General features: G+C 34.7%; 4 protein-coding genes across 14 annotated transcripts in view; 1 reads left to right on the top strand and 3 right to left on the bottom strand.

Moving 5' to 3' along the window:
• Positions 1–435: 435 nt before the first annotated feature.
• Positions 436–11,260, bottom strand: LOC106077595 (cilia- and flagella-associated protein 45-like). 2 transcript variants are annotated; one of them, XM_056009761.1, is made up of 13 exons: positions 11,119–11,260; positions 9,740–9,916; positions 9,490–9,626; positions 8,465–8,609; positions 7,626–7,796; positions 6,916–7,026; positions 6,473–6,636; positions 5,760–5,832; positions 5,450–5,557; positions 4,300–4,607; positions 3,324–3,548; positions 1,302–1,380; positions 436–729 (listed from the first exon to the last, which is right to left on the bottom strand). In XM_056009761.1, exons 1-12 carry the CDS (start codon positions 11,119–11,121, stop codon positions 1,302–1,304), a joined length of 1,701 nt encoding a protein of 566 aa, XP_055865736.1. In that variant the 5' UTR covers positions 11,122–11,260; the 3' UTR covers positions 436–729. The 2 variants fall into 2 exon arrangements, with proteins under 2 accessions (XP_055865736.1, XP_055865737.1); XM_056009762.1 differs by lacking the exon at positions 1,302–1,380.
• A 9-nt stretch (positions 11,261–11,269) lies between these two features.
• LOC106077599 (39S ribosomal protein L39, mitochondrial-like) lies at positions 11,270–23,378 on the top strand. 2 transcript variants are annotated; one of them, XM_013238325.2, is made up of 9 exons: positions 11,270–11,364; positions 17,899–18,093; positions 18,514–18,653; positions 19,730–19,829; positions 20,423–20,484; positions 21,307–21,567; positions 21,875–21,949; positions 22,125–22,175; positions 23,165–23,378. In XM_013238325.2, the coding sequence occupies exons 1-9, from the start codon at positions 11,289–11,291 to the stop codon at positions 23,228–23,230; spliced, it is 1,026 nt and encodes a 341-aa protein (XP_013093779.2). In that variant the 5' UTR covers positions 11,270–11,288; the 3' UTR covers positions 23,231–23,378. The 2 variants fall into 2 exon arrangements, with proteins under 2 accessions (XP_013093779.2, XP_055865738.1); XM_056009763.1 differs by having other exon boundaries at positions 11,280–11,358.
• A 149-nt stretch (positions 23,379–23,527) lies between these two features.
• Positions 23,528–40,551, bottom strand: LOC106064940 (circularly permutated Ras protein 1-like). Of its 2 annotated transcripts, none has more exons than XM_056009760.1 (16): positions 40,388–40,551; positions 38,740–38,843; positions 36,708–36,826; positions 35,218–35,382; positions 34,361–34,537; positions 32,999–33,241; positions 32,584–32,735; positions 31,609–31,806; positions 31,188–31,266; positions 30,049–30,155; positions 29,140–29,273; positions 28,012–28,083; positions 27,003–27,071; positions 25,688–25,829; positions 25,425–25,479; positions 23,528–25,222 (listed from the first exon to the last, which is right to left on the bottom strand). In XM_056009760.1, exons 2-16 carry the CDS (start codon positions 38,825–38,827, stop codon positions 25,136–25,138), a joined length of 1,887 nt encoding a protein of 628 aa, XP_055865735.1. In that variant the 5' UTR covers positions 38,828–38,843; positions 40,388–40,551; the 3' UTR covers positions 23,528–25,135. The 2 variants fall into 2 exon arrangements, with proteins under 2 accessions (XP_055865735.1, XP_055865734.1); XM_056009759.1 differs by having other exon boundaries at positions 36,708–36,829.
• Positions 40,552–47,018: 6,467 nt separating this feature from the next.
• Positions 47,019–72,089, bottom strand: part of LOC106072292 (beta-1,3-galactosyl-O-glycosyl-glycoprotein beta-1,6-N-acetylglucosaminyltransferase 3-like) — a 32,984-nt gene continuing 7,913 nt past the window's right edge. For 4 of the 8 annotated variants that reach the window (XM_056010580.1, XM_056010574.1, XM_056010582.1 and 1 more), the window contains 5 exons: positions 61,760–62,820; positions 55,093–55,173; positions 53,657–53,796; positions 51,142–51,273; positions 47,019–49,932 (listed from right to left, as the gene is read on the bottom strand). In XM_056010580.1, the coding sequence (XP_055866555.1) occupies positions 49,742–49,932; positions 51,142–51,273; positions 53,657–53,796; positions 55,093–55,173; positions 61,760–62,778 (1,563 nt within the window). In that variant the 5' untranslated portion in view covers positions 62,779–62,820 and the 3' untranslated portion in view covers positions 47,019–49,741. Of the gene's footprint in view, positions 49,933–51,141; positions 51,274–53,656; positions 53,797–55,092; positions 55,174–61,759; positions 62,821–66,214; positions 66,344–70,383; positions 70,630–72,089 lie in introns of all 8 variants that reach the window. The other 4 variants (XM_056010581.1, XM_056010578.1, XM_056010577.1 and 1 more) reach the window with 4 other exon arrangements.

The following is a 72,089-nucleotide window of genomic DNA, read 5'->3' on the forward strand; positions in this document are numbered from 1 at the left end:
CACAGAATAGCTGTCTTACATTCTTCAAATAACACAAAAGAAAAGTTTCACTAGGATTATGAACATTAGCCAATGCAATGTTCTAAAACTTGCATGGAAATTTTCTTAACAAAAGCATTAAATATTTTTGACTGTTGTGTTAACCTATTACATATTAACAAGAGAATTCATTTATAAACTAATGAGATTGTCAACAGCATGAGATATGTATCTTAATGTAAATTTCTCAACAAATTTTCTATATTTCCTGGATAGAATTAGCCAATTCTATTGTATTTTTAATAATAATATAATTAAAATATTTAATTATCAAACTTATATTAAATAAGACATTTTTAGAAGAAAAATGGTTTCACCACCATTTGTATGTACAATTTTTTAAACAAATTAATAAAAACATATTCTCAACTCATACCTAACATTCACTCACTGGCAAAAAAAAAAAAAAGTTAAATGTTTTTCATAAATTTCTTGACAGTTTAGATTATCAATAAGATCATTCTTAAAGTGCATTGAGCTTAACTTATGTTTGTTAACAGAGCTCTATAAATTAAATTATTATATTATTAGTTAGTTTTGTCTTAGACATTTTCTGTTCAAAAAGTGTGTACATTAAAAACAAAAATATTCACAATTTTCTGAAGAACATTTCCCTATACCATAATCTTGTGAGGCTCATTGACTTTACGTTCAACTTGGGCCAGATATTTGTCAGGAATGCCAGCCTCCCTATAAATTAATAAAAATAAAGAGTAAATTATTATCAAAGTTTTTCAAAGCACAATGCAAATTTCAAAAGGTAGATAAATGTTACACCAATCAATAACAAGGAAATAACACTGATGATCAGTTATGATTTTAAAAATATATATCCATATTCATCTGAATAAAATGTAAGTGTTTATAATTTTCTAAGAAAAGGTATTGATGCTATTCAGCAAACTGTGAGCAAACAATTTGTAAATTTACCAATCTTTCATTTTTAACTACTTGATATAAAAGAGAAATGTCAATTGTTTAAAAATATTCAAAATAAAAAAAAAAATTCATCTTTTTCTATCCATAAGTTAAATAACTTAAATGTATTACATAGCTGTAAGAATTATTTTTTGTGTGCAATATTTATTTAAATACTAATTGAAGGTTTTGTATAAAAATCTCACAAAGTTATAAAAAAATAAAACAATAGAAATTGAAGGGAAACTTAGAAAAAAAAAATGTAAACAAAAAAATAAAAGATTCTTAAAAGAAGGCAATTTAAAAAAAAACTGAATTAAATGAAGAATCAACATGGACTCCACCTAAGTTGTTTCTTTTGGAAACTCAAATTTAACTTTCTGGTCCACAAGAGTTAAGTATTTATCAGGTATCCCCATAGCTCTGTAGAGAGGAGATATTAACATAATATCACAATAATATTGCTATTTTCAATTTTTTTCAACACTCAAAATCAGGTGTCTCTGTGGCATACATAGGGTGCAATATAACCAGCATGATGATCAGTCGTCTTGAATTTTTCCAATGAACTATTATGTACATATAAATGGAAACACAAGGATCCACTATTTAAAATCTCAGCTGGCATTGAAATTGAACTAGCCACTATCTGGTTCATTGCCTTTCCTTGTTGGCCAGCATACTTATATACTAGTTTGAATGGTGAGATAAATAGCTTGCATCATGAGCTTGGTTACAAATATTATTCAAGGCCACTGATGATCTTTTGTTCATAATTGTTACAGACTTTTGCTTTTTCCATTTGATTTTCTATCCCTTATATCCTGCTTTGTTCATGTGTTTGTAATGTTTCTTGTAAAATAAATTATGTTTATGCTGGTCACGTCTGGGTCTGCAAAGTCAAGTGAATCATTACACGCATCCTTAATCTTCAGAATCCAAGACATTGCCATTATTCTAATCTATGGATCTAGAAGTAGAAACTAATTGTTGATTAAAATTTATCTATATTCCTTTTGTTAACATTTATTCATTGGCTTTCATTGATAATAAATTTTCCACAATTATATTTTACTGAATAGTATGTAAGTGTAGCTAATGTTGTATCAGTATTCAAGACATTCCTTCAGGAATGAACATCATTATACCATATTCTAACTACTGCGGTAAGGCAAGATATGGGAAAGGGCAGGGTTCAAAACAGACAATGATGACCACAGCCTGGTATATCACAAAGCTTCTAAAACAAAACACAGCCTGGTATATCACAAAGCTTCTGTAACAAAACACAGCCTGGTATATCACAAAGCTTCTATAACAAAACACAGCCTGGTATATCACAAAGCTTCTTTGACAAAACACAGCCTGGTATATCACAAGGCTTCTATAACAAAACACAGCCTGGTATAACACAAGGCTTCTATAACAAAACACAGCCTGGTATATCACAAGGCTTCTATAACAAAACACAGCCTGGTATGTTACTTCAAAAGAGAAGATAATTAAATCCTCATCTGTCCAAGTGTTAACCTAGTCATGTATGTTAATAATAGACTTAAGCTCTGCTAAGCTGCTGGTTTTCCTGACTGATTCAGGCAACCAATGTCAAGGCTCTAATTGCACTAGGGAAAAAGGAGCACTTGTACAAATTTGTTCTATCATATAGAATTAATCTTTGTGTATTTCTGAATATTATATTAGGTGTATTTGTAAGTAATGGTTCATCACTTTATTCATTAATGCTACTTTACTTTTTAGTCTTACGTACTGAAGTGTCTCTAAATTTAGTGACTTAACAAATGGTGTCATTCTAGTCAAATGTGAATATTTGTTATAAATCTCATGGCTCTATTTTGCATCTTATTTTTCTTATTTTTTTCTTGAATTGAGGGTGTCCTAAACAGAGAATGCATATTCTAATATTGGTCTAACCAAAAATAAATAGCATTTTAGTTTTATGTTTTTGTTTGATTTGTAAAAATTTCTTTTGATTAATCCTAATGTTTTGTTTGAACTTTTAATAATTTCACCAATGGGGATTCCATGAGAACTTTAATTTTTTATAACACCTAGATAGTTTGAGATTTTAGTCTGTGTAACAGGTTTATCATGAATATTTTATTTGTTTAAGTTACTTTTGTTACTCTTAATGGTTGGCATTTTTTTGGGTGGTATTCTCTGAATTTAGCGGAGACTCAGCCTGAAAATTAGCATATGCCATTGCCAATTGAAATACAAAGTCTTTTTGAAAAGAGTCTACAAGACAGAGAGCCTACTTATAATCTGCCTATAGCTCAATCAGCTTACAGACAGTGCCTAAAACTAAAATACATTTTAATGTAACATTTATAACATTAAATACAAACCTCAATTCATTCAATTTCTTTCTTTTCACAGCCTCCAGTTTCATCCTCCTGGCTCTAGCCTCCTCATCAAGTTTAACACCTTCTTCAAAAAATGCATTGCGCTCCGCTAATCTCTGCTTCTCTTTCTCTCTGATCTGTGAGCGAATTTCATCAGTGTAAACAACTTTTTTCTTGTGGGCCACTTCCTCTTCCCTTTTCTGTTTTTCGACAAGCTCTTTCTGAGCTCTGAAGAAGATTTAAAACTAACATTTACCAGTGTCAATATAAGTGCATATACCAGTTTCTTGAGCATAATTTAAATAAAAAGACAATATCTATATATAAATTTTTGAGAATCAATTACAGTCTGGATAAAAATTGTTGCTTATTTTGACAAGTTTCAGATGTTCTTTAGAATTGAAGATTATAACATATTAGGCAAAACCTTCAGCAGGATGGTATGGGATAGCCATGGACAGGGTTCAAACCTGAGACCATCAAGAGCACAGTCCAGAGTGCATACCACATGACCAGGCAGACATCCATTATAGATATTGATAAGCCCCTAGAGAGTTTGGAGATCATAAATCTTCACAAACTTTGAGATAATTGTAGTTTGTAAAGGAAATATGTCAAAAATAAGATATTGACAGTTACAATAAATATTGAAAAATTTGTGTAATATTTTAAGGTTTACTTGCAATCTATAAGGCAGATGATGTTAAGGAAGGTCATCTGTTTCTTTGGTCTATGGTTAATGAGCAGGGTGTCATGTGGTCAGCACAACAATAAGCTACCTTTACTTCCCCAACTAAAGTCACGTACAAATTAGAGTTGGGTGGATTCAGGGTGGCTCTAAAAATCCAAAAATTCAAAATCCCAGTCTTCACAGAGATTTGAACCCAGTACCCCAGGTTCAGAGGTCAAGTGCTTAATAACTCAGCTGCTGTGCCCCCATGTAATATTTTATGGTGTTATACATATAAGTTTTTCCTACCTAAGAACTCTCTCAAATTCCAATCTTTCTCTTTGTGCCTGCACAGCCAGGAAGTGTTCCTTTTGGTGCATTTGGACACTCCTAGCCTCTTTCAGGCTCTCCTCCATTTCTGCTTTCTTTCTCTGCTCCTCTGCCTCTTTCCTGCGCCACTCTCTCTCAGTCTGCTCCTGGGCCCGCTTGGCTCTAAGAGCGTCCCTTTCTGCCTGCTCATCTCTAGCCCTCTCTTGTAAACTTCTCAATTTGGCCACTTCCTTTTCTTTTTCAATTCTAAGTTTTTCCTGCTCCTTTTCAAATGCTGCTTCTCTTTCCTGGTAATATATAACAAAATAAAGTTCTGAAAAGATTTTTCTCAAATGCCAAAAAATAAAACCATTTAAGGCATCTAATTTTTGTAGCCAAATTTTTTGACTGTATTTAGCCAAGAAGAACAATCACAGTTAAAGACAAATATAGAAAGTGGAGGTTAAAAGTTTAAAATGAAATGAAACAAAATATATTAATTATTATTACAAGAGAATGGTAGGGGAAGACTAATCTACTTTCTAATATAACAAATGGCTGATAATTGGGTTTATCAACAGATAAATAAATGAAATAGCTACTGTCATGGATGAATGTGTGTATGTATGTATAATCTATTTTTACACTCTGCGCAAATGACCGGACGTGTGTTTTGTTGTCAGAGAGTGGTTAGACAGAGTCCAGCTTGTGTGTGATATGCAGTAAAAGATTATTAAAGGTCTGTGTTTTATCTAGTGATTGAATTGTTTTATTTCGTTAACTACAGCTGAACCAGGGACACCTAGACGTAGCAAGACTTAAGGTAGTTTCTACAGAGTTATAAGTAGATAGAGTTATATAATAGGAAAGCTGTGACAGCTACAAATGAGTTGAGAGGTTCTATTTTAGTATAAGTGCTGAAATAATAAGAGGACTATGATGACTTACAGAAATGGTTGAATTAGAAGAAATTATAATTTTATGAGGGTTCTTTGTATAGAAAAGCTGGTAAAAGGCCAATCCTTCATTCACAGCTGCTAAAAGAAATCTTTTCCTTAGTTCAAAGATTATAAGTGGCATTAATTTTTTATTGGACACTCTTCTACTTTGTATTATTTCCAGAGCCATTATCTATATACTTTGAACTCACAGCTTTCTGTTTCTGGAACTCTAAAACTTTCAACTCTTCTGCTTTTTCCTGTAGTTTCTTCAGCTCTTTGCGTTTCAGTATTTCATCATTGGCTTTATTTAGTTCTTCCTTGATGACAGAAAAAAAGGGAAATAAATCATCATTACATTAACAAATTAGCTTTTTTTTAAATTTATGTTAGCAGCTTGCTTAGTAAATGTTTTTTGATGATTTAAGGATTAGAGTGTACAATTATTTTTTTTTTTGGTATTATGTACTCTTTAACAACTATTTAAGAATTAATAAGGAAATTAAGTATAAGATATCTTACTCTTAGAGCTATTTGTTCAGCTTTCTTTTTTTCAATTACATCTTGGTCCTCTTCCATTAATTTCTCAATATATCTGAGAGAAAAAAAAGTTACTTTTAACATATAAATAATAAAATGTTACCATTGTTTATATAATTTCAATACCCTCAAGTCACTAGCCCCAAGATACCCCTTTTAAAAACAAACTCTTTGGAAAAGTGCTTGATCTGAAAATCAATGTAAGCCTAGTTAGACTAAAATAGCCCCCTGCATTGTTATAGAACAAATAATTGTTTTCTTAACAAATTAAAATAAAAACTGGTTGCAAATTTCATAAATGTTTTTATATTTTAACATACATATAAGCAAAATTATAAGAAAAAAGTAAAGTTCCCCTTTCAGAGCTTGCAACCTATAGGGCGAATGATGTTAAGGTCATCTGTTTCTTTAGCCAATGGTTAATGAGCAAGGTGTCATATGGCCAGCTCAACAATCAACCGCCTTTACTTTCCCCAACTTTAGTCAGTTACCAATTAGAGTTGGGTGGACTCAGAGGTGCCCAAAAAATCCCTAAATTCAAAATCCACATTTTCACTGAGATTTGAACCCAGGATCCCAGGTTCGGAAGCCAAGCACTTAACCACTTAGCCACCATGCCCCCAGACCATGCAAAAGTAAAGTATATTAATATTTGAATAAAAACCATTACTTTAAACATTTGTTTTTGTACTAACCTCTGCATCTGGAGGTTTTCCTGATCTTTGCGCTCAAGTTCAAAAAGTTTATCTTTTTCATTTTCATCAATTTGTTCCAAAAGTTTGGCAGCTCCAAGAAGTTGCTCTTCTTTCCGTTTCTTTTCAATCTCTTCATAAATCTTAATTGCATTTGCTCTATCAACCTAGTGTTAGAGACAAAGAGATTAACAGCTAGAAATGATTTCACTTTGAGACATAAACATAAAAATTGACAAATCAAATCAACAGGAAATAAGTACAATGATCAACAACAATATACCTAAAACAGAAAATAATTTTGCATGCATTTGATTTGATTACTTCTTTTTTTACCAACTCAAATTGAAATAGCTGATAATCTTCTCATGGTTAACTCATTAAAAATGTTAGCAACTTAATTGGTCTAAGAACAAAAGAATAATGAAGTATTTTGTTATACTGACTTCCATCATGAGGTCCAATCTTTTTTCTTCTTCTATCATCTCTTTCTTTATGAGATCTTTCTCTAATATCTGGGCGTCTCGAATGGCGTGACATTTAGCATTCAATATGACCTAAAATGACAAATATAGCTGTTTTTAATTTGAAATCCTGTTTATCAAACTTGCTGTTCAACCGAGGCCAATCCTTATAAAAGGCCTGAACACTGACTTGCAACATCACAACATGTGGGCAGTTTAGACCAATAGCTCATTGCCATGTCACAGGTCTGTTAGACGTGGCATCAAGATATTGGTCTAAACTGCCCATAGTTTGTGGTGTTGCACATCCTTGCTGAGGCCTTCTATAATGAATGGTCTTAGTTCAACCTGCATTTAGAAACATTCTTTTCTCATGCAAAATTTTATAGCTCAATGAATAGTTAAGCACACTCAATAAAAAATGGTACATCTGACAAGATGATACAACATTGCTTTAAAAAAGCAACTAATATTTAAGAAAAATGTGAAAATCCTTTTCTTAAATATTAGTTGTTGTTTTTTTAGATTTTCAGTAACCATATGTAGAAAATAAATAATAAAAAAAACCCATTAAAGTTTGGACTAAAAGAATGAGAGTGTAATATTATTGATGATTAATGTTTCTTAGGAAAAAAAAGCTTAATGATTAATTTAACATATTAAGTTCAAAAAGTTTATTAAGTTTTTAGCACCTCATTCAAGTGTTTTATTTCATCTTCTTGCTCTTGCCTCATCTCATTGGCTTTTGTCAACAAGTGCTCCGCCTTTTCTTTAGCTTCCTCTTCCAGGTCATTCAACTTTGCATTTTTCTGTCTTGTTAAATCCAACTGCTTCATGCGATTTTTACGCTCCTGCACTTCATCCTAGGAAACAAAATATTTTTTTTATGAAATTATATCTTTAGTAAAAGAAATCTTTAAGATATTTAAGAAAGTGTACGAGCGCTTTGCTTTTGGTGAAAGGTGAATTCAAAGCATATCATAGCAGAGAATTTATAATCAAGCCTAAGCCTCTTTAAAATGGAAATAGATTTTGTGTTTATTGAGCAAACAAAGAACTACACATATGGGAAGTGCCTTTCACCATTTTTGTGTCTTAAATATCTGATAATTTAAGATTCTAGGGATTACGATTCTGTACAATTCATTTGTATTCAAAAAACTCTGCTTGGTTGAAATTTCACTTAGGTAACCAAGCAGTTTATGTCACATTGCCAAAAAATTCCAAATGCTAAAATGTGATTGTGTTTTTTTCAGAGCTCATGGTATAAAAAGAAAAACAAAATAGCTTCAACTCATTCAGTATTATAATAAGTACTGAATTTTATTGGTGTTTTTTTTTTTAGCAAAAGAAGGAAATATAATATTTCTTTTTATTAACATTTTCACTGGCTTAAACCAGAGCACCGAAGACAGTTCATCGCTAATGTGCATTCATGACTTACAACTGCACTTCTGACACATTATATAGATATAACATTTTTTAATGAGCAACTTTCTTAAGAAAAGGTTGTCATCAATTTTTTTGTTACCATGGCCTTTTCTCTTTCTTGTTTTAGCCTCTCTGCCTCAGCCTCTCTCTCCTCTTTAGTTAGAACACGAGATGCTTGCAGAATGCGAAAGAACTGGTCTCTTGGTATGATGATTGAATCACCTGAAGGATCATCTGATGGTACACTGCAGAAAAGTTTAATCAAGCTTTAGTTATCTATGTAGCATACTCTTAGATTTAATGCAAACTCATTAAAAACTAAAATTAAAATCTAAATATGTATCAGGCAGAAAAACAATTTTAAAATGCAATGCCAATAAATGAAGGAAATTTGTGCTGGTATTTGATAATTACAAAATATTAATTTCAATTACAACTCTGGTTGTGTGTGCACTTTGGAGATACCACAAGGTCCTCAGGGAGTGCAAAGACCTTCCTTAAGGGAATGGTACCATGAAAAAAAAGAGGCAGACAGAGAAAGCGATGGAAAGACAACATAAAGGAATGGACGAGCCTGCAATTGGGGGAGATTCTGTCCAAGTTGAAAGACAAAGAGGAATGAAGAAGGATGGTCAACAGATCTTGTGTGGTACCCCAACAGTCCAACAGACTAAATAAGAGGTGAGGTGGTGTGTCCTTCCCTCTGTCCTTTTTTCTTCTACATATCATTCAAGATTACAAATGTTTCGTTCAAGCACTCCAACTGACTCAATATTTATAATTAGAGTTAGAGAAGCCCTAAGTTTAAACAGCGCTGCTCTTCTGTATAGTAATTAGGTGAATCTGTTAATTAAAGATTTGAACTTTGCTAAGTCATTGGATTTCCTTGCTGATTCAGGCAATTCATCCATAATGGCACTAGGGAAGAAGGAGCATTTATACAATTTGTACTATCATATGAAATAAGAATATGAAAAGTGCCTTTATCTTTGAGTCTTTCTGATTATTTTATTAGGTTTTGTTTTTGTATTTGTAAATTGTGGTTCAGTGTTTAATGTATTATTGCTACTTTATATTTAGTCTTCTATTCTGAAGAAGTGTTTCTAAGTTAAGCGATTGACTTACACAAGTTTTCTAATTAAATCCTTAGTTATCACAGTCACAAGCTCCTTCTGTGGTTTTGCCTCTCCCTTCCTTCTTCGATTATTTCTTTCTTGGGCTAACTGTTCAATTCCAACCCCTTCATTGTAAGAAGGCATTTCCTGAAAGATATCCAATAAGATGTTAAATTTTTACAAGTTACATTGTTATTCCTTTGATAATAAAGAATAAATTAGTTAGAATAAGTTAGAATAAATAAAGGTATTGTAAAGACCTGCACATCTTGGAATTTCTCCTTGAGCTTCACATGCCTGATCTGTTGTGACTGTAACTGACCAAAGAGGGATTCATCAATTTGTGAATGATTACTAAGGGTCTTGTACTGTCTTGTTTTTCCTCTTCTTGATCCGCTGGAGTTTGAACCCCCTGAGAATGATGTTGCACTTCCTGGCTGTAAAAACAAAAGAAAACTCAATGTACTATTCATAAAAGTTTTAACCTGAAAAAATTACAAATTTGAAGTCAGCTAAATAATGAAATAAAATTAAAGAATCTTTATGTTTTGTATAATACATTTGTTTATTTAATTAAATGAAGAATTACAATATCTTTAGAGGATATCGATGTGTCTTGATTTAACTGGATAAAAGATTTAATGGCTATATGCTTTTCAATTTGATCTTTAATTTTTTAATTAAACCTTTCAAAAGATTTTTATTAACTGCTAATAGATGCAATAATGCATAACAATGCACTTTTAGAAGTTTTATAATGCACCTTGTCAAATGTTATTTGTAAAAAAATGTCCTGTTGTTATTTCTAAAAATTCCCATATTTGTAACCTATTATTGATTTTTTAAAACAATATCTTATTAGATATCCCAGATAAAATTAATAAGCTGAAGAAAAAGAAATGAAAACATTGCATGCTGCATTTTAAAGAAAACAGTCTGCTCTTTGAAACAGAATTTCTATTTTATCAATGGATGTATATTTTTTTCACTAAAAATGCATTTTTCAGGTCATCAATCTATTCAATCTAGAATCTATATCTGTTGTCTGTATGTTAGTCAGCGTTAGTTTAGATATTATATCTCTTCACTGTGTCTCTTTCTCTACTCTAGATCGACTCTATTATATTTCTATGTAATTAATTAAGTTTATAATGTCAACTTAGTGGTGATATATATATATATATATATATATATATATATATATATATATATATATAGTAATTTAAATTTAAGTCTGTTGTGGAGACTCAATTCTACGATTACTATAAGTATAATACCCACTATAGACTATAGGCCTATAATTAGTATATAATTACTATATGAGTTTGAGTGTGAATACTAGATCTTTATATGATATTATAGTCATGTCTAGTATCATACTAGACCTCTAGTATCATTTAGTATGACTCTATGACTTACTTAAGACTTAGTTTACTGAGTTTAGACTTACTAGACAGTATGAGTGTTAGTCGTCTTAGAAAACTTAATTTAATGATTTTAATGAAGAATCAGATCAATACACTAAAATTACTTTCAATTAGTGAATTACATAGGTCTAGATCTAACAAATCTTTTAATTAACAGATAACTATTTGAACATCAGTTAGTTAATGTTTATTTCAAGACAAATACACTTTACCATAGCCGCTGTTCCTTATCAAACAAGCTCAATGATTTTCTAACTGTAGTTGTAGCAAACCATAACACCTCGGAGGAAGATTATTTTGTAGTCATAGAAACATTTCATACGCATGCGCTTTAATCTGTAAGGTAAGCAACTCTGATTAATTGCTAAAATAAAAAATCAACATGGCGTTAAGGATAACAATTTCCAAACTTTGTGACCGGTTGTCAATGTCAAAAAATGCAGTCCATAAAAGTAAAAGTAAGATAATCTTATTAGCCACTGTTATTAGATCTAGATCTATGAATCAAACTAAAATGTTATTTAACATTGGTTAGGCCCATAATATAGATCTATTTAAATCTATAGAAAATCAGACATAATGATAAATGATAATCATTGAATTATTATTAATTATGAATCACTGGCTGAATCTAATATATTTATACTAATAATAAATAAAAATATATAGATCTAGATTCTAATACTCAATAGATCTAATTGATATCTGAATTCTGAGACTGAGCCTCGACTGAGGGAATATCTCATTCATTTCATTCATTATTATCTGAAAGTGAATCATGGTCATGATAGGTACTTCGATAAAAATTTCAAAATGATCACAATGCAATGGAACCTATTTAGTTAGATAGAGCTTGAGAAATGCTTTCCAATGATACCAATTTTATATTGCTGAGTTAATTGTGAGGGAAGTTATTAAATTTTTATTGGCCAAAAATTAGCCTTCTTTAGCCTTTGTAAATAAAAAAAAAATCTGTGACCGAAACAACTGACAGTTGAACTAAAATTAACTGTATTATAAAAAGTCTTAAAGATATGGGGTTGAAACTTCACACTCTTTTACATTAACCAGTATTCTGTTAAAATAAATTGAAAAAATAAGACTAAGCAATAAAATCTTTGAAAAAAAGTTAATTAATATATAAAAAAAGCCTTCGACAAAAAATAAAAATATATCAATATATGTGATTTTGTCATCATATGAGCCCTAAAATCACAAATAAAACAAATCAGAGATCTGTATTGTGTTTTATTTTGTTTAATTATAATTCTACTGTATTTAAATAGCTATTTATATGCATCAGATAGATAATTCTTATAAATTATAAATGAAAATAGCACTGCGCAGAAAAATATTTCCTAAAATTTAATGACTATAAGTTTCATAAACTTCATAAAAAAACAGTTTTAACCTTTTTGTAGAGCACTGGCAATTAATCATTTTAAAATGCCTTAATTTAAATGCTTTAAAAATTAGATTGTAAATGAAAAATTTCTTGCTTCGGACAATAAAATAAAAAAGAAACGCTTGCTATTTTTTTTAGAAGTTATTAAAAAGATTTTTTACTTGAATTTTTATGCAATAATAGCTCATCATTTTAAAAATATAATGTACTCATTTATTAACTATTAATTTACATGTATATTAATAGTAAAAAACAACACACAGAAAAAAAAAAAATTATTAGTTCGCTGAGCTAAAAATATGAAAAAGAAATTGTAATATTTAATATTATTTTTTAAAGTAATTAAACTTTTACTTTAAAATTTGCAGATTACAAAGTCATTATAATAAAGACACATTCCCTCTCCATAATCTAGCATTCAAACACTATAAAAGTTAATCTAAATGAAAAATTCCTATGTGTGCTTCTAAAAATAGCTCGTGATAGACAGAAATTGACCATTTCCAGTAAACCACAGTGTTGGTTGTTACTAAAAATAGATTTTAACCATCAACTTTGAAAATTAATATCTAAAGAGTGCGCCAAGCTACAAAGTTCAAACTTAGCACACATATATATTGTTATAAACCTGGTGGTGGCACAGATGGGGGTAGTGGTGTGAGTGTAGTCAGCCGACGCAAATCGCCCCAGGCCAGCGCTAGACGAGCGTTCAACCGTGACGAGTTACGATGGTCAGCCGAGTCGAGTGTCAACACGGCGGTTCGGGAAGGATCGACGGCGGTTCGTGAACAGAGCGTTCTGTCCGGTTCGAGAAGGCCAGTAGGGACCCTATATAAGAGCGGAGGTATCGCAGTCAAGACGGTCGAGAAAAGGGGCTCATTACAGCAAGGTTCAGAAAGCGGGTTCACGACAGGAGTTCAGAACACGGTCGACTACAGCACAGTTCATCGGTGTGGTTCTGTACGGAGCATTACGACGGTTCAGTGCGGAGTACTGTCAAGTACAGTTGAGACGAACGGCGTCTTGATCTTGGTCTGTGATCGAGTCCGACACAACGAGCCCAAGTGTGTGAAGTCAGTCCCGAACTGTTGAACCCAGTGCAAGCCCGGAACGAGACGGAGAGGCCAGTGCAAGACTTGATACGGCGGAACGGTGTTATCGCAGAGCTATTTGTACTGTTCTACGTGCTGCCAATTGTACAGTATTGGCTGTTATTTATGGACATTAAACCTTTACGTTATTTTGGAGCCCTGACTTGTCAAGTTCTTTAAGTTGGTGGTGTATGGTGCAGTTTGCAGAGAGCCTGGATAGTGAGATTCGTAACACTGGTGTCAGAAGTGGGATCGGAATCGGATCTACTATGGCTCGTCTGAAACTGCTGTACGAACTTGAATTCAGAGAACTGAAGCAAGAACTCCGTGAACGAAGGCTGAAGACATGTGGAAACAAGGAAACGTTACAAGCACGCCTCCGAGATGACATTTTGGAAGAAAAAGAAGATCCAGACACATATCTTTTTGAAGTCGAACCGGACTTGCTGGAACAGATCAATTCCAAGATAGATGCCATGAACACCAAAATAGCCACCATGAACCAACGCATACCTGCTGTGGAGGAGAGAATCATCAACTCAGACGTTCGTTCAGATGCTAAAACCAGAGAGAGGAGCCTTGGTGGTGATCACGAGGACCCATTGAAACCTGACGAAGCCGTTGAGAGACATATGCAAGTCGAGAGATACCAGCCAGGTCCGAACCTAACAGACTTTGGTCCAGCTGCCAAGACTGGAGAGGAAAGTCCTGAAGGTGGTAAAGAGAATCCAAGGCAGTCTGACGTTGACGTTGATGGACATTTGAAAGACGAAAGTCATCGACAGGGTCTAAAACCAACAAGTGATTGGCCCGATACTGAGACGAGAGAGAGAGAGGTCCTGATGGTGGTGAAGAAAGCCGAATGGAGCCTGAAGCCGAAGACGAGGGACCTTTGCACGAGGAGTGTTACCAACCTGCCCCACAAGCATGCCCTCCAGACAAGGCTGAAGATGATGACCTGTCCCACAATTCCCTGTCCTGTGGATTTGAAGCCCATCCCAGTCCTTCTTCGCAAAGCCCTATGAAGCCACCTCTTTGGTCAACAATCTTGGTAATCCCTGCCCTTACATCCTATACCTCTCCATGTGTCAAGTGGCTGTCCTCAGTACCGACCGACAAGAGAGCGATGCAACCACAACGTCACTGCAACAAGAGGACGATCAACTGGAGGAAAAGAAGAAGGCAGCGTTTGCATAGTCCAACGTGCATTGTGATTCTACCAAGAAATAACTGCAGCCACATGAAGACCAACTGGCGGAGAAGAAGAAGAAGGCGACTTTTGTTGAGTGCAACATGGATGACGATGCGACAACGACGTCGATGCAACCAGGTGAAGGCCAATTGGAGGAGAAGAAGGAAGCGAACATTGCTGACTGCAACATGGATGGCTCCATCAAGCTCAAGAGGCAAGCCAACTGCCACTGATCGACCCCCGCCTGCAGCGATGAAACTTTACAGCCAATGTCATGATGTTGATTCTGTCCGGGACGGACAGATCTAAGGAGGGGGCAGTGTTATAAACCTGGTGGTGGCACAGATGGGGGTAGTGGTGTGAGTGTAGTCAGCCGACGCAAATCGCCCCAGGCCAGCGCTAGACGAGCGTTCAACCGTGACGAGTTACGATGGTCAGCCGAGTCGAGTGTCAACACGGCAGTTCGGGAAGGATCGACGGCGGTTCGTGAACAGAGCTCAGGAGCGTCACGAGAGTTGTAGTCATCTGACCACCTGGAAACGTCGAGCGGCGTTCTGTCCGGTTCGAGAAGGCCAGTAGGGGAGCGGAGGTATCGCAGTCAAGACGGTCGAGAAAAGGGGCTCATTACAGCAAGGTTCAGAAAGCGGGTTCACGACAGGAGTTCAGAACACGGTCGACTACAGCACAGTTCATCGGTGTGGTTCTGTACGGAGCATTACGACGGTTCAGTGCGGAGTACTGTCAAGTACAGTTGAGACGAACGGCGTCTTGATCTTGGTCTGTGATCGAGTCCGACACAACGAGCCCAAGTGTGTGAAGTCAGTCCCGAACTGTTGAACCCAGTGCAAGCCCGGAACGAGACGGAGAGGCCAGTGCAAGACTTGATACGGCGGAACGGTGTTATCGCAGAGCTATTTGTACTGTTCTACGTGCTGCCAATTGTACAGTATTGGCTGTTATTTATGGACATTAAACCTTTACGTTATTTTGGAGCCCTGACTTGTCAAGTTCTTTAAGTTGGTGGTGTATGGTGCAGTTTGCAGAGAGCCTGGATAGTGAGATTCGTAACAATATATATTAACATGCTAAATTCAATAGAATTAGTGACATTGTTGTAACCATAAACACTTTTATTTTATTTAAAAAAGAAAATTTTACCCTTCTTTGTCTTTGTTAACTTTAATATCAAATATCTTTAAAGTGCGCCAAGAGAATTTAATGAAATTTGAAATATACACATTTCATAATATGATTTATATAAGTTATTCTAGCAAACAGCATTGTTGTAACTTTTAAAGGAAAAAAGTTGTAAAAATGTCAACTTTCACATAAACTTTTGTTAAGAAAAATTTAACAGATTGGCTTCAAAAGCAAATAAAAATGATCTCCGATATCTTATGTTTACAAAAAGTAATCATAATTAGTCCTCAAATCAAATACAATATGCTAAAACTTTGATGGAAATGACCACCCCTAAAAAAAGGGTAAAATGTGCTGACACACTTTTCAGCCATTTTTTTGGGAGGAAAAAAAATGGATCTAGGTCAGTTTATCGAAGTACCTAGTCATGATCTCAGATCTGTCACTGTGAGTGTGACTGTCTCTGTTTGAAGTGTTTGGGACCCCTCAAGTTGAGGCTCAACTCAAGAAAACATTGAAAAGAAACTGGAGCAGACCCAAAATAGAGCAGTGAGGTTCATAACGAACAAATAAAATTCACATTTGACTAGATAGTAGAGTAACAACCTTTAGTTTTAGTAAAATCACAAATTATTTAGAATTCATGTGATGCTATACTGAGTATACTAATACTTATAACTTAAAGTTATACTTATTAAATATTTCTACTACCCAACTACCGAGGAGGAGGCTCAGGATAGAACACTCAAAAGTAAAGACTAAGTCTAAGTAGAGATATATTTAGAATTAAGCAAATCTTATAATTATCTAGCAATTAGAAACTTTAGAATCTAGGGTTAGGGCGGTTAGGGGTCTATACATAAAACACTGAACCATAATCTTCAAATATAGGCTACAAAACGAAAAACTAATAAAATACTCAGACTCAGAAAGATACAAATATAAAGGCCAAAGGCACATTCCTCTTTCCATATATGCTAGGACAAATTTGTAGTAGAATTATTGCTCCTTCTTCCCTAGACTAGTGCTATTACTATTTATATTTAAGTAAGATAAGTTCAGACTCTTGCTTTATGACTCTATGACTAGATTTAGTACTAGATTCTAGATCTACCACTAGAATTCACTATTTAGTAGATCTAGACTCTACTACCAGTAAAAAACTCAGTCATCAGTGTGCTGACAAAACACTATATATATATATTCTAATATATAGAGAGAGACTTTGATTTTGATCTACCTATAATTTTTAAACTTAAATTATATTGATATAATAATTAATTCTAGACACTACTAGATCTAGACTAGTTTAGAGCTAGAATCTAGAACTAAGAAATCTAAATCTATCTAGATTCTTATAGAGTTCTACTAGAGTAGACCTAGCTCTGCCCCTGCTGTTTATTACAATTTTAAGGCTAAAGGGCAATGGCAAAGAAATTTCATGATTTTAAATTATTTTGTTTGACTTGACTGCATTACATTTATATGCAGCCTAAGCTGTCATTTATACCATCTTTACAATGTTCTGTAACTATACCATATTAACCTTAAAATAGTTAAAATAAAAAAAAGATTAATTCAACTTGCTGTTAATAAAGAGTTCATTGACTTTCAATAGTGTAAAAGCTTTCTGAATTTCATTAGTAATAATATTCATTACATCCTAGCCTGAATCTCAGGTGATGGGGGATGGGACGGGAGCTGTGTTCAAACCTAAAACCATCATGACAACAGTTTGAAGTGCATACCACATCACTAGCCAGTTTAAAATGTATATAGAAACTATAAAAATGAACTTTTCAAGCAAAAATGTCTCAGCAAAGTCTGAAAAATGTTTGAAGACATTTGTCACCTGCACCATTATAGCTATGGATGTTAAACTGTCATGAATTGGGTGGTTGCTGTCCTTAAAAGCTAGAACTGAACAGTACAAAATATTTGTTCCTTAATCTGTCAGGCTGTATTAGCACTACTTGCTGACTAGGGAATGTTAAAAAGATCAAGACATCTTTGTGTAGTCACTCAATGAACTGTGTCTATTCTTTTTTGTGGAATGTAATCATAACAAATTTACAATAAGGATCAACAAAGGAGTCTCTGTATTGTATTTATAACATTTTATGATACACATTTCTCACACTAAAGCATATTTCTACCCATGTAGGATTCTTCAGCACACAAGCTCTTACAAATTCAGACGTGCGACGAAAGCGTGTGGAACTATTTGAACAAGAGCAACAGAGACAGACAGCACTTGTGACCAGAATAGAAAAAATTGAAGTCAAGTATACTGGCCTTCCTGAAGAATGTACTCTCATCATGAATAAGCATCTATCCACACCCTACAACTGTGCAATGCGTATGTTGTAATTTTGTTGTGTGTTTTCAAAATTTTATTGAGTTGTATATTTATAATGTTTTTTAAAGATTTATATGGCTTTGGGTTTATCAAGAATGTATTGTGGCACTTTGTTCCCAGGTCAATATTGTGATGTTGAGTAAACTCCCAATTTTTTTATTTCCACTAATTTAATTAATATTATTTTCATTACCAATATGGTGCTTCTTTATTCTTTATATAACTTACAGCATTTTGACAAATCCTTTCAATAATAATTGTTTTCTTACTTCACTGAATAAAAGAGTAATATTTATGATTAATTCTGAGTTGTACAAGTTAATATTTATTTAAATTTCTTGTTAAATATTATCTCCCTTTTTGTTTTTGTTTCAAAACTTTTTTATTATAAAGGACTTTATTTTTTTTTTTCTGTTTTAGATATGCAAGAATTGTTTATGGACAGATCTGCTCTAGCCTTAGTGAATGGAGAACCATGGGACATGCACAGACCCCTGGAAGATGACTGTGAACTTCAGTTTGTTCATTTTGAAGAGGAGGACCCCAGAACAGTGAACAATGTAAGCTTAACTTGAGAAAAAAATGTTCATAAACTTGATTTCTAATTAGCAGTACAATACCAGTCGGTATTATGACTTTATGTATGCATAATATTTATTTATTTGAAAAAGAAAAGCGTAGAAAAACAAAATTTTATGTCACCATGTAAACAGGAAAAAAAAGTGCATTACCACTATTGAGAATTTTTAAATCCAAATATTTTACCCTTTGTATAATTTATATAATAAACGAATATTACTTTTGTTTTAAAATAATCTCATTATCCTGATCTTGATTGATCTTGACTCCACTGTGATAATTATGTGTGAAGTAGAAACCACCAGAAATATATATATCAAAGTTTGCAACTGAGTGGCAGAAACCACTTGGCTGCACAGTTGTGTTTTGCTTAGCGAAATACAGAAAACTTCTCCCAGGCACCCCATCCCACACTGATCCACAAAAGTACATAGTAAAGTAAAAGTAAAGTTCCCCTTTCAGACCCTGTGATCTATAGGGCAGATGATGTAAAGGTCATCTGATTCTGTGGCCCACGGTTAACGAAGGTGTCACGTGGCCAGCACAACGACCAACTCCCTTTACTTTTCCCCAACTAATGTCAGGTACCCGTTAGAGCTGGGTGGACTCAAATGCGCCCAAAGATCCCAAAATTAAAAATCCCAGACTTCAGCAGGATTTGAACATGGGACCTTCGGTACAGAAGGCAAGCGCGTTACCGCTCAGCCACCGCGCCCTCACAAAAGTACACACTATAACATAAAATTTGCCCTATACAAAAGTAATTTTAAAAAATGGTTTCTCTGTTGATTTCAGATTTCATCATAACTTGTATTGCCTATCATCATATAACTCTTTTTGTAAGGACCATCAAAAATTGTTTCTGGTACATTCATGTAACTCTATTAGATTGTACTAGCCAACCATATCCCACCAGTATTTCGATAAGTTTGAGCACTTGATTATGACAAATCATTACTGGGACATATACAAAATAATCTGGTTGTGGGGAGGATATTAGAAAGATTAAATAAGTTTGAAATTTAATTTACAATGAACACCATGTTTCTTTTTCCAGGCGTTTTGGAGGTCTTGTTCCTTTGTCTTAGGTCATGTTCTGGAAACTGCATTTCAAGATCAATATTATGTAGAGCTGTGCAGCTTCCCACCTCCTAATGGTAGTTCATGTTTATTTCAAGATGTAAAGAATAGATTAAGCTAGATTATGTTAGATTAAGCTCTGACATCACCTGTAAAGCACTAAGCTATCAACTTTGTTTTATTTGTGGTCATACCATATTGGTACTAATTCGATAGTGTGACAGTGTTTTCATAAAAGAAAAAAAAAAGTAATTTTTAAATATTATTTTTTTAACTCCATAGTTTAGTTGATTATAGTCATTTAGATCTAGAGTAGTCGACAATGTAGACTGATTGTTACTAATGCAGAGTTAAATTGTTTTTATATTTTTAGCCTCTAGATATTTTATCAAAAATATTTTATCAGGAAATTTAAATGTCATTTGTAAATGGTTGTATACACTGAGTGGTAGAAACAGCTTGGCTTCCTTGCCTCAAGTTTGAATTCCATATGTAGACTGAGGAAATTTTAATTCTACATTTATTTCAAGATGGGTTGTGTTAAAGATGAGTGTCTTAAAGCAATAATATTAATTCAAGATGATATAAAATGGGTTTGACTTCATTAGTGCCATTTAGTCTCACTTGTATTGACTTTGTGTACTTATTACTTCCAATGCTCTATCCATAGTCTCAAGTGGAAGTTTTGTTTATGATGCTGATTTGAAACTTGGGAATTGGAAGCCCACCGAGGTAAGGGCTGTTGTTTATTATTGTTAGTTTGTTTGCCAAAGTGATACTCCACCATTTCTTTATGATACAAGTAGAGCCATTTGTTTATTTCTCTTCAGTCAAAAGCACTAGACTGAGTTTATTAAAAAAAAAATATTAGCATTTAATCTTTTTATGTGTCAAAACAGTATTTTGTAGAGTTTGATAATAAAAAAAATAATCATTAGGTGTAAGCAAAATAAAAAAGAAGCTAAAAAATTTTATGATTATTTTTATTAGTGCAATGATGTTATTCAGTGAGATAACTTTTATCACATTGATAGGACATTTCTTCTCTTTTAAACTACTGATACAAACATTATGTTTTAGATATTTTAGAAGCATTGGCTAACATTCAACATTCTTTTAACTTAAATTATGGACTTAATGAAAAAAGAGTCTATAAGGCAGGTTTCTATGATAAAATTAAAGCTCTTCCTTTCAGACCTTCTGATCTATAGGGCAGATGATGCAATGGTCATCTGTTTCTATGGCCACAGTTTACATGTGGCCAGCACATCGATCAACCATCTTTACTTTTCCCCAACTAATGTCAGATACCCATTAGAGCTGGGTGGACTTAGAGGTACCCTAAAGATCCCAGGATTCAAACCTTGGACCCCTCAGTTCAGAAGCCAAGCACTTTACCACTCAACCACCATACCTCCTTCTATGATTTAGGATTCACAAATAAGTCATATGGCCAGCCCACACTAATAAATGTCAGATACCTTTTAGAACTTGTTGGAATCCTACAGTTAACAAGAATGAAACTAAAGCTTAAGTTTTTGTTCTCCTCAACAGGTTGAACTAAACTGTTTAAGCAGGATTGGCCTTCGACTCAACTTTCTCGATCTAAAGTTCCAGAGGCTTGAGATACCTCTCTCCGTGGCCACCCAGATGTTCTCTGACAACAGATTCAAGCTAGCCCAATTGCCACACATAGCCTCCAAGTCCAAGTCGGGGACATCAGTTGTTGTGTACAGAGCTGGAGACCACATTGACATCACGTCTGGCCCATTGATAGCCAGCACAGCACAGATAGGGAGATATTCAGTGACAGCAGTGAGTATAAAGCGAATACATTTAAAATTACTTATAGGGGAGTTTATTGCTTATTAACATTATTAAATCTCATTAAGATAAATGAATTGAGATAAATATATATTCATTTATTTTGATTTCCAAAAAGCTTTCTATTTAGATAGTTGTGAGTTTACAGCTATTTCAACTTGTATTTTCTTCTTATTTCATGAAATTTCTTGTTATTTAAAAAAAACTGATGATTTTCTGTTCCATTCATATTCTTGTTTTGTATTTACAATTTTGTCATCTCTAATTGTTTAGTAAACTTTTGTTTTGATAATTACAGATCCATGAAATTGAAAGCCAATCATTTGGGAAATTAAGTCGAGTCCAAGGTCTGGCTTTACCAACACAAATCATGGTAAGCAGATAGTTTTTTTTTTGTTGTTGTAAATATTTAATTTTAATACCAATGTTGTCACATACCTTTTATATTATTGTAATTTAGTAAGTATGTGTAATATTGTACAGTGAGTATGTTTTATATTGTCATTGAATGTGAGTGTAACAGAGGTGACAAAATTTTGTTTCTACAGCTTCATTCCTGGACTTACGACACAATCTTACGTAGCAGATCAAAGAAATTAGTAAGTTATTTATCCACTTAATAACTCCTTTTAATTGTCCAATAAATTATGTTTGATATTATCCCTATGTGTGAAGTGGTGGCTAAAGGATAGAACCCTTGATTTACATTCTTAAGTAAAGATCTGGGTTTAATTTCTGTTCTTATTATGATTTTATACTTGTGATTTGAAAAGCCTAGTTAGCTTTAACTTTAGTAGTTGATTCTATGTTTAAATCATAGCATTGAAGGATGTTCTTATTGCTATATAGCTGAGCAAAGTTTTTTTACTTTAAGTTGTAGCAGATGATCAAAATGTAAAGCGTTGATTAAGTTGATGAAAAATGGAGGGCTTTGAATTACAGACTTAATGACAGTTCAAATTATTAGAATGCACAGTTTTGTTTAAATCAATATTCATCATCATCCATTCCTTGACTTGCATTGTACAGTTGCTGTGTTTGCTAATCAAGTTCCCCTACTCTTCCTTGACAGCACCTATCCTTAGTAGTATATCAAAAGAGAGACTGGTCCTTTTTTTTCATATTGTCCAGCCAGTTTTTCTTTGGACAACCCTTTCTTCATGCTTTTGAGTGAGAGTGAGTCATGTCTTACAATATAACCTAACCATCTCAGCTTTCATCTTTTCACAGTATTGAGGAGTTCTTCCTTTTTGCCAACCAGAGTGTTGACATGTAAAAGTACAAACTCATTTGTTTTCTTTTCTTTTTAATAACCTATCATAATTATTTTATTTAGATTTTAGCCATTCTACTTACTTTTAAACAAATGTTTCTGAAACCTTTTATTTAATGGTCAAATATTGAGATTCCCTTGTGGTTTGTGAGGCAGATCAAATATACTTTGACAGTTGTACTTATCCTAACACCTCTCAGTCTGACACTTTTTCTCTAGATGTAATCTACGACAAAAAGTCTTTAAAAATATTTATACGTCTGAATAAATGCTATAACATTCTGTCAACATTTGAACTTTCATATTGTGTTGCAGAACCCAGCCCAGCTTCCAGACTTAAAGCAGGCAGAGAATCAAAAATCTCAGATCCCTGCCCAGTGACAGCTTTGAGGGTGTGAATATTGGGAATAGATTGATGTGAATGTTTTGTGAGACACTTGAATGTTGAGAACTAGGATCCTGTGTACATGAACTACTGACAGAATACTTTTACAAATAAACTTTTTATGATGTAGATATACAAACTAAATTGTTTTCTGTTTTATTGTTGGTTTCTATTTCTTATACATATGTATAGAAAAAAGCTTTAAGAAACCCAAACACTTGACTATAATTTAAAGAATAGACTCGAAAAGAAAAGATTTATTACAATTTCTACAGTAACTTAAAAGTAAAAACTTTATGAAAATAAATATTTTATTTTAAACTTGAAAAATTTATCACAAACGACAGTTTCATGTAACAGCAGTATAGCTCTCTAAAATGAAAGGAATGAAAAAAAGGGGTAGATGTTATTAAACCCAGAATGTGCCTAAATTAGAACTGCTTGACAAATGTATTAAAACAATTTTAATTATTAACATAGAATTATGTAATGCCTCAACTAGTTTGTAAGTGCAAAATAACATTTGATTTTGTACATAGTTGTTTTATCAATAGAACTTTTTTTTTCTAGATTCAAAAATTTAAAAATATGCGATACAAAGGCACATGCTATTTAAATTTAACAAAGAAATATAGAAGATAACATTCTCATTCACATCTCCAAACACAGAGGAACTTTATCATTTAAATAACTCAGCATTTAAATGTAAACTTAACTATTTGAATAGCTGCATTAAAACAAACATCTTCAAATAAAATCAAGCATTTACAATAACCAAAAGCATATTACTTGAGTCACAATATGCTAAGTTTGTGTAAGCACAAATAATTTTATGCAGTACATATATAAATATATTGCTAAACAAATATTATTATGGACTTGGCTTTTATTGCCCAAACTTAATGTGTGCACTATATGTAAGAAGTTCAATTATTAGCAGGTCAGGGCAGAATGGATTTGTCCAATCAATGAAATGGTAACATTAATAATAATAGAAAAAAAAATTATCCTTTCTGAATTTATTTTACAATCAAGCAATTTACACAATAATTCAATTATACAAAAGAAATATAAGGCAACATTTACATGTAAAAATACATGGAACACATTATTCCAAGAGTCAAACAGTTAGTCACAAATACATTTCTATTTAACAATGATAGTCACAAATACATTTCTATTTAACAATGATAGTCACAAATACATTTCTATTTAACAATGATAGTCACAAATACATTTCTATTTAACAATGATAGTCACAAATACATTTCTATTTAACAATGATAGTCACAAATACATTTCTATTTAACAATGATAGTCACAAATACATTTCTATTTAACAATGATAGTCACAAATACATTTCTATTTAACAATGATAGTCACAAATACATTTCTATTTAACAATGATAGTCATATATTATTGTCGTACAGCATTCATATGTATAAATATCCCAACATAGTAAAGTTCCCCTAGTAGACCTTGTGATCTAAAGGGCAGATGATGATTAGGCCATCTGTTCTTTGGCCAATGGTTAATGAGCAGGGTGTCATGGGGCCAGCACAACGACCAACCACCATTATTATCGCAAAATATTTACCAGCTATTAAAAACTAAGATAAAAACTTCAATAAAATTAAAACATGTTTAGTTAGGTAGATATATTTTAAACATTTTTATTTTACTGGAATCATGGGAAAAAAACACATCCACCAAATACACAAGTATAAATTGCATCTCAGTCTAAACCAGCGGTTCGCAACCTTTTAAGCTCAGCGACCCCTTTTTACAATATACCACTCTGCAGACAGAAAGACACTTAGAGTAGAAATTCAAAAGTACATAATTGGCAGCAGTACAGCAATATTGTTGTATATTTTATACTCCAAAAGTGGCATTGTTTCAATTACCAATTGATCTTAGTGCTTGAATTTTAAAGAGATTTGCTATCGTCTCTTCAGTAATTGTTCTGTCATGTGAGTGGACAATCTGAAGTGGAATAATAAAGTCAAGATTAGCAATCTAATGTCTATTTTTAGTTAGCATACTTTATTTACAAGATATTTACAAAATGTTAATTGCATTGATTAATTACACTTTTTGAAAGGACGTTTTAAATTTATTCTAATAAAGATTAGCTTTAAAAAGTAAACGCTACATATTAATTAAACAAAAAAGAAACTCAACATACAGTGCTGGCAACCTGTAAGAAATCCATCAGTTTTCTGTACAAAGCTACATCATTGCTGAAGGATGAAATAAACACAGACAAAAAATATGATGTTTATTGAACATTTTATCTCGTATTTAAAAAAAAATAATTATTTCTCAAGAAATGTACAACACACACAAAAGCAACGACCAAAAAAAAACAAAAGTATTTAAAAATTTGTTCTTAAAAACAATCTTATTTCTTTATTTTTTTAGATGACTTCTATTTGTTGAAGTTCTCACCTCTTTTGTTTACAAATCTGGTTGATTTGATCCACAATTTTGTTTGCCTGAAGTTTGAGTTCACTAGGATTCTCTTTCAAACTGAGCAGAAGTGAAGCAGAGTTCTGCATGAAATTCTCCACAACTATGTTTTGGTTCATACCTATAAAAAAAAATTTTTGTGTTCATAAGTATAAATTATATGGTATTAAAAAAATACAACTGAAATTAATAATGAATAAATACTATTGATTAAAAACTAAACCAACTACCTCACTGTTAAGTCAATGTTAGCCAGCAATCACAAAGAGAAATGGCTCAATCAATGGGCATCAGGGAGATCTATGTACGAGGAAATGACTACACCAAAAAAAAACTGGGTAGTATCAATTTCTTCCTCCACAAAGAGCAATATATAATCTAAGTACAGGACACACATCTTTACATCATCCTTTGTTCAATACCAAACAAAATTACTTCATAAACTTCATAAATCCTATTCACCCACTCTTATGAAACTGTAAATCATATCGTCTTTAAATGTCCCATTTTAATCCACCTTACTACTACCACTTCAGTCCAACAGAACCAACACTTTGTATGGCAGAGCTGAATAACTGAAGCAAACAGGACACTTTTTCCTTGGCATAGACTACAAAAGAACCTACAGCTTAGTAGCAAAAATCTGGCTAGAAGAAGAAGTGTCATCTCAAGAGTACATTAGACCAATACATCTGTTCTTGTTCTGATTATTGTCCAGTCACCTCCATTATCTGAATTTGATTATTTCTGTATCTTGCACAGTGAGCACTCTTCTTTTTAGAACTTTGTTTGAAACGTTAAGTAGCCAAAAGACTCTTAATAATAAAAATTAATTATGCTTAAGAAAGCTTTAATTACAGCAATGCAAAATAGTTATTTTAGGCGTAACTATGGGAAATTTTTACGTTTTTCAATCAAATCTTGATTAATATGCACCCTAAAAATGTAAAAAAGTATATTTTATAGAATTTTTTCAGAAAATTGAATATTCTATTCTAGTAAATAAATGAATAAACTATCTAAATACGTTTAATTCTAAAAATCCATTTTTGGGTCCAAAATGACTATTTTCAAAGGTAATCCTCCCCTTAAGAACATTTTAATCATGGCATTCACACAATCAATCTGTGCTGAGAAAGACCAAAGAATTAGCCAATATGTTTATGTGTAGGAATATATTTTTAGATCAAATAGCTAATTAGAAGTTTTTGTTTTAACACTCGATTTTTTGTCTCCACCAATTAATTGTCAGGAAAGACAACTCTAAACAAAACAAACAAGCAGAAGTACTCACCCAGCTGAGCTTCTTTTCTGCTTCTAGTTACTGGTTTACATTTTGTCCAAACCCTCCAGGCTGAATTACCTTTAAAAAAGGAAATCATATTTGGTACAATAGATTTCACTTCATTCAGAAGAATGATAATAATAATTTCATTTCTATAGTGTTGTCATTAAACATGTTGGCTTGAGGTGCTATGAATGCATTAAAAACCAAAAGCATGAGTGGTAGAATGGCAAGCTAATCTTAAGTGTAGAATAAAGTAGCTTGGCTGCATGATAGGACAGGAACAAACTGTTTGATTTTAATGATTTTGGTAGTAATATAGGTTTTCATATATAAAAAGAAATAATCTTATAGATTATAGATACTATACTACAGCTAAATTACCCACTTCTTAAGATAAAGATAGGGATAGGCTTGTAATTATTACTTTAAAAATATTACTAAACTAGCATTGCTCAGCAGTCTATATTGATAGTGAAAGAGATCATTTCATGCTTTCAGCTTTCTCAATGGGTTATGATCATATCATAGGAGGGTGGGGAGGAAGAAGAGGTATCTGGGTGAATGTTACTGTGATCATTTTTAAATGCATAAAAAAAACCCACCTTTTTCCCTCCGGGCTCAAGCCTCTGCAAGGGGACTAATTTAACTTATATCACCACAACTGTCAAGTAAGATTTCTTTCCTTTGTTCAATACCAAACAAAATAATTAATTACCAATATTTAATTAACTAATTGTTTTTTTGTTGTTTTTTTATTGATTCTACTGAATTTCCATTTCATTGGACCAATAAAAATTATCTATCTTTTGTCAGGTACAAGAAATAATTTTACAAAATTTCAACTTGATCATAGATTGGAAATAACATGCACAAACTTTTTACCAGACAGACAGATAGAAAGACAGAATGAGTTGATTTAAGTTTTGTAAAAACAGTATAAAAGGTAAATCAAAAGGCTCTATACTTATCAAATGTATTACTTAAAACAAAAATATACACGTTCTCATCTTGGTACCTTTCATGTCTGTAAAATATATTTGTACTTGGAATGGATACCCGTGTGCTAACAGTTCTGGATCATTAACATCTGAGAATTATAAAGGAAATTAATGTCACGCTTTTTGACTACTGATTATAAACACTTCGAAGAAAAAAATTGAAAATCATCACTATTTTTTTTTTAATAAAATTAAAATTAACAAAATGATCATAATTAAATTAAAAAAAACTCCTCAGTTTCTGACTTTACTCAAGAAGCAAAATGACGACTTCAAAAAAAAAAAATATAAGTTTTTTTTTTCTTTTTTTTATTAGTTAAAGACATAAGATAAAAATCACAATAAATATTCAAAGATTTGTCTGATACAACTACTGCCTGATTGTGAATTTACAAATATACCAAAGTAATGTATTTGTTTACAATAAAGCAAGTCTTTAAGTGTGCCTTTTATTTGCAATGATCACACATTATTTTTTTCTTTCTAGCCAGGTCATAATTTGTTTCTCATTAACTATTCATTTCTCTCTTTTATTTTTATATATTGTTATGGCAGGATTAGGAATTAATTATTTGTTTCGGAAATAGGGGACGTTTTTACTTAGTGACAATGACGTGACTATTAAAACAAGGATAGGGTTTTAGAGTCAGAACCAAATAGACATTGTAGAAATAAGTCACATTTTATGAAAACAGCTGACATTCAACAGTTCCCTTCTTTGTTATTAACTTTGTTAGATATTCAGTATCAGCGTCGACTAACTTCTATTGATTATTCGGCCTTTCGCCGGTGTTAGTGGATTCAATATTTTGTTGAAAAAATCGTTGAGTGTTACATCCATTTGGTTTGTTTGCATCCAACACAGTGGAAGCGCCTAACAATATAAATATTGTCTTTACTGTTGTTTTCTTTAATTTAAATTTTTAGTCTTAGTCTATTAACCTGATTTTACATTCTAGTATTTTATCTTTCAATTTTAATTGAGTGAGGCCCCCTGAATCTGGTGAACATTCTATTTATATTTAAAGTGAAACAAACAGTTTGGGAAAAAAAACAAAGCTAACAAGGATCAGACATATTTGGTAGCTTATCTGGTAACAAACCCATTGGGTATACTAGAAAGCTATACAGCTGTATCTGCTGACCTGAAGTTTGTGCACTGTCTGTATCTTCAGATCTGGGTGCAAAGCAAAAAGGAACTTTCTTGTCCATCTGTATATTGCCAATAAAATAATCCCAGGAACATTCTTTCATTGCCTCATCTAAAACTTGTATGTACCTGAATGCCAGAAAGCATAATACAGCTTATGAACATTGCACATCATACTCTATTAAATTAAGGGATGTAAAAAATTACTATGACAACTATAATTGCAGAAGTCAATTAATTTCTCACTAGAAGATTAATAATGCAAAAAAAAGGTTGCAAGGTGTTTTTTTTTTTAATTAAAGATTTAGTATACTGAAAACCCTAAATTATATACTACGAAATTTGGAAATAAATTGTTTGGCTTGAAATTACTTTTGCTAACATGTGTTTTTTATGTAGATATTCAGTAAAAATCAATAACCAGAAATGTGTTCTGAAATCTCTTAAAAACATATGCTTTGATATGAATGAAATGTAACATATAATCAGCTCCATCCATTATGAAATGTATCAGATAATCAGCTTCATCCATTATTAAATGAAACATATACTCAGTCCCATCCATTATGAAAATAAAAAACATTATCAGCTCAATCCATTATGAAATGTCCCATATTATAAGCTCTATCCATTATGAGCTTTAGAAATTAAAAGGGACTGATCTTCCTGTTGGCCACTCAATGCCACAGTAGAATTTCAGTTTCAGTGATCATAATTATACATTTCCACCTGATAATAAAAGCCTATAAAAATATAATTTTGTTTTGTTTTACATCTTTTGGATGTTCCTTCATATTTGAAGATGATTACATCCTAGACCAAACTTACTGCAGGGCTTAGAGCCACTGAAGGACATTCCAACACCAGGCAGCCATCCAATAATGGGGAAATAGAGTTAACTTACATGCTTTTATGAACCACAAACTTGATTAGGGCATTGGTCGCTATAGTTGCTCGACTTAATTCATCTTTTAGGCGACTACCTAGCTGTGTTGGTTTGATGAAATCCACCTAATTTGATCATAGCATAAAACATAAAGAAATAACAACGGAAAAGAAGTTATTTATGAAAAAATAATCATGAAAATGAGAAAATTATTTTTTAAGATAAGTGTTTACATTTTTTAAAAGTAAAAACTAAGAAAATCTTCATCACTAAATCAAAGTTCTTTTTAGCTAGGACAATACAAATGTTCTTTTATAAGAAAAAATGATTTCATTGACAAAAATTGTTTTTTGCTGACACAATTTTTAGTCTCAGAAGGTTATCAAGAAAACAGCATTATTTGTACTTGGAGAAAGCTTATATAAATTTAGCTAGCAAAGTTGTCCCTTAAAATTGTAGAAAAATGTTGGGTTTTAAATTAATAACTCAATCATCAGACTTTGTATGTCAAAGGTTATGAAATATGGCAGATTTGTGGTTATGAATATTGAATACATTTTTTCATGAATCTCATTTCACCTCTGCCACTGTGTCAGTGGGTACGGTGGCTGAGAGGTTAAGTGCTTGGCTTCTGAACCTGGGGGTCCTTGGTTCAAATCTAGGTGAAGACGGATTTTGTATTTCAGGATTTTTAGGGTGCTTTAATGGGTACCTGACTTTAGTTGGGGAAAGTAAAGGTGGTTGGCCGTTGTGTTGGCCACATGACACAAAACTCGTTAACCGTTGGCCAAAGAAACAGATAACCTTAACATCATCTGCCCTATAGATCCCAAGGTCTGACAGGGGAACATTTTACTTTACTAGTCCCCACTGGGGTGTAATTAATAATTAGCTATAAGGACCATGCAGCATCTCAATTTGTTAAGAAGAATTTCTGCATTTTACAGTCATAGATAGTAAAATTAACTTAAATTGTAGACATTTTTATGAGTTAAATTTAGAGTTATAGGAGTTGCCAGAAAAGAAAAGGGAAAACAAAGCAACTTTATATGTTCTATATGTTATATGTTCTGTTCTTTGCTACTTTGTATACTGAGAGCCGATGGCTTAAATATTTTATACCAATATGAAAAAGTGTGTAAAATAAATGTTCATACAATTCCACCGGTTTCTTCTGCTACAGGACCAAGTTTTTCCATTTTACACTCATCAAATGACAGGACAGAAATTGATGTTCTGAAAAGTAGTAAACAAAATAAAATTTCTTTTTTCTTTTCTTTTCTTATAAAATACAGAAATTACTTAAAAAAGAAAACACATGTCCCTAGGTCAATCTAGCCATGCATGTTAATCAATTATTTAAACTCTGCCAAGTTGTTGGTTTTCCTGGCTGACTTAGCGCTAGGGAAGAAGCTTAGGAGTATTTGTACAAATTTGTTCTAGCATATATGGAACAAGAGATGTGTCTTCTCAAAAAAATTATTATTCAATAACATTAACAGATCCTACTGAATGGATTTCATTTTAAAACTATTTTCTGTTAATGATTCATATGTTAAAGCTAACAATATTTCCTACCCTGAGTCTTTTCCTCTTTGGATTACGTTTTTGAAAAACGTAGCAATTTCTTGTGGTGGAGTGGAATCCAGATTGCCTATTCCAACATTTGAGACCCCATCGGTGCAGATGATAATTTTAGAACCTTTTGATCCAATGACCATTCCTTGTGCCACTACAAGTGCTGGACCAAGGGCTGTTTGACCATCACACTTTAACCTACAGAGATTTAAATTAAATTTTTAGATAACAGATTAACAGTTATTTAAATACAATTTTAAAATTCAAAACTGCACCCCCAAAACAGCAAAAAATTGATTTAACTTTATATCAGCCAGAAATACTGAGGCACATTTTTTAAAAGAAATTTCGATTCAAGAATCAAGAAATCAGGCTATTTACCATGGGATAGATGCTGCCCATTCACTATATTTGCAGGATGTTAAGATCTATGATCTTGTCAAATCAATTTAGTGTATTTTTCTTAAACTTATACAATCTGCGCAGCCACGGGAAATACTGCACTCCTCACAAATCTTCGGACTCGAAGACAAGCCTTATTATTATTATTATACAATCTTAGTTTAAATTGTTCTGGACTAAAATGTTGATAACCTTCATTAAATTAAAAAAGCCTGTTTATTTCTTTATATACCTCTTTATCTGTACTTATTGTTTTACTCTTGGTTTATTTTCTTTACTTAAAAAGTAACAGAAATAAAATTCTTATTTTTGACTTGAAATTTTAGAATGTCTCTTCCTACATAAATATTACATTCCACAAGACGGTGGGGGGTGGGGGAAGCCACCCTCTTCTTTTCATCTGCTAAAATCTTCAAAAAATTTATAGAAAATCCTTCAAAAATGTACAAGTGCATTTAATCTTTAAGAAAAATACATTTTATGATATTCAATTCAAGTAAATATAATCCCCAAAGAATTAAAACTCAATACAATATCACTTGTTCATTTTATGATTTCAAGACAGATACTTACGATCTAACACAAGTCTCAATACTGCGACATGTGTCAGAGAGGGAACCAAGGTCAGAGTTTTCTGTACCCAGCCTAAGCAGCTCATAGTAATCTGCAAGCTGGCCACCTTCAATTTTAATGGGCTCACCCCAGCCATCTTTATATAGAGTCACCTGAATAGAATAGACATTGTTCTATGTGTTACATTGCAATAATGGAATAGTTTCATATATATATATATATATATGCAATAAAAAACAAAATTTTTTTTTAATTATCAGAAAATATTTGGCATCTATCCTGAAAATGGTTCTATATTCCTCACATACTGACATCAGTGAAACTAAAAGAAAATAAAAAGCACCACAAACAAGCTTGCTGCTAAATGTGATTCATAACACTGAGTACATTTAATAAATGCCTGGTATCAACTTACAATATCTCCAAAGGTAATCAGACCAACTTTAGGCTGTGGCTTATTATCTCTCAGGCATTTCTCTTTGAGCTGCACCAGCTGGTCGATGATAGAAGCTTTCACAGCTTGGAGCCATGATACTTCAGTGATCCTCACATTGGGTTCAGCAGTGATGTTCATCCCTAGGATTTGACTCATTTCCTGCAAGTACGCTGTATGTTCACTAGTTACTATTTCTTGGAGTGTGGAGCTCATCTGAGCAATCTAATGACATAGTTCAGAAGAGTACATTTTTTAGAGAAAGGGTTAACTCAAGCTATAAACACAAAGCAGGAAGTATTTATGAAAATAAAAGGTTTTTATAGTTATTTATTGTTTGTTTCTAATTTTTCTCTCTACAAAGAATAAAAGGGACTAATTCAACTTATACCACCTTATTAGTCAAGCACAATCTGTTTCCCTTGTTCGAGATAACAAACAAAATAATTACCATTAGTTAATTAACTTATTGGTTAAATTTTTAAAAATGATTCTTGTTTGGTCAGGTAAAAGAAAGTAATTGTGCCAAATTTCAGCTTCATCCAAGATTGGGTGTATGAGAAATGATGTGTACAAACTTCTTTGCAGACAGACAGAGTGAGTTGATGTAAGCTTTATAATAAGTATTAATGATCCTGTTGGAACATTTTATTCTCTGCACAAGAATATTGAATAAAGACAAATATGCATCATAGCAATGTCACAATTCAGGCTAAAAGAAAACATTCTGATGTAGGAAGAAGAAAATGACTGTGACATAGCTAAAACATTTCTTTTTCCATTAAACTATAGAAGTTAATCTAGGCATATGATTTTTATTTTAAAAAAAAATATCCTGCTGCCACAGGCATTGATGCATCACAGCAAGATAATGATAATCCTGAACACTTACAATTTTAGTCCATTTTATCAATGGGCTATGTTTAGCCCTAAGTAGATCTTCAATTGTATCTCTATTAAAGCTTTTTGTTCTATGAAATATTAAAGCTCTAACAAATTGAAGAATCAGACTTAATAAACATATAATACTTTTGCTCTAAGAACCTCAAAAGTTTAAATATATATATTATGCCATAATCATATCATATTATAAGAGGCATGGTGGCCGAGTGGTAAAGTGCTTGGCTTCTGAAGTTCGAATCCTGGGATTTTTAATTTCTGGATCTTTAGGGTGCCTCTGAGTCCACCCAACTTTAATGTGTACCTGACATTAGTTTGGGAAAAGTAAAGGTAGTTGGTCATTGTGCTGACCACATGACACCCTCATTAACATTTACATTATCTAACCTGAAGACAGCATGGTCTGAAAGGGTGAACTAAATCATATCATAGGTAAGATCATACCTGTAATGTTCTGCCCATACTTCCAGAAACGTCAACAACAAAAATAATAGTCTGGGTTGATTCAGAAATATCCATGGATGGGACCTGACCATCATGAGCATACAAGACATCTTGGACTTTGACTTCAGGCCATTTACTGGGTTTATTCTCAGTGCCACAAAATTTGCATTTCCATGGCTTAGAATAAAAAAAAAATATGCATACATTGAAAGTGGTTAGTTTTTTATAGAAAAATTATGTAAATTTAATTATACTTTTTTTTTTGTTTTAGCTAGTAATGAAATTAATTAATATGTTCACAGTTTAAAACACATGACCAGGAAAACATAAATATTTAATGTTTGACTAATAGACTTAATCACTAACTGCACTTTATGACAGTATGTGATGTAATTTATATCTATTTTAGCATTATTTGATATGGTAGTTTACATCTCTGTTTTAGCATTATGTAATACATTAGTTATTATCTTTTTAGAATTATGTGTTGCATTATATGTTTCAGTTAATGTCTGTTTTAGCAATTTGGCACATATTAGTTTATGTCTGATTTTGTAGTAGATTTTAGCATTATTCTTATGACATTATCTGTTGTAATTTATATCTATTTTAGCATTATGTAATGCATTAGTTATTATCTGTTTTTGGCATTATTTGATGCATAAGTTTATGTCTGATTTAGCATTACATAATGTTTCAGTTAATGTCTGTTTTAGCAATTAGGGACATATTAGTTTATGTCTACTTTAGGCATTACACAATATAGTAGATTTTAGCATTATGTAATGTGGTAGTTTACGCATATTTTAGCAATAGTAATTTATAAAATTTTAGCATTGTGTGACGTGCTACATTACCTCTCCATCATGACACTTATCTATATCCGAAAAGAAAGCGCCACACTTAGGGTTGTCACATCTGATGGGATCTGCCAATATAGTTGCTTCAGGAGGTTCTTTCAATGATGACATTGTCAGACTAATTGTGTTTGTATTAACTTTGGTTTTGGTTGGCTTTTTAGCCTGGAAATAAGGTTTAAAAAAAGGAATAAAGAATGTGTGATTATTTTGTTTATAATTTCACAATTACATTCCCCTGTATTCAACACCAATCCTCCAGTTGTTCTTCTTCATGGTCAATCTGCCAGTACAGAACCACAACCTTGTCAAGTATTGTAGTCAATACTAGAGTAAAAGTAAAGTTCCCTTTTCAGACCCAGTGGTCTATAGGGCAGATGATGTAAAGGTCATCTGTTTCTGTGGCCTACGGTTAAGGAGGAGGCCATGTGGCCAGTACAACAACCAACCACCTTTACTTTTACCCAACTAATGTCAGGTACCCATTAGAGCTGGGTGGACTCAGAGGCATCCGAAGATCCTGAAATTAAAAATCCCAGTTTTCACAGGATTCGGACCCCGGTACAGAAGCCAAGCACGTTACCGTTCAGCCACAGTGCCTCATTTGGTCAGTACTGCAAAGCATATAAACCCACCACAAAGAAAATCTTGAACATTCTAAGAATATTAAAACAAATAATTGTTCACTTCTTAAACAAAAAAAAAGGAACTCAGTAAAATGTAGAGAAAGAACTGCAAAACATTTTAGTAACTGAGAAATAAAAAGATTTTCTGATACAGGGGTTGTGTGGTATGGGCTCTGGACTGTCTTTTAGATTCAAACATTTCCTGACATTTTGCAGGAGGTTGGGCTAGAATGTAACAAATGAAAAATTGTCATGAAACTATCAAAAAATCAAACAAAGCATTAGGGTTTATTAAAAGAAATTTCTATAAATCAAATAAGAACATAAAACTAAAATGTTATTTAACATTGGTTAGGCCAATAATACAATATATATGCATCAACTGTTTGGGACCCCTCAACTCAAGAAAATATTAAGAATCTGGAACAGACTCAAAATAGAGCAGTGAGAATATTTACATTTGACTAGAACACCTTTAGTAAAATTTCCTAAATTTAGAAAGCCTTCATGAGAGAAGACTCAAAAGTAAAGTAGCAATTATACATAAAAAACTGAACCATAATCTTCAAATACAAAAACAAAATGTAATAAAATACTTAGAAAGACACAAAGATAAAGGCACATTCCTCGTTCCATATGCTAGGACAAATTTGTACAAATGCTTCTTCTTCCCTAGTGCTATTGGAGCATGGAATGGGTTGCCTGAGCCAGCCATGAAAAATAAAAATAAAAGACAGAGATTTAGAAAGCACTGCTAGACCAAAGTAAAAACTCAGGATGTTTGGACCACAAGGCCCTCACCAGCCAAAGAAAAATTAAAAACATTAAATAAGTGTTGTAATGTTTAGTTCTTGTGACTCTAACCTCTTCTGCTGCAAATGTTACAGGAGTGTCATCTTCATTGTCTTCTGACTCCATTATCTCACACTCAAATCCATAAACATGTCCAACTGATGCCCCATGCGAGGCCCCATAGTTGTAATCTACTGTAGAATAAATGGATTGTGGTTAAATGAACAGTAACATTTTGTTTTATTCTATATCACTTTGTTATTATGGTGTATTATTGTCTAGCAATGTCACTGTCTTAATTGGCACCTATTGAATGCTGTAGCACACTCAAATTTGTGGACATTCATTTGAAAGAAGTTTCTTTGCTGTCCTTAGAAGGTCAAAAGATTAAACACATTTCTAAATTTAAAACTCCTTGCCTTCACTGAAATTAGAAATAGAAGCTCGAGAAAATCTTTTTTCACCTGCAAAGAAACTTAAGCAACTTAAGGCACCACACCACAAAACAAAATTAATTAATTTCTAATTGATTAAAATTTTTGTTATTGATTCATGTGTTTTCATTGACAATGAATAATTGTGCAAGGTTTCAAATCTGAGAATGGGAAGTGGGAGAAATGAGATGTAAAAGAAAGCTGTTAATAATGCTAATTTTAGTTAGTGCTAAATCAATGCAATGTTTGAACAGGTAAGTTGATATTACTAGTTTGGTATTTAACATAAATTTTCATATACTAGCAATGGTAATACATATTCTAATGCAGGATAGATTATGATTAAATTTTTCTATTAAATGCAAAAAAAAAGGCACAGTGCTTAAATCAGCAAATGAAGATTTTTTTCATACAACTCTTAAACAAAGATTAGCTCAAAGTTGATTAAACCACAGCTAAATTTCTCTTATCCGCTATAATGTTATTTGATGTATTCATTGACTTTTAATGTGCCATACTATAATATCTTTCTCATGCTAACTATGAGCTTCTTGGAGTTTATATCTTAGTTACAATTGAATATAGGCTGTTACACTGTGAAATGCTTAGTTGCTACTCTTAGAATTTAATATACCCAGTGCCCTAGTTATATTTCTACATTAGAAAAATGAATTGTGCTTTTCCTTCTTATACTTTTGTACTAGATTTATTTATTTATTTAATCTGAAAAAAAACAAAGCTGATTTTTAAAGTAAAGCATATATATTGATACAATCTTCTCTAACAGGCCTTCTGTTAACACTGCTAAACACACAGCACATCTAACACAAGAACTTGACAACAAGAATTTCAAGTAACAATGTGGCGGTTTAATGACAAATACTTCATCAACAGCCAATACAACACAATTGGCTTCACTAACTTCAAATGCTTTAACACAGTAGAACTGCCTACTAAACACTACAAGTCTCTATTTCTACTCCTGGACTTGTACAGCTACATTTTTGAGGACTCACAGGGTACCACACTGTCCTTACTGCCTTGCTGTCCTGGACTCAACTGTCCTTTCTAACACAGTCTCTGGTCCGTGAAGGCTTTTGATCACATGACCATAACATGGGTCATATTTGCATGTATTAGCAGTACTGTCCCTAGTCTATCGACAGCCATTGACCTGTGTGATTGGCCTGAGTCGTGTGTGTCAGTAGACCGCACACACATTAACCTTTCAGTCCACCACTGGAGTTACTACAATATTTTATGAAAAGTTCTAAGATACATCTACAAAAAAACAAAACATTCCCCTATTACAGATGTTAGTTTGTTTTTTATGTTTCAGATGTTCCTTTAGATTTGAGGATAATCTATTCCTAGTCCAAACCTCCCACAGGATGATGGGGGATAGCAGTGGGCAGTGCCTGAGACCATGGCAATGAGACAACCGAACGAGAGTCCAGCGCATATCCCATGACCAGAAAGCCATTCAATCTTGTTTGTTGATTCCTAATATGTTTTAATTTGTTTATCAGTTAGCCCCCTTCAGGTGTATGAGGATATGGATAAATACTAAATCAAATGATAAAATATCAGCAAATAAATGTTATATAGGGCCTTCTTATTTTTTAAAATATACCTAAATTTAAAAAATAATGAGCATGTCCATTTCCTACCTGGATCAATTTCTTCTTCTTCTTGCTCTGCCTGATAATCATCCTCATCATCACCACCTACCAAAATAAAATTAGATCCAAATTCCATAATCAGAACCTAGAGCTGAAACAAAAAAATGCAAGTTCAATGTAGAGAAGAGTCTCATCACTAGACATTTAATTATATCAAGATTTTATACAAAATGTTATAAGAATTTAGGTAGATTCTAGTTAGTACAAATCTGTTTTTACATTTCTATTTCAAAGGCATATATAGTCATTTGTAAATTATATTTACTAAACCCTATAAATCAATTTTTATAAGTACTAATAATATTATATTATATAGGCCTATATATAAATAAATATATATATATCTCAGTAAACACAACTCTGCCCGAGTCGGGTGTCGAACCTCGAGCCCCCTTCTAGGTAGCCAAGCCAAGTTCAAGCGCACTTGGCCTTTCGACCACACTTCCCACTAAATATATTTATATGTACACAAAAATTATAGATTATGAAGCTTTAAAGAAATACATGCATATGTTAAATATGCAATGACTGCAAGGTGTAATATTAACTTATCAGAAATTGTATGGTATATACTATATTACTATATTTTTATATATATATATATATATATATATATATATATATATGACTTTGCAAAGCCCCGGACCATGGCACCCCAATATCAACACTGTCATCATGGCTTCACATAACATTAAACAATGCTATTGCACCCCTGTAATAATGCATTGGTGGGTACCGAGTCACATAGGTGTGACTGGCAACACAATTGCAGACTCTTTGGCCCACCAGGGAGGGCAAATTCCACCCACTGATCAGGCTGTAAGCTTTCATCAAGCCCTGGCTATAATACAAAAAACAGAAATGGAAAAGTGGTTTGAGTGCTGGGACAAGTCCCAAAAAGCCAGTGGAGTCTGGGAGCGCATGAGGCGCCCTGACCGCACTTCCCCGTGGTGGAGGCTGTCCAGGCCTGAGCAAGCTATAATAACACAGTGAAGGACAGGCCACTGTCCTGTTGGCTCATATTTCTCGCGGCTATGGCCAAATTTTGATTCACGGTGCCCCCGCTGTGAGGAAGAAGAGGAAACCATGCCTCATATTCTGTTTGACTGCCCCAGACTTGCTGATCTCCGTCTCGACAGGTCTGGGAAACCCAAAATTCTCGACCTGTATGGCGACATTTATGCACTACGCAAGACAGCAGGGTTTCTTTCCAGGGCTTTTGCAAGAGAGGATTTGAGCCTCTCAAGCCCTCACTCTAATGGAGTTTGATGATGATGATGACTATATATTCTTGATGTAATGAGTAGATCTAGTAGTAGCATGATCATAGTCATAGGTACCCTAATTTCATTAATCATTAATATCTATAGTTACACTATAATATAATAAATCTATATAGTCTATACTAGTATAGACTATAGTGTCACTCTATACTTTTATTGTATAGAAAACTCTAGATTAGTCTAGGCACTACTACTGTACTAGTAGTACTAGATCTAGTAGTAGATCTAGAATCTAGATTCTACAACTAAAAATCTCATTAGATTATTAGATCTACTAATTACCTAACTAATAATACTAGCTAGATCTTCTAGGCCTACAATGATTCTAAAATTTACCTAGAATCTAGAACTAGTAGAAGAAGTGTAAGTAGAGTCACAGATCTAGTCTAGCTAGATTTAGATCTATAAATTCTAGATTTCTAACTGTTTAACTGTAAAATTCTCTTTTGCTAAATAGTAATAGTAATACTGTAATAGAGTCTATTTCAAAATTTATAATAAACATATCGAAAAGTTCCAGCAGAATGCAGAATGGGAATTCCTAGAATACAGATACAAGTTTGTATTTATATTTAGATCTATGTATGTTGGAAATACCCAAACTATTTTACTCTTTTACAATACTACAATTATAAATACTCAATATACTAGATTCTAGATCTACTTATTCATTAATTTTTATTCAAGTCAGAACTTCACGGAGGAACCTTGACCAACCTGGACGCTGATCTCAAAAAAAAGAATGCCAATCTATATCTAGTCTAGATCTAGATATCACTGAGAAAAGAATTACTAGATCTAGAATAATCTAGATCCTACTAGACTTTATAACAATATAGAGTATAGATCTATAGATAGATTCGGGAATTTCCGAATGTAAAGCTTTTCTGACTGAAGCTTAATCGTGATAAACTAGGTTCTGTGCACATAAGAAGATGTATATGACAGGGTGACTCACTATCTCCACTCTGGTTCTTTCTAGCGATTAATCCTCTATCTACATTACTCCAAGACTCTACAAACGGTTTTAGGGTTGACACTAAATGTACAAAATGTGTGTCCCACTTATTATACATGGATGATCTAAATTTAAGCTATATGCAGAAACCGAGCAAAAATTACACACCTTAATCAAAACGGTAAAATGCTTTAGTGACGATATCTGTATGTCTTTTGGCCTTAATAAGTGTGGCATCATAAGCATTAAAAAGGGCAAGGCAACGAACACCAACATTGAATTTGAAGGCATCGAGGAATTGAACTCCGCCTCTATTTATAAATATCTTGGAATAAACCAGAATGCCAAGATAAACCATAAGAAATTAAAAGAGGACTTTCTTGGTAAATATAGGCAAAGAGTTAATAAAATCCTCAACACCAAACTGTCTGGCAGTAATCTCATCACTGCAATAAACAGCTGAGCCGTCCCAGTGCTCCTTTACACGTTCGGTGTGATCAAATGGACTGACACCGACCTACATGACATTGACAGACTCACTAGAAAATTACTAACCAAGTTTTGATGCCTACACCCCTAGTCCTCCACCATAAGGTTATACCTGCCCAGGAAGGATGGGGGTCGTGGATTGCAGAACATCTTCAAATTGTGTAAGATGCAAGTTTTAAAAATATGATCAAAACTGCTCGCCTCCAGCAACAAATTAGTTTCCTTCCTACGGAAATACGACTCCGATGCAACCCCTCTGAACCTACACAATGCTGATGTCAATGTCGGTTTGGACGACGTAGGGCATGAGATTCGCCAATGGGAAGAAAAAACACTGCACGGAAAATTTCCGGCTTCATTACATGGGGACAACATCGACAAGGCTGCTTCCTTAATATGGCTCAAAGCAGGTCATCTCTACCCTGAAACAGAAGGCTTTGTTACAGCAATACAGGACAGAGTAATCAGGACAAAAAATTACGAGAAGCATATCTTGAAACTCAATGTTGTCGACAAATGCCGAAAATGTGGAAATGTGGGCGAGTCGATTGAACACATTATGGCAGGATGTCCAGCCCTATCAGAATCAGCCTACCTAGGTCGCCATAACCAAGTTGCAAAGTTAATACACCAACACCTGGCTTTGACGTACAAATTGATCGGTAAGGACACTCCCCCTTATTATAAATACTCTCCGCAAGAGGTTCTCGAGTCTACTGAACATCCGCTGTACTGGGACAGGCCTATTCTGACCGACAAAACGGTAGATTTCAATCGCCCGGATCTGCTGTTCATCGAAAAAAAAAAAAAGAAAAAAACCTCTACCATTATCGATATCGCCGTACCACTGTCTCATAATTTAAGAAAAACTGAGATAGAAAAACAAAGAAAATATGGGAACCTAGGCTTGGAGATTAAGCGTCTATGGAAATTGTCCAAAATAACAATATACCCCATTGTTATATCAACCGAGGGGATAATAACAACTGACCTCACAGACACCTTCAAAGCCCTTAACATTCCTAGGAACATCTTCGTTGCCTGTCAGAGGGCGGTACTGCTGCAGACCTGCCACATCACCAGAAAATTCCTCAGTGGAAACTGTTAAAGGGACTACGATGAATTTTGTTTCTCTTTAGCGAAACTCGACCCTGGCAGCACCAGAGAATGACTACTCGTTCATTTCTAACATAATAATAATAAGGCTTGTCTTCGAGTCCGAAGATTAGTGAGGAATGCAGTATTTCCCATGGCTGCGCAGCCCCAGCTGTGACCTACATATTTTGCCACATACAGGGCAAGCATAACCATTGTCCGCAGGTGGTCAATTTAGATTTTCGTTTCGCCGTCTGCGTTTGTTCTCGGCAGCAATTTTCTTTTGGTCTCAAATGTGTATCCCTCGGCCATCGTGAGTGACCTTCAGCTGTCTCGTTCTGAGGCCAAATACAACCAGGTGCTTTCTTCTATGTCAGCCAAGTAAAGTTGACGCCTAAGCTGGTCTTTGAAGCGTTTCCGTGGGGCGCCTCTGTTACGTTGACCACCTTTTAGCTCACCAAAAAAGACTGCCTTTGACATACGTTCGTCCCCCATACGGGATACGTGCCTTACCCAGCGTAACTGTCGGACCATAAGAAGTCCCTCTATACTGTCCATACCGGCGTTCGCAAGGACATCGATGTTTGTAGTGCGGTCTTGCAAACGTATGTCCATGATGGAGCGCAAGCATCTCTGGTGGAAGCGCTCAAGAAGTTTTAGTTGTTTTCTGTATAGTGTCCATGTCTCAGAGCCGTATAGAAGGGTTGAGAGAACTACCGCCAAGTAGACTTTAATTTTTGTAGGCAGGCGGAGCGATTTGTTCCGCCAAACTCTCGCCTGAAGGCGTCCAAAAGCGCTACTGGCCCTGGCCAGACGGTTATCAACACATGACCTAATAAGATTGACTAACTTAGATGATATTGTAATGTGTACGTGAAGATCATAACTTTGTGTTACCAGCCAATACCAGCACGATATTGGTATGATGAATTATAGAATATGGTGTGGTGTCCATCCTGTGTGTAGACTTATCTTATCTTATATAATACAGACGTTACTTCAAAAAAGAAGATGATTACGTCCTACGCGTCATGCATTTAGTCATGCATATTAACCAATGACTTAAATTCTGCCAAGTCACTGACTTTTCCTTTGTTGTAGCATAGTTAAGAAAATCTTGCTGTGCACAAACAGATTGTAGGAAACTGAATTAAAATAACAACAGCTTGTTTTGAAATAACGTGGTACTCTTGACAAACTCTAGCAGAAATAATACAATGGTTGGGTCTCGCATCTTTGTTTCAATACTGAAACCTACTCGTTAAATACTCTCATAGTTTGTGGACAATCTATTCAGGCATTGCGAAACACTAGGTTCCCGCGGAACGCAGGTTGGGAAATACTGGATAAAGATTTATATTATATAAGCGTGACCCTGGTGATATAAGACGGCCTTGATGTAAAGCATTTGTATGGGATATGCCAACATCACATAAAATATTAATTTATCTTTTGCCAACTATTTTGGTATTCAGGATTATAAAACTCAGCGATTCTCAAATTTTGTCTATGAGGACCCCACTCTTTCCTAGGGCCCTAGACGGAATTTTTTTTTTATTTACCCCTACCGCCCTTTTAATCAGTTATAAAGGGGATCTGGTTGAGTTTTTCAAATTCAAACGTGCAAGAAAAAAAAAACAAGAAAAAAAAAACACCTAAAAAAAACAACTTTAAAAAATAACAAAGCTTATATTAGGTGTAAATTGTATCAATTAGTTTCGATCACTTATGTAATTGCATCTGTTATCAATCTAGGCGTAATACATACGTGCGATTAGAAATATTTTTACCAAATGTTTTTGTTTAGCTTTTAACTTTCTCAATGCGCTTTTATCCTATCACTTGTCTGGACCAGTTGTGAAAGTTGGGGTGGGGGGGGGAGAAGAAGGGGGTATCTTGGTGAATGTTTACATGATCGTTTTTGTTTTTTTTACCAGCATTAAGAAAAAAGTTCATTCAGTTCTCTAGAGTCCTCAGAGTGACTAATTCAACTTATACCACCACTTTGCTTTCCCTTTGTTCAAGATACCAAAAAATAAATAAAAAAATGACCAATAGTTAAATAACTAATTGATTTTTTTTTTTATTGATACTTTTGTTGTCATATAAAAGAAATAACTGTGCAGAATTTCAGCTTAATCCGAGATTTGGGTGTGGGAGAAATAACGCGCGTACAAACGTTTTACTATACAGACAGAGTGACTTGATATAAGCTTTGTAAAAATACACGTCTTTTCTGTCTCAAGGCTCTCGCTTGTTCCCCTCTTCTACTTTCACAGCCAGTATTTATTTACTTGAACTATGACAGACCAGCTCGTGATTTCATCAGAATTTGTTCAGATTACACAACTAAACCATCAGCCCACTTTTTCTCACGGTTATATCAGAAACACGCACATACACTCTATAAAAATGGTCAATTTTTTTCCGAGTGCGGTCGAACTACTGGAACTAGGTCTGTGATGGGCTAGATTTCCAATCTACTCCGAAAGCCATCTGAGCGTCCCCCATCTTTCTGTTGATATCACAAGTGTAAAAAAACCAGACCCGTTACGAGACATCTTTCTGAACACGAAGATCTTTCCACAATCAAGCCGATTTTTTGCTTCCATGAACTGTTTCGAATGTCTCTTACACTTCAGCATTTGCCTGTCTCACACCGAGACCCTCAAATTTGTGTAAGCCTAACCATTTTTTATGTTTTAACTATAACATTTGCATTGAAAATGTGACTTGTTTTCGTGTCAATAAACATATCAGCTATTAATAAGTCTCCAATTTAAAAAGTAAACTTTAGACTTTGTACACATTCATTTTTTTATTATGTGATTTGGTTGACCATCGGACACCAGGGTTTTCTTTTTTTTTTCTTATTTTGCTTCTCAATTAGGTTGTACTTATTAATTGGGTTTAAAATCTTCACATATTTCCCCATGTCTTAGTATGGTGCACCACACATGATCTGTCAACCGTTTTTCTCCAATCCTCACTCTTTTGCCTTGACTAGAATCTCTTTCAATGACAGTTCTGTCCATTCTTTGATGTCTTCCTATCACTTTCTCAGTCTGCCTCCTCTTTTTTTGCCTGGTATTGAAGGTCTTTGCAAGCCATGAGGACCATACAGTTTACGTTTAACTTTTTTTTTTGTTTGACAGTGGACAGCAGGTCATCGTGGTGCCCAATTGCGATTGTGATCCTGTTTTGAATTTCCTCATTTGTGAAGTAGGTGATATCTACAATCTTTCTATTCTCGACATAAGTATGGGCTCCTCCAGGGGGAGGAGATTTAGGTTGCACCTTACAGTGAGGAGTGAAGACAGTCCAGTCATTAACAACAGACGTATAAAACGATTCAGCCATTCACTCGTATGGTCAGGGTTTAATTCACGAAAGTGGAGTGAGGCAGGAGACCGTGTTTTGTAACCACCAGTTTAGGGCCCGCAGATTTAATGTTTGCCCCTTCACTAGTCCCTAGGGCGGCGGCTGATCAGTTCAGGATAAGCTATAGACCCTTACAGGCACCGTCTCTGCAGCAGACGAGCATGCAGGAGCTATATCAGTCAGATCTCAGCATTTTCCCCAAACCCCCTCCAGCATATCTCTGCACTATAATATCTCGATTCTATGCCTAGGATCCTCTCTCTAATTCTGCAGTTAGTGTCCAAGATTTAGCGTAAAAGAATGTTGCCATGTGTAACATGCTTGTTGTGTATCGTTGAAGAATGCTGGGTTTACGTGACAAACATAGATATTACAGATTGACTTACAATCCACTTTAGCAGACAAAATATAAAGTTTATTTAATAAAAATAATGCACTTCTTGGTAATGGCATAATCCAATAAGAAACATGATCACATCCGCATAACAGCGGGTATCAAATATATCCAACATGTTAAGTTCTCCACATCACAGCGGGTAACAATAAACAATAATATGTATCCAACTCCAAATACAAAATAACTATCAAAAATACGTGTACTGTCTTACTGACTTCAAGTGACTACTCTCAACTTAAGTTCCTACTGTCCGCAACGGACCAAAATACTACTGTCTTCGACTGCTTAAAAGATACTGCTCGACCCTCTAAGTGACCACTCTACTCGACTTTTAAGGTTACTACTGACCAGGAGTTTCACGTGTCTTCTTTCACTCTCATGACCCAAGGTGAACATATAGCAGGCAATGTCAACTGACACTGTGACACTATGTCCAAGAAGCGCATCAGTCTGACATAAATACCGAGGGCTACGCCTTTGTCATTCCAGATTGTCTTGAGCTGCGCAAGTGCTTCTGTAGACTAAGCACATCTGGTCAGTAGTTCAGGTTTGGTTCCTTTGTCCGAGACACCAGTTTGTATTTATACTTACACCCAATCTATATAAACCCACAACACAAGTTTAAAAAAAACCCCACAGAGATTAAAAAAAAACACAAAAAGTGTACACACTGTACGATGATAGTACGATTTGAACTTTTGTCAGTGATTTTTTTATTCAACAAAGCTCAACAATACAACAAAATATAACAGCAACAAATAACAAAAGTCTACTGGGCCGGACTTAAACTTGATACGGTCCTAAGCTATTTCATTATGGGGCTCCTTATAAATCCAGTCCCTAACGGGCTTCAAAGACAGACGACTCCAGAACGTGAGACTGAAAGGTTGTGCTATTGTATTGAGTTAGATTTTGTTAAATAATATTATTTCTAAAGTCTAGTACATTTATTTTATCTTAGATGAATTTGATATTGTCTATATTTAAAATCAAGTTATAATTAGTATTGTTCACAAGTTAGTTCAAGTTTTATTAGTTAAGATATATTACGCCTACAGCGGTTTGTCTACCAGCAGATTAGTGCTACCAATCAATGACCGTCAACAACAAGAGAATCTTTTATTATATAAATCAGAATCTTTGATCTTTTACATCTTTATAGGCCATGTTTGAGAAAAAACATGCGGTGGATTTAGTTTCGAGATTGAAATTAAGTGCAATGGTTTTGTGTGTTTGTTTTTTTGTATTAGAACAAAGGTTTTCAGTTTGAAGTTGTATATTGCGGCCGTACTAAACGATTGCGGGGCCCTATACGAAACGGATTGCGTGGGGCCCACTTTGGGTAAGGATACGGATAATAAGTGAAAATTAAGAGTTTGTATTGGAAAATAAATTCGTCTTTGCATTTTATTCATTCTTTACTACCTACAGAATTACTACACGAGCCTTGCGTGTAGCAAAGTCATACAGTATATCATAAAAATTCTGTTTCTTACATAGATCACGCTCAATAGCAAGAATTACCAAATATTTTAATCTATCTTCGAGAAATGTTGAACTCAAGTAATTCTTCATTAGTTTGCAGCTCGAGAAGCTTCTTTCTCCAGATTCCGCATTTACGGGTAGGATTGGCGATTTCCATATTGAATAACACCCCAAAATGATATTTTGTCTATATTTCAGGAGATTTTAACGATTTTTCAAAAGATTTTAATAATTTCTGGAGATTTCCAGGACTTTTTCATATATTTTGCAATTTCAGGAGATTTCTAGGAGCTCCTGGTAAATGAGAAGGCCGCGGGAAATCTTTTATAAATTATACAAGGTTACAAAGACAGTTTGTGTGGAAACACAAGCTCAAAATCGGCCCGCGAAGTGGTCCACCAAGGCAGGCAAAAAGGCAAATTTCAATATTTTCAAAAAGGGCATCAGAATGAAATTCCATCAGAGACAAATGACAGAGAAGAATGGAGAAAGAAGGTTGACGGATCTTGCGTGGTGCCCAAGCGGTTCAGCAGACCAAAGAATAGGTGAAAGTGATTGTGAAGTTGGATGTGAACCTAGTCTAACTGATGTCTTATAATGAATATCTAATTGATTTAATTGTTTTGTAAAGGATCAATTTCTTATTCAAATCCTCAAGAAAAAAGCATTTCCGTAAAAAAAAAATGTTTTTTTTAGTTAAATGGTGCATGATTGTGGGGCAGCGCTGCAGCGATAATATATAGTTCGTCTATCATGGTTCGATGATGACCAGTTTGTAATCTAGGGGGCTGAGGGCTTTGATTGGGAGGGGGGGGGAGATGATTAGTGGCTTGCACTGGAATTTGAATTTAACTGAGGAGGATTCGCGCAGCACGTCGACCTCACTCTCTCGCCCAACCTTTTCTGGAAGCAAGATTTGGTCAAGACATCGGGAATGAGTAAATGGGTATTACTGTCTATACAATTACGCATGTGTCTTGACCTGCTCTTTAGTGCTACTTATTAATTGTTTAAAATTATGTTCAAATTATATGCATACTAAATAGATTTTTTTCTTTAAAAAAAGTAAACATTTCTATTGTGAAAATGTAGTAGTTAGTTCGTAACTTTGCAATACAATTGTAAAAAAAAAAATATTTTAAATAAATCTAAAACCATTTGTGTTGTGAGAATGGATAAAATATGTCTCCCCTACTAAAGAGCATTTCGTGTTTGTTACTATTAATAGTGAATAGTTGTAAAAGTGATGTATTTTTATGAAAAAACTGCTTGCATAAGGGATTTTAAAAAAATTTGACTTTTCGCTTTTAGAAAAGAAAAAAGTAGCCGTTGCATCAGAACTTTGAATGGTCTAAATTATTATGATGTCGGTTTTTCGCTATCTTTTCTAGTTTACGAGATCTAAACGGGACGAATGGACGAACTGTTGGACAGAAAACTAATAGCGTCTTTTCCCCATTCGGGGACCGATTAAAATGGTTTAATAAAATCAGTGCTTTTTTTGTGACGGTACTCACCGGTAGGGTGTAATTGCACCTTTTTCAATGTGGGGAAAAATTATTACTTTTCTTGTATTTTAACATTTATTATTAATTTATTAGTAGTTCAAAGGCGATCCATATTTGTGTACTGGCACCTATTTCTTTACAAATGAGTATCAATGTTAGCAACATACACCTAGAATTAGCGCGGGTACTATGAAAGTGCGGGGCCCACTGCGGTTCCATAGGTTGCATTGGCCTGTGTATATTTCTAAAATGTATTTAGAGAACATTTTATCCTATTCTCTTACAGAATTTAATGGTCTGTGCCTTTATTATCAACAACCAAATAACATTTTAACAAATCCGTAGTTTGAAAACAAACCGCTAAAAAAGCCATAAACTATGCTAAATATATAAATTAAGGGACTTGATTCCATACAAAACCCAGTTGGCTGTAGTAATTAGAATTAAATTGGCTAATTCCCTTCGTCTCGTCTCTTGTTCGGTTAAAGAGAAGCTCTTCAAGACAGCTAACTACTGTCGAGTCTTCGGAAAGATAGAATTTATTTGCGAACATCTGTTTGGCACTCCCTAGGAGTGGTAGATCACCTGTATTAAAAATAAAAAGAATAAAAGATTAATCTGAAAACTTTTGGAATATTTTTTTTCCTTTTAAAGTAATCTGATACGTTTTGATAAAATTGTGAAATTGTCTGAATTCGTAGAAATTCCTATTGAAACTGAACTAAAACGGAAATCTTGCTTCTGACACCAAAATTTGAAGGAGAATTAAGAAGAGAATTGAGAAAGAACAGAACTGAGTGAAGAGACTGAGATAGAATTTAGAGGAGAATTGATAGAAGAGAATCTTATCTTACCTTATATAATACAGACGTTACTTCAAAAAAGATGATTACGTCCTACGCGTCATGCATTCCGTCATGCATATTAACCAATGACTTAAATTCTGTCAAGTCACTGGTTTTCCTGGCTAGCTCAGGCAATCCATTCCATGTTCTAATAGTACTAGGGAAGAAGGAGCATTTGTACAAATTTGTCCTAGCATATAAGATGAGGAATGTGCCTTTATCTTTGTGTCTTTTTGAGTATTTTATTAAATTTTGTTTTTGTATTTGAAGATTATGGTTCAGTGTTTTATGTATAATTGCTACTTTACTTTTGCGTCTTCTGTCCTGAAGTCTTTCTAAATTTAGTGATTTTACTAAAGCTGTTACTCTAGTCAAATGTGAATATTCGTTTGTTATGAATCTCACTGCTCTATTTTGTGTCTGTTCCAGTTTCTTAAAGTTTTCTTGAGTTGAGGGGTCCCAAACAAAGGATGCATATTCTATTATTGGCCTAACCTAGGTTAAATAACAATTTAGTTTTATGTTCTTATTTGATTTATAGAAATTTTAAGGGGAATGGAATGGTAAAGTAGAATTTAGAGGAGAATTTATTGAAGAGACTCTAGAGGGGAATTTTTCGAGAAGAATGGAATGGTAAAGTAGAATTTACAGGAGAATGGATAGAAGATAATCTAGAGGGGAATGGAATGGCAAAGTAGAATTTAGAGTAGAATTTATTGAAGAGACTCTAGAGGGGAACTTAGAGAAGAATGGAATGGTAAAGTAGAATCTAGAGAGGAATCTAGAGGAGAATTTCTCTCTCTCTTATTCAGGGAACCTCAGTAATACAGTCCCCCTTTCCCCCCCCCCCTCTATCACACTTCTCTATTACTCCTATCTCACATTTCCCTCTCTCTTTCTTATACATATAGTGGCACCCTTACGGGGAAAAAAACAACAACTAACTGACCTGTGGATAGAATACAAATGCCGCGGTAGAAATGACCTGCACATGGAAAATCGTGCGGTGGTCCCCTCCAGTTTTTAAACCTCGTTAGAAAAGGTTTGACCAGGGACGTGCTGTTCTCCGTCTCTGGGACACCTAAGTTTGAGAGAGAAACAGTGTACTGTGACTGTAGTGTGATTTTTCTTAATAGGTAATATTCTAACCCAGTAGTTCTCAAACTGGGATGGGTTGACTCCAGGGGTCCGCGAGGCTACCAAAGGGGGTCCGCAGAAAAATGAAAATTGTATACTTTTAGAATAACGTCTTCGCTTACAGCCAGTTTATCCGATTGAATGATACAATTGAATAATTTGAATAATAATCAACTCTCTCCTCATTACTGTTTACTACTGTTTACAGGGGCGGCCTTAGCAGTGCGCAGGGGCCCTGGGCGGGACCCTGAGCCGTAAGGGTAGACTATGTATATACCGCATCACGCTAACGGGCTAATCCGTCTCTAAAGCTGTAACAATAACAATATACTATGTCCGCCTCTAACGCTGTGGTCCTAATTTTTATTACAAAACATAAAACATCATGTAGATACTGTTGGCCTACTATTGGGTGCTAAAGTACATTATATACTGTATTGTAATTGTTCTGCATACATTTTTCTTCTAATTTAAAAAAGTTAACAAAAAAATACTCCCATGGCCGCACGATGTCTATGCACACTTAGGCGGAAGCAACAAATTCAAAGAGTTTATTTAGTATATAAAAATTGACGTTCAATCGTATTTTATCAGGAAAATGTATAGTGATCAAGTTTGAGAAAATAAAATATCCGATCGCGGGGCCTAGGGCTATTTCCCCACTTGCCACCCCCTATGGCCGCTACTGACTGTTTAATATGTCTATAACTTACTATTCTATGACGACCTAAACTAAAGATTTGAAAACATTCTTCACTTGGATACGACTCGGTATTGAACCTTTTTGCGCGGGAACAAACTCAGATCCCAATCGCAGATTCTTCTTCTTCGTTCTCATGTATGTGTTGGAAGGCAGACAAGTAGTCCTCTATCTGAGATGAACCGCGCAGTGGTTTCCAGATCTGGCAGCTTTCTACATATAGTTTTTGTTCTAATGGGTGTGGGGGGGGGAGTTCGGGATCAGTGTCTTGTTCGGGCCTCTCGATACAGTATGCAGCAGTTTTGAAGGACATGGTCGGCATTCTCTGACGATGCTACGCAAATCTCACTAGTTTTATCTCCTAGAATATTTTGTTGTGTCCAGCTCTGAAATATATTTTGGTCAAGTCGGAACAGCTTGTAATTGGCATCTTTTTTTCTTTAACTTTGTGTGAGAGCGGGTTTATTTCTCGTTTATTGAAACTCTATTTTGTTTCATTTCTTCCTGGTAGAGACGGATTTTTGATTTTTTAGTCATTCTCCAGCCTTTGGCCAACACGTCTGTCTTTTCATTGCTTTCTATTTCAATGTGGAATGTGATCCATTTGAGGACTATTACCTTTCGTTATTGAGATCTACAAGAGCTGTCCTGGCGTTAGTCAGGAAGACAATCTGACTGGCATGCTGGGGTGATTTATTAACGAGGTAGATGCTGGCCAAGAGATCGCCAATTGCAATTGACATGTCAGAGATGAATCCATAGTAATCCAGGAGCAGCTTATTAAAATATCCACAAACGAGGAACTTCAATGTGTAAACAAGGATATCACAAAATCTGGTTACAAAACGTATCCAAATTGATATCTTGCAATATGGGTCATTGTAAAGAAGTTGACTCTTTTCCTTCGTATTTGGTAGAACGCAGATGTAGATTATATAAGATAAGATAAGATAAGATAAATGCCGTGAATAGCTTTATTACAAATAAAAGAAACCGACTTGAAATTTGTGCTCGTTGAGCCGGGCATTCATTGGCTACACTCATTTCATTTGTGCTCGTTGAGCCGGGCATTCATTGGCTAGACTCATTTCATTTGGTCAACCTCATCCAAGTCAGTTTTTTTTTAATTTTATTTTACACAAAAAGTTCTATTTCAATAAATAGCTTTCATCAAAATGTCTCTTTTTTAAAATACATTTGTTACATATATATAATATATGCATTTATGTAACTTTTTCACTCAGAGGTACATCGAAAATTTTGACTGTATGAAGGGGTCCCTGGGTCTAAAGATTTTGAGATCCTCTGGGCAGATGCGGACGCAGTCTAACAATGAAAAATATCTTATAGGGAAAGAAAAGGAAGACGCAGGCTATCGAAGTATACATTTCGATGAAAGGGAAAGCAATAGCCGATGTTTTTTTGTTTGTTTTTTTAAATAAATTATGCATAGACATAGTAACCTGCGTGTTCTGTGGCCTAGAATATAACTATTATCAGTTGACACTTCACAACTAGGTAGACATCGCGTACTAAATCCGATTCGATCCCGGCCAGTCGGGTTAATGTCCAAGCTCTCTATCATCCCATCATAAAGACGTGTAGGGCCTACATGTTTCAACCTTACCTCTATATGTTCCCCTAATACCCAGCTGGGGGTTATGGTTCAACGTTGCAAACAATGTCTCATCAGGAATTCTCGATGTATTCACCCAGGCCAGAATTGTCTTGATTCGTTTATTATGTAGAATAAAATCGACGAAGTCCCTGTTCTCAAAAAACAAAAAAATAATCCATTTTTGATAAAGAATATTTATATCAACAAACTCTACAAGATAAAGTTTTTTTTTAATTGGTCCAAAGAAACGTAGGTGTGTAAAATTACATATAGACTCTTACAGGGGCGGCTATAAGTGTAGGCTACGCGGGTCCTGGGCCCGACCAGTTACGTATATGTTGATGATGGAAGTCCCTATTTGTAATACTGGACTGATTACGCGAAATTTCAGGGTATTTTTTGTAAACAATTGTTTGAAATCCTTCCATTCCTTTATTGGAGATTTCCATGTATGGGCAGATATAAATACTTATCTATGTTGGTGTATCAGGTGTGCGTAATACAGGCATTGTCGAAAAGCTGTGTATTTAAATGGTATAGGATATTTTATGTGCGTCTACACTATTTAGCACTCCCTACGCACAGCACGAGTAGTTTATTATTTAATTGGACTCACCAATCTTTCAATATGGCGTCTAGCCGTCCATGGCCATGTTTAGATTGCATATATTTATTTCAGAATTTTCCCCCCGATTTTCCTTTTTTTTTTTTTTTTAAATATTTTCATACGTTTTCTCTACTCTTCCTTTTTATCGCCCCACATTTCTCAATATTGCTTTCTCTTCATATTCTACCCAATTGCACTTTATTGCTTAAAGAGCGTACACAGTTTCATAAAAAAATAAAAATGTACGCAACGAGGAGATCACCACGATGAGCACGTATCGTGTATTGAGTTTTTCTCACTCAAGTTGGCTCTGACACAAATTATTTTATTATTGTCAAAATTAAGTAAGAAGACTAGACTCTATTTTAATAGTCTACACCAAGACTAGACTCTATTTTAATAGTCTACACCCTGAACAAAACTTTTTGAAAAATTAAGATTTCTTGAATATTCTTGTTACTAATTTATGGTTACTTAGACAAAAGACAGACGAGGCAAGTCTCCGCAGTGAGTGATGGCAGTTATCCCAAAATCTAAACTCATTGATAAAAAGAAATAGTTGCAAATATTAGTCAGTTTAGAAGATTTACCCTAAGAGAAACCAAACATAATCGTTGACCAAGCTTTAAGATGACAAGCAACTGACATATTGACTGACCTATTGACTGGTATTCTACTAACTTACTAACCTAATGACTTTTTTTTCGTTTTAATCTTTTGTATGTTCCTTCAGATTCTGAAGATGACTACACCCTAACCCGACACCCGTAGGATGGTAGGGGATGGCAGAGGGCAGGCCTCAAACCCGGGACACTCGTGACCACGTATATGTACTGACCTATTGGCTGCTATGTGCACTGAGCCTTTTACTGCCGTTAAGTTGAAAGGTGGTTTTGAAGTCCATTTGCTTTTTTTAACTCTGTGGAGACAGATTGTAATGAATAAATTCAGTAATATCTATCTATCTATCTATCTATCTATCTATCTATCTATCTATCTATCTATCTATCTATCTATCTATCTATCTATTTATCTATCTATCTATCTATCTATCTATCTATCTATCTATCTATCTATCTATCTATCTATCTATCTGTCGGTCTGTTTGTTTGTTTGTTTGTTTGTTTGTTAGAAAGCTTATATCAAATCACTCTGTCTGTGTGTGTGACTGTCTGTCTGTCTGGTCAAAAGTTTCTACACGTCATTTCTTCCACACCCAATCTCGGATCAAGCTGAAATTTTGCAAAATTTCTTTTACCCGACAGCACAAGAATCAATAAAGAAACTTTAACCAATTAGTGGATTAACTATTTGTGATAAATTATTTTGTTTGGTATCTCGAATGAAACCGTAATTGACTAAAGTGGTGGTATAAACTGAATTATCCCCCTTTATAGGTCACATTCCGAGTCTGAGTGAACACAAATCTGAATAATAGGACGAGACCATAGAAACAATAAATAACTCTAGAATGTTCCATGTTCAAAACCTGTCCACTAGCAAAGTGGTTACCGTGTTGGCTTGAGAAGTCTGAGAAGGCTTGAGCCATGAGTTCGAATTCAGGTCTTCCCCCCTACCTTTTTTTTTATGGTTGGTCTAGATCAGTGATTCCCAAAGTGGTCTATATAGACCCCCGGGGGTCTATATAAAATAAATTGGGGGTCTATGATAATAGATTTCATTTAAACATGTCGTGACTTAAAAATAATTTTTACATCCCATTTATGTAATTCTTTCATACATTAATATATGATTTGTTCGTTAGTTAATCTTTTAAATATTTATCCTGCTTTTCAAACGAGAAATTGTTGTATTTAATTTCAATACTTATTTAAATAGCTTCATTTTGTCTACATGTAACAAATTTATAACAAAAAAAGAAATGTAATTGTCAAGATTTGTTTATTTAAAATTGTTCCTTCCTTCCTTATCAAACAAACTGTTGCCATAGTGAGTTTTTTTTATGACGATATGAAACCAATTACGCTATAGGATCATCCAAGACAATGCCACACTGACAAAAATTGACAAAGATTTGAAAATCTTTCGTACATTAAAAGAATAAGTTTAGAATTAGACCCACAAAAACTTCTTCTACATCATAAAGAGAAGTTGATGATTAGTGAGAGTCTTCCAAGATCTCTTTACTTATAGTAGAATATGTAATGTGTCTAATTTGTAGAAAATTGATTTTACAAGTCATTGTAGTTTTCAAAACTGTTTTACACAAACCTACATCTGATTGTATTAAAAGAAGTTCTTTAAGCAACAATAAATTTCAAGGTCACTGTGTTATGAGTTATAACATTAAAAGCTTCTTATATAACTCTTTGGAACACGACATATCTACAGTTTAGGAACTGCGGCGTCATAGGTTCTGACAGGGTGTAGCGCCGAGTGCCATAAACTGCCTATGGGTTGTCTGCTCCTTAGTTTTCCTCAGAGTTGACCCACAAAACCTTTCCCATGTTTAGGTATAGTTGCAAGGCAGCAGAGGTTTGAATTTAGTTTACCTTCTTCTAGGCGAGTAGCCAAGATTAATGAGCCCTTCCTGCTCGAAGCTTACAGGCAACAGTTACTCGCCTACGCCCCCTTCTCCTGTTAGTGAAAAGAGCTCTGCCGACCCAATATTTGAGCCACACGTTAAAGATCAAGAAATAGACTTGAAACTGATCTTTGCGTAAACTTTTACAAATTAATTAATGAATTACTTAATATTGATTTTTGAAGGACTACTTCATAGAACAACAAATTTCTATATGAAACATAATATCCATAGCAACAGATGATACACCCGCAAAACAAAACAAAATTTAATTGGTATAAATTTGATTTTTTTCAATAAAAAAGATATATCTACATATATAGCTTTAAATTACTTTTTCACTATTTAACTCACTATAGTTAGAATTTTGTTTACAAAAATGTTAATGAATTAGCCAAAATTTGCAAGTTAAGCCGGGCGTCTACCAAAAACCAGAAAACATGAAAAGGGGTCTACGAGACAAAAAAGTTTGGGAACCACTCTTCTACATCTATTACAAATTTAATTACATGTCTGATCGAAACTAATTGAAACAAGTAGCTTAATATAAGCTTTGTTTTTTTTTTTAAATTATTTTTAAAAATATTTTCTTGTTTGTTTGTTTGTCTTGTTGTCAGCCTTTGTTTGCCCGTGTTACATAACTCTTTATCGGTAAAAATGTCTGCAGAAGATTGTATAGCTACGCAGCTAATGCTATTTCCCAGGTTTGAGATTTCCCTAATTTTGTTTGTGCATAAAATCGACTCGATACGTTGAACAAAACATTCAGACTTGTCAGTTTCAGGGAACACTTCCATTATTCGAGATGGAAGACCAATAACCTTTTCAGACTCCTGGGAAACAAAAAGGGACAAATGTTGTTTTATATAGCAACTCATACCTGACGAACGAAACAGGTTAAAGAAACTTTCTTAAATTCACAGTGTCAAGACGTTGGGGTACCCACTGGAGTGAGACATTGTTTTACAGCATTGTTTCTCAAAATTTTGACTGTGACATCCCCCACTACACACCCCCCCCCCCCTTTTTTTTTTGTAGCTCGCTAGGAAATCTGGGAAATGTTTTAAATATACAATGAAACTTAAATCTTGTGATTAAAGCACATTTTTATCACAGTGTTTTGTGTGATTAAGAGGCCAAATCGCTTAACTACGGTTCGGCCACCTTACAAGGGGGATTGGAATCGGGTAGAGTTGTATTTCCTTAGCGCCAAAAGGCAGCACTGAAACCTTCTCCCTGATACCCTCTCTCCCAAAAGAAATTGGTCCATACCACATTGAGCATGCTATATACATAAAAGATGAACTTTATGAAAGAAATTAATAGGTAATAATTACAAAATCAATAATAATTTTAAAAGTTGTTTTTTTAAACACAATAAAATGTTCTTTCTAGAGTTATTAACGGATAGGTAGCAGGCTCACCTTTCAACCAGCAAGGAGGCCATGGGGTCCATCGGGGTCCGGGACGGAGACCTGTCGTCAAGCGATTTCCTAGGTTCTTAACTGTCATTGTAAGAAGAGCGCGATCAAAGAAAATAAAAGTTAGATTGGGGTGATAAAGAACTAGGCCTATATTGAATTATTTTCGTACAACTAAGCTACAAAAATGCATTCTCCTAGCATTTTGAGCGAGACACTCCTCATGCGTTTTGCCACATGAGTTTGCCACAATTCATGCAGGTATATGCATCTATCCTAGGGCTAGATGACAGGACAGCTTTCTTACTAAAAAATAAAACGCAAGTCGAATTAAGTCAAACCACACAAATGACACGTTGAGCCCCACAGTTTGAGAAACACTACCGTACAGCTATTCCATACAAAATAGTCCGCTAAGAATATTCCTACGACTTCAATACAGAACTTGCCAGTCAAGCGGTACGGAAATGACAGAAAGGCTTTCTACATTCTTTAAAAGACATGTGTCCTTTTTTTTTTTTTTTTTTTTTAGAGTAGTGTTAAGAATTTTAAAGGCGCAGTCCCAAAGCGTTTCGCAACAGGGAGCACACAGAAAACTGTTTATGAGTAACACAAGTACACTGAGGCGTATCTAGGGTGGGGGAGGAGGGGGAGAATTTGAAAACTCAACCGGGCCCAATGAGTGTTTTTTTCACATTAAATATTAAATATTACGCAAATTGCAGGGGCCCCCGAAGAGTCAAACCCCTTCTCCCCGGGCCTCTAAATGATGGCGAATTCCTAGCTACGCCACTGCAAGTACATGGGAAGTGGGGATTAGGGGAAGTAGATTGAGATAGAGAAGTTTAAATGAACTTTACATTTCATGTTTACTAGTTGTTAAGTCACGTTCCCAGTTTTACATCTCTGACTATGTAATAGGAAGAATAAAAAGCATTGCCTTATCTTATCTTATCTTTAAGACGTTACCTCAAAAGAAAAGATATTAACTCCCTACGCGTTTTATGTATCAACGTTATTTTGCAATCTAATTAGTGAGTCTGCTAAGTCGTGGCTGCTTCAGGCGACCCATTTTGTGCTCTAATGGGACTAGGGAAACAGGAGCGCTTGTAGAAATTTGTCCTAGCACCTGGAACAAGGAATGTGCCTTTTCTTTATGTCTTTCTGAGTATTTCATTACATTTTGTTTTTCCATTTTATAATTATGGTCTAATGTTTTACGTATTACGGCTACTGTATTGGTTATTCTTCTGTCTTATCTTATCTTATCTTATATAATACAGACGTTACTTCAAAAAAGAAGATGATTACGTCCTACGCGTCATGCATTTAGTCATGCATATTAACCAATGACTTAAATTCTGCCAAGTCACTGGTTTTCCTGGCTAGCTCAGGCAACCCATTCCATGCTCTAATAGCACTAGGGAAGAAGGAGTATTTGTACAAATTTGTCCTAGCATATGGGACGAGGAATGTGCCTTTATCTTTGTGTCTTTCAGAGTATTTTATTAAATTTTGTCCTGAAGTGTCTCTAAATTTAGTTATTTTACTGATGGTGTTACTTGAATAAAATGTGAAAATTCGTTTGTTATGAATCTTACTGCTCTATTTTGTATCCTTTCTAGTTTATATATATAATTATTTTGCCCGAAAGGCCGAAACACTGTCATACCGACAACACCCTACACTATTTTTCTAGCACTCAAATTTCATGCCCTTTTTTGTCTCTTTCTTCCTACAAACGAAGGGGCCGCAACTCCCTTTTTAGGCTTATCAGTTGTAGCCTTCAATATCCCTGCACTTTTCGCATATACACAATATATGGCTCCTTCTGTCTCGGAAGACAATGGATGCGCCCAGATGAGTCACTGGCTTTGGTTACGTTTCGAGATGGGGCAGAATCTGGAGTGACTGATCAAGCCAGTTCTGGAACGGCAGAGTTTGCCACAATTCATGCAGGTAAATGCATCTGTCCTAGGGCTAGATGACAGGGCAGCTTTCTTTTTCTTTCTCTTGGCTGACGCAGCTTCGTTTCTTTTGCATACAATAAATAATATTAGTGTATGGAACTAAAGAGCCGCAGCTTCACACCCAAAGAGCAGCATGTGGCACTCGGCGAAGTTCGTACCAGCACGTACAGTCTGTCTGACCTATATAAACAAAATTTTGAAATAAAACACCCCTTCTAGCGGAACAGTTTTAAAGAAGAAAAATAACTATTCGCAACTTTGTCCACACTTTACAGACTTTGTCAGCCCTCAAATTCTATGTCTTCTTCTGTCTATTTCATCCTACATACGAAGGGCTCGCAACCCCCTATTATAGAGTATGCACAAACACTTCTTAGGGCCATCAGCCTTCTTATCTGCCTGCATTATAATGCAACCCCCAACCAACACATCCTGAGGTGGCTGAATGGTTAAGTGCTTGGCTTCCGAAGCTGGGGTCCTGAGTTCAAATCTCGATCAAGATTAAGATTGGGTTTTTTAGGACGCCCCTCTGAGTCCGCCCAACTCTAATAGGTACTTCACTTTAGTTGGGGAAAGTAAAGGCTGTTGGTCGTTGTGCTGGTCACATGACACCTTGCTCGTTAATCGTAGACCAAAGAAACATATGACTTTAACATCACTGCCCTATAGATCGCAAGGTCTAAAAGGGGAACTAACTACTTTACTTAGCTAAATCTTCAACTAGAGTAGTAGTACATTACTATATTCAGTGGAACAACCAGTATTACAAAGATATCACATATTTGTTGGATATCCTCCTTCTTTCCAGCCTCGAACTTTTAAGCCGCCCTAATTTTTTTCATCTTTCAAATTAAAGGCCGGTAATTCACAGTTTTACACCAAGCATCACTGCTAGCATATAATAATGCACCCGCACTACACACAATTTCTACCCTTAAATAATAAAAAGGATTGATAAAAAGTTTCAACCTTATCCGAGAATGAAAAGTGGAAAAAATAATGTCTTCAAACAAGATTCGATTCAGACAGACAGACAGACAGAGTGAGTTGATATAATCTTTGTAAAAATCTGCAATGTGAATAGTAAGTGTGCTAATGGTGAAACCCAACTACACAAGAACATGCTGCTATAGACTTATCCAGTTACGACATCAAAATAGAGATCTCATTATATGTAAGCAAAATTATGTCTTGATGGATTGCCTAACATGTACAAAATTGTGTCTTGATGGATTGCCTAACATGTACAAAATTGTGTCTTGATGGATTGCCTAACATGTACAAAATTATGTCTTGATGGATTGCCTAACATGTACAAAATTATGTCTTGATGGATTGCCTAACAAGTACAAAATTATGTCTTGATGGATTGCCTAACATGTACAAAATTATGTCTTGATGGATTGCCTAACATGTACAAAATTATGTCTTGATGGATTGCCTAACATGTACAAAATTATGTCTTGATGGATTGCCTAACATGTACAAAATTATGTCTTGATGGATTGCCTAACAAGTACAAAATTATGTCTTGATGGATTGCCTAACATGTACAAAATAATGGTTTACCTTTTCACTGTACCTTCTATATCATTTGCGCCTCTGTAAGCTTTTAAGATTTGAACCAGCTCCCAATTGGTCTTGAGCGGGAACTCCTGCCCCGTCAGGTTTATAAAATACTTCCATTTTTTATATCTCCAAAGCTCCTTCATGCAGACAAACTCCGGCTCCAGGACGCTAAAAGTCCCCCACTGGACATCCACCCGCTCTGGAGCAATGAACACATTTTGAAAACATTGAGAGATGGCTGAGATCGCACTCAGGAAACCAGGCTCGGCCTTTTTGTCTACATGGACACAGTAGTAGTTCTGTGGTCTGTATATTAACCTCAGGAGTCGCTCAACCATCTCAATATCTTTATACGCCAGCAGTGAAAAAGCAATGGGAAAGTTCTCCTCATCAGAGTGCAAGGGACATGTGACGTAGCCTCTTTGTGTTTTGAAATGTTCACAGTTTTCCGACAAATTCAGATAAAATTCGTTCGACAACAGTTGTTTTTTGGTCTTCTTATTTCTTGTTATAGCATATGACGTGGCGTTCTGGTCGCCAGCGAAAATTTGTTTACAGTTTACTTCAGAAACTTTGTACATCGTTTGAATTTTTTCGATATTCCTTAAAGAGCAGCTTGCTGAAGCAGAGTTACGTCTTTGATCTTCTTGACCTGAATTCATGGGGGTCCTCTTTTCTTCCGGACGATCCGCCGAGGCCAAAACGTTAAAGATGTTGCGGATGTCTTTTCCATTGAGCTGCCGGTTCACGTCAATGCCAGAAACGTGCCAGTTTTCACCCAGGGATGAGGGAGATAGAAATTTGATTAGGTCCAGGGCTTTCACCCTCGTGTCTATCTCTTGAGACGAAGGCAGCGCCCTGAGGTTGCGATAGTCTGAGGGCGATGGAGACAAAGCCCCACGCCCAGAGTAGATGACGTAGATGCACAAAAGAACAGACTGGACGTAGAAAAATATTTTTAACTTCTTGAGCAGACACCGGGCCGTTAAGCAGTTTTTATACTGAAGTCTGAACATCATTTAAAGCGCTTGTTGAGGTGCAGTCGAGAACTTATTTCATTACTGAAAAAAAAATGCAAATTTATGACCACCATATTTGTGCTTAATTTAATTATGACATATGGGAAATTTTGTGGTTCATAAAGACGTACCAATCACATATCAGGATAACATGTAAATTAAAAAATAAATTGCATTGATCTTCGTTCAATGTTTACTATCTTTATTTAATTAATAGGCCATGTTTCTTTATATTAAAACGATTATTGTGGCCTTTAGAGTTTTCGTTGACAATCTACTTCTAATTTGGTTGGGTAAATATTTGTTTTTACATGTTTCAGGTTTTCCTTTAGAGTTGAAGATAATCTGCATCCAAAAACTCTCACAGGACGATGGAAGAGGGAATCACGCACGGTTCGAACCCAGGACCATCAAGACCAACGAACGACAGTTCAGAGCGCATACCACACGACCGGGCAGCATAAATAGAGGGTTGGGTTGGAGAAGGGGGGAGGTCCGTAAGTTTTAAGCTTGATATTGAATATATTTCTCTGGATTTGTTCTTCAAATTAAATTAATTAATGTCTATTCTTATTCGGAACATTGGGTGTGTTTATTCCTTTTAGGATTTCAATTTGGATTCGCACAGTGGCGGATACCTCCGAAAGTTCTGTAGGCTGGTCCTCAATTCAAATATCTCCGGCTACGTGTGGTAATTGGGTAGTCCGACTTTGTCATAAAGTATAGAACCATACTAACCACATTCTTCCAGAGTCAAAGACTAGTGTAAAGAATATATGTTGTAACAAAAAACAAATATAAAAAAAAAAAACCCAGTATATATAGATATACCCATTGAGCCATTGAAAAGAAAGGAACACAATAGGGTCAAAAGAATTCTTGGGAAATGCAAATCCGTTTATTTCTACGAACAATAAAAAGTTCACTGTGCCCAACGAATACGCTTTCTTATAGCACAGCTCGCTTTCCTAGCTTACTCCTGTTTAGAATTTATTTTACAAAAGGGCTGTCACCCATGTATAAAAGCTTAACTCCGTTGCATTATATCTTTGAGTGAGACTACGCTTTAGAGCATTATGTATTACACTAATTACAAAGAAAATACTTTACACTGTTTGAGAATTTAGCGGAACACTTCGCTTATATTTTCGTGACCTACTAGATAATTATTCCAGTAGTTGGTGGAACACCTATTCAGACCTTGTGGATCACTTCCGCGGAACACAGTTTGTGAAACACTGCTTTAGGGTAAAAATAGCTAATACCTGTTACTGTTGTACAATAGATCAACGTATAAACCGAACAAGCTCTAGATCAACCTAAAGCACACAATTACATTCTCTACCGACAATTCAGATGTAAATGTGAAAGAAACCTCTCAGACAAACTTTTAATTTTAAGTTCGTGTCCTAGTGTTGGCTATTTCATTTTTTTTTAGGGTTTTCCCTTGCAGTGAAATGTATGCCACTAGCTTTTTAAAGAACTCCACACCGTAAATATAAATAACTCGAAATACAGACTATCCACACCTGCTGATTTGTTCCCAGGCATATAGATGTCCGAAACATCCCAACTTTTTTTCCAATAAACCGTCTGCCTTTAACGATCTCTCTATCACACTTTCTAGCCCGCAAATTCTTTCCTTTTCTCCCCAACCTCTCTCTCTCTCTCTCTTGAACTCCAGTTTTGACCTCTTCCTTGTTTTGCGCATCGTAATGTTACCTAACAAGACTTTTGACTTGAATCGAAATGACTTGCATTGTAGTGCCTCCTCCTCGACACACACAAACGCACACACATACTTTTTGGCCCGTCAATTCTAGTATCACTTTTACTTCCGGCCCTCCCGCCCACAATAAAAAAAAGTTAGTCCTACGTACTATCTCTGACTTTTTCTTCGGCTTGAATTGAATACGAACTATTTAACTTCAAGTGGTACGCCCTGACCCCCAAACGTTCACACTTGTTGGCGTTTTATTACTACAATATCACCCCTCTCTACCATTTTTAGCCCCTTACCGCACCCCTTTCAGCTCTTGAATTACGAGTATAGCACCTTCTAGAAGAGAAGAGCTACTGGAGGTGTGGAAAACGTTGATCGATCCAAAGGTAAACAAGAAATGTACACCAAACCTGCTAACCAGCACTGTGTGAGAAACCATAACTCAATACTCGAAGGATACCATCAAAGTTTACGAAGGAATACCAAGGCAAAACGACTTCGGGCTCAAGTGCTGTGGTCAGATTTCCTTGTCCATGTGCATGCGGAAGTAACTATGTTTCTGTAATGGAAGAAATATAAGAAACACTCTAGAACAGTGGTTCTCAAACTGTGGCACATGTGAATGCGGAAGTAACTATGTTTATGTAACGGAAGAAATATAAGAAACACTCTAGAACAGTGGTTCTCAAACTGTGGTCCATGTGCATGCGGAAGCAACTATGTTTCTGTAACGGAAGAAATATAAGAAACACTCTAGAACAGTGGTTCTCAAACTGTGGTCCATGTGCAAGCGGAAGCAACTATGTTGGAAAGAATAAGAAACACTCTAGAACAGTGGTTCTAAAACTGTGGTCCGCGGACCCCCCAGGGTCCACGATCAAAGGGGGTCCACGGATGAAAATTGTATACAAGTAAAATGACTTTTTAGCTAAAAGCCAGTTTATCCTATCGGATAATTTTAATACCAATCAACTCGTCACTCACTCCTGTTCTATATGTCTGTTACGCACTATTCGACCTTAACCATAGATCTGAAGACATTCTTCCCATGCATATTCCCGACTGGGTACTACGCTTTTTAGCGCATGGACAAACTCAGATCCAAATCACAGATGAATCCATACTACTACAGGAGCAGCTTATTGAGATATACAAACACGAGGAACTTAGACCAATGTTTGAACCAGGAGACCACAAGTTTGGCTACAAAAACAGATTCCAATTTTATATCCTGCATTATGGGTTATGTAGGTCACAGCCGGGGCTGCGTTGCCACGGGAAATACTGCATTCCTCACTAATCTTAGGACTCGAAGACAAGACTTATTATTATTATGGGTTATTGTAAAGAAATGGTTGACTGCTTTGCCGTCTTCTTATTCAGTACTACATGGATTCATTGCTACCAAGAAATCTCATCACACATCAAAGAAAACGAATAGAAATTTCTGTTCGTTGAAATTTGCGGTCGCTACTTACAAACATTGAACTGGACATAAATACATCCATAAAATCTTATTTACCTCATCCAAGTCGTTAACAATTTATTTTCAACAAAAGTTACACTCTCAACAAACATTTTTTTTAAATATTTTTTTTTATTTGTAATTTATATACTTTTATACTTTAAATGTAATGTAGCTTTTTCATGTAGGGGTCCGTTCGCAAGTAATGGCTATATAAATGGGTCCCCGGTTTAAAAAAGTATTAGAACCTCTGCTCTAGAAGCAACATATTGCCCAACGTGATCCTCTTTTCAGATTCACTTTCCTGCCTTCAAGCTTTTGGGAGCCTAGAGACGTGGCCATCACCACTGGGAAAGGCAATGTCATGCGTGGAGCGCCTAGAAGGAAAACACAAGGTACGAAAGGTGATATAATGGGTTTCATAGCATTTTGGAATCAAGGAAATGAAAGGGTCGAGAGTTAGGTAAAGCCAGAACGCTTTTAGACCCACCAGAGGAGCCGCAAACATACAAGATTGCAAAAGCTAGGATTTGTGAATGGTAAGACAGCTGGGATCATTTTAGAACGGGATGGAAAGTCTGGAAGTTTCTAAACCGCAAAAACAGGAAGAACGAATGGGGCAGACAGAAAGGATCAATCATTAAGCAAGTTTTCGCACTGGACACGGTCAGCTAGGAGCCTATTTCGCTAGGATTTGAGGGGATCACGATTTCAGATGTCGACCTCACGGAAGACGAGACAGTAGAAAACATCCTCAACAACTGCAGGGTGCCCAGAAGCGATTTCAAAGATACGACTAGTCTTGCAAAGTATAAAACTGGTGTATGCGGGTTTTTTTATGTCCTGTACGGAGACAAACACTACAGAACACTGCCAGATACATGGACCGTAGTATATTATAAGAGAGTAATCTTAGCATGGAACCTTAGTGCATGGAGGCTTACAAAAAACAGGAGAAGGGAATGAAAGTCTAACCTACACACGCGAAAAGGAAAGAAAACATGCTTTAAAAATACGGAATTCTTGTCTTCGTGCTATTCGTATTGACGCTTTATATATAGAATGCGGTCTTTTGAGGAAACACTAAAAAATAAACTAAAAACAGGTTTAATAGAAGGCTTGCAAATTACGGCGTTCGTGCTACGATCTGTCAAAAATGTTTCTTAATAAGCGCCTAGGGGGTTTAAAGAGCCTGTGTACGAAATTTCATGCGAATCCATGCGACAGTTGCTGAGATCTCTTGATACATACATCAATGAGTCATTGAGGGGTATTTGGGGGAGAGTCATTCCAGAAAAGCTCTTTGTTTGTGTGTTGTTTTTCTTTTGGACACTATTTTTTAAGGGTGCACAGCATAGTAGCTCCTTCTCAAGCCCAATAACGGCCATTTTTCACTATCCGGCCATATCCTGCTCCGACCGAAAATCATTGCAGGATAGTTGGCCGTATAGTAAAAAGTACACCTTGCACCTATTTAATATGTATAAAGTGGACCTCGTTCCATTTATGTCTGTTCTAGAAACGTATTAACGTTTATATTTAAAACTTTAAAACATAATAATGTGCTTTAAAATAGGGCCGATATGGATATGCACCAAACATCAAAATTGACACTTTCTAGAGGTCACACCTTACGAGGGAATTGAGTTGGTTTACTTGTTAGTAAATCTGAATTAGAGGGGCTGGACTACAAGCCACACATCTACACCAGTACCGAGTTTGTCTATTTGAATATAAATCTCAGGAAGCTGAAATAAAGATCACACACCTAAACGAGTGACCTTTTGCTACACAGAACACAAACCGCGAGATTTCATAGCCAAGTAAGCCAGTTACGAATTATTTTGTAGATAAAAGTTCAAGACTCAGATTTGTGTATATTAGCTCAAAAGACACGACCAGGGAGGGCTATCTTTAAAGGAGAGCTAAACACCCACTACTCCTTATTTTATTTGTTTAGTCCTTGACACTGAATTTATTAATAGACATTGACCATTTTTAAGCCAGAATGGATAAACGCAACATGCTAAGATAGCATACTGACACCGTAAATAGATGTCATGGTGGGGCGACTTTTTCTAACGTGTTAACTTGAATATTACTCCTGCATTAAGTGTCTAGATTTGATAACGATATTTTGAATAATTTGAGAGTGTCAAGTAGCTCAAGTAGTTCCTCGTTAGTACTGGGTTGTTGTTTTTTTATACTTACGATACGTACTTAGTCACTGTGTATCAGACCAGGAAGCGAGACACCTGACACCTATAGGCCTACTAGCTACTACCATGCCCTTTTGTTACAGAAACCAAGATAACATTAGTAATATGATAGATGTGTCTTACGTAAGTTCTTGCACAATAAAATAAAACAAAGATGCGCGCGTGTGTGTGTGTGTGTGTGTGTGTGTGTGTGTTTTTCATTTTTTGCCTTGTATTAAAACCTTGAGAAAGAAAGCTACTTCCATTCTTTTATTCTATTGACGACAATGGACGTATTATATAAAGGCAAACCTTACAGCAAATCTTAAAATCACATCAAAGAAATTGACCTACATCACCACATTTAGATCAAGCAACCAAAGAAAAACAAATACGCTCGAGTGTTATAAGAAACACGTGACACCTGACCAGGTTGTTTTAAAATCAGTCGGACACACAGCAGAGGCGTAGTGATGAGGGGCACGATGCACCCGGGCGCCACCACACGCAGCCTATATTTCTATGTGATGTTCATTGAAACTGGGAGGGGGGGGGGGCGCCAAAAAAAGTAACTTGCCGCGGGCGCACGTTTCGCTCAGTACGCCTCTGCACACAGTCTAGTTAGTTTATGTTTGGGAAGGGAGGGTTGGAGGATTTTTTTGTTTCTTCTAGAGTTAGTTTTCCGACTACAGATCTAACTGTAGATCTAAAAATAGATCTCAATTATAGGCCTATATCTTCAAGTTAATCTATGCATTGGCACCATCTAAGGTTGAAGCTATAAATAGGTATACTTGATGTTCCCCTTGTTAATAAAATATCTTTTGCCGCAAATGAATTATTCTAAAACAATAAATATTGACCTATAAGCTTCAGATTCCATTATTAACAGCTATTATTAAATAGCTACTATATACCAGAAATAGAAGCGGTCATTAGCCTTTAAATTACTAGCCTGATGACCAGTTGTTGGTCTGAAATTCATAAACACATACATCCCTTCCACTATACAAGTCAGATTGCACTCTAGAGAGATTTACATTTGTAACTAGTAAATGTAAATTTACATATTTTACATTGACCATCCCACACAATCCCTTTACAGTTGGTGGCCTCATATAAACACACACACTCGTGTTACACAAATTAGTTTGTGATAGGCCTATCGTTTAATAAATGCTGTTAAGCTTCAATTCATCAATCAGTAAAAAAAAAATACGGTAAATAAAAGGAAAAAAATGAAAATGTTCAGCAACACAAGCTATTTACAAAACATGAAAGTATCCGGCTCCGGCTCTGGGCGAATATCATATTTTAGTATCCGGCCATATCCGGTGCAAAGTTGGGACACGTAATTTCTCCTATACCCACTCTCGGACGAAGCGGACATTTTGCACAATCATTTCTTTTACCTGACAACACAAGAATCAATAAAAACAAATAACCATTTAGTTAATTAACTATTGGTAATCAATTATTTTGTTTGGTATCTTGAACAATGGTGGCGTCATAAGTTGCACTAGTTCCCTCGAGGACTCCTGAGTCCTGATTGAAATAACATGTACAAAATTTTTACCAGACAGACAGACTGACAGAGTGAGTTCATATAAGCTTCGTAAAAATATTTCTAATAGCACAGATTAATTATACTCAATATAAGCTTTGTTTTTGTTTTGAAGTATTTAAAAAAAATGTTTTTCTTGTTAATTCATTCATTTGACAATACTATCTTTATATATTGTGACAAAATAAAATGGCCGTTTAGGTACTGCAAAATCTTTATTAACAAAAAGTGATATTTAGTTATTAGAATCTTAGTACAATATAATTCCCGTGTTCCTGACCTTCACATGACAAGATAGAGGTTTGTGTAATCATTCTTCCTTTGTTGTTTGTGATATCCGGACAAATTATGAACAATTAATGCTAACATCTCAACATCGCTGTAAATCGTTAAATATTGATTTTAGCCGAAATCTTAAAAGAAAATGATGAGATTGTGCTTTGACACGTTCTTTGAAGCGTGGAGCGAATCAAATGCTTGATGCTAACAGGGATACGATTTGTTCACTCTGTTTTGTATTATGGACATTTTTTTTTAACAACAGTATAATCCAGATATAGAACTAGACCTAGTAGTAATTACATATTAATATTGGCTATATTTAAAAAATAAAATTAACTTCTCAATACAAATATAAAAAGATCTGATTACATACCAACCTTGTCCAGTCTCTCTTGCTCTCTTTCTTTCTTATGCATATACACAAAGTTCAAGCTTCAAGCATTCCCTTTATTATCCAAAGAGAAATCTGCCAAGCAATTCTGTTTTATCTGCCCCTTATCCTTATTATGTTAGGTTCGTTGATTCGACCTGAAATATTTACTCTAGCGTTCCACATCTGAGTGTCACGAGACAATGCACTGCACATCATATTGTGCCGTTGAAACATGAAACTTTATGACTGAAAGTTAAGGTCAACTTTGGGGTTACTCGATATAAAAAAAAACTTTAAAAAAATAAATCTTAAATGCCATATCTCTTAATGCTCCGTATATATATATATATATATATATATATATATATATATATATATATATATATATATATATATATATATATAATTTATATATATATAAACAAAAACAATTAATTACCGCTAATTTTTTTTAAATTGGTTGAGGTATTTGTCTTCGACAATGAATAATTGTGCAAAGTTTCAACTTAATTCCGAGACTGACAGACTGACAGAGTGAGTTGATATAACTCTGACAAAAGACAAGTAAAGCTAGGCTTAGAATGTATCTGTTGAAAATGGCATTGAAACTACTGTATTACTTTTCACAGACATTTTGCGTTTTAGTCTGTAAGAAGAATGTCTAAATCCTCGGAAAGTCTAGCTATTTTTTTTTTCTTAAAGAACTTATAGCTATTCATTCCGTATGTTGGTCTGTCTGTCTGCTTGGTACAAATTTCGTACATGTTATTTCTCCCACTTCCGTTTCTCAGCTCAAATTGAACATTTGCAGGATTGTTTATTTTCCCTTTTCCCTAGCAAAACACGAATCAATAAATAATAACTAATTAATTAATAAATCAGTGGTAATTTATATATATATTTATATATTTATATAGTGACAATATATATATATATATATATATATATATATATATATATATATATATATATATATATATATATATATATATATATATATATATATATATATATATATATATAAGGTATTAAGAGAGAGATATGTCTGTAAATGTATTGTTCTTTTCCTTGTATAATCTATGTTGTTATTATTTTTTTTAAATTTTGCTTGTTATCTTATGTAAACAATGTGTTGATTGACGAAACCGCTTTTTCAATGCCTGGGAGAAAAGAGAAAAGTTACAGATTTTAAGAAGATTCCCAGAGTAACATTTTTGTTTGAACATACGAACATATAAAAACATCTGTGACCTGTTCCTAAAGAGGATTGCCCCCAAAAAATAATTTAAAAAATGCACATCTTTCTCCTTTTTTTTTTTTTTTTTTCAAGCGAGTTTGTGATTTCAAACCAAAAGATTGGAAACGTGGAATTCGATTGATGGAAAAAAATGCAGTTGCAATATAAACGACGGCGTAAAATCTGGATTCTACACTAAAGCCTGAAAAACGGTCCGGAAAAAAAATGTCCTATTTTGGGGTGGGGCTTCTGGTAACCCTTGGCTATCAAACTCGTAGTCACAAAGCGTCGGAGCGGAGTGTATTCTGTTGTCAATATGCAAAAACGTGTTTTGAATAGAAATAGCGTCAGAGCATTGGCCTCAGAGCAGTCAGCCGGGGAGTGTATTGACATGAAATGTACCAGAAACTTTGCTGTATTCTTAAAAGAACGATCCAACTAATTCTAAATACCAGCCAGCAGTTAGGTC

This window comes from Biomphalaria glabrata, chromosome 14, assembly GCF_947242115.1.
Source record: "Biomphalaria glabrata chromosome 14, xgBioGlab47.1, whole genome shotgun sequence".
NCBI lineage: Eukaryota > Metazoa > Mollusca > Gastropoda > Planorbidae > Biomphalaria > Biomphalaria glabrata.

Bases quoted from the DNA above. Each gene is read 5' to 3' on its own strand.
- LOC106077595 (XM_056009761.1), bottom strand. The intron at 9,627-9,739 runs GTCTTTACAATA...GATATCTTTCAG, and splicing joins AGAAATTCCAAGATGTGCAG to GAAATGCCTTCTTACAATGA. The intron at 5,558-5,759 runs GTAAGATATCTT...TCTGTCATCAAG, and splicing joins CTGAACAAATAGCTCTAAGA to GAAGAACTAAATAAAGCCAA.
- LOC106077599 (XM_013238325.2), top strand. From the start codon at position 11,289: ATGGCGTTAAGGATAACAATTTCCAAACTTTGTGACCGGTTGTCAATG. The intron at 18,094-18,513 runs GTATGTTGTAAT...TTTCTGTTTTAG, and splicing joins ACCCTACAACTGTGCAATGC to ATATGCAAGAATTGTTTATG. The intron at 20,485-21,306 runs GTAAGGGCTGTT...TCTCCTCAACAG, and splicing joins GGAATTGGAAGCCCACCGAG to GTTGAACTAAACTGTTTAAG.
- LOC106064940 (XM_056009759.1), bottom strand. From the start codon at position 38,827: ATGGAATTTGGATCTAATTTTATTTTGGTAGGTGGTGATGATGAGGAT. The intron at 34,538-35,217 runs GTAATGTAGCAC...TTTTATTCTAAG, and splicing joins ATAAGTGTCATGATGGAGAG to CCATGGAAATGCAAATTTTG. The intron at 31,807-32,583 runs GTAAGTATCTGT...AAATCTCTGTAG, and splicing joins ATTGAGACTTGTGTTAGATC to GTTAAAGTGTGATGGTCAAA.